Source organism: Henckelia pumila, chromosome 2 (genome assembly GCF_033568475.1).
Source record: "Henckelia pumila isolate YLH828 chromosome 2, ASM3356847v2, whole genome shotgun sequence".
Lineage (NCBI taxonomy): Eukaryota > Viridiplantae > Streptophyta > Magnoliopsida > Lamiales > Gesneriaceae > Henckelia > Henckelia pumila.
The window spans coordinates 34,124,559-34,196,647 of record NC_133121.1 but is presented as its reverse complement, the minus strand read 5'-3'; the positions used below and the strand labels follow the sequence as shown (position 1 = coordinate 34,196,647).

General features: G+C 36.9%; 2 protein-coding genes and 1 pseudogene across 3 annotated transcripts; 2 read left to right on the top strand and 1 right to left on the bottom strand.

Annotated features, from left to right (window-relative positions):
• The first annotated feature begins 30,914 nt into the window (after positions 1 to 30,914).
• LOC140881979 (uncharacterized) lies at positions 30,915 to 32,950 on the top strand. The gene is made up of 5 exons (XM_073287680.1): positions 30,915 to 31,006; positions 31,092 to 31,191; positions 31,556 to 31,642; positions 31,824 to 31,965; positions 32,832 to 32,950. Exons 1-4 carry the CDS (start codon positions 30,926 to 30,928, stop codon positions 31,937 to 31,939), a joined length of 384 nt encoding a protein of 127 aa, XP_073143781.1. The 5' UTR covers positions 30,915 to 30,925; the 3' UTR covers positions 31,940 to 31,965; positions 32,832 to 32,950.
• A 1,085-nt stretch (positions 32,951 to 34,035) lies between these two features.
• LOC140877481 (probable BOI-related E3 ubiquitin-protein ligase 3) lies at positions 34,036 to 36,845 on the bottom strand (annotated as a pseudogene).
• Positions 36,846 to 45,404: 8,559 nt separating this feature from the next.
• LOC140881978 (uncharacterized) lies at positions 45,405 to 48,866 on the top strand. Of its 2 annotated transcripts, none has more exons than XM_073287677.1 (14): positions 45,405 to 45,499; positions 45,663 to 45,814; positions 45,927 to 45,975; positions 46,169 to 46,315; positions 46,528 to 46,628; positions 46,705 to 46,774; positions 46,888 to 46,978; positions 47,108 to 47,177; positions 47,318 to 47,413; positions 47,499 to 47,628; positions 47,697 to 47,783; positions 47,876 to 47,973; positions 48,050 to 48,207; positions 48,362 to 48,866. In XM_073287677.1, the coding sequence occupies exons 1-13, from the start codon at positions 45,418 to 45,420 to the stop codon at positions 48,179 to 48,181; spliced, it is 1,305 nt and encodes a 434-aa protein (XP_073143778.1). In that variant the 5' UTR covers positions 45,405 to 45,417; the 3' UTR covers positions 48,182 to 48,207; positions 48,362 to 48,866. The 2 variants fall into 2 exon arrangements, with proteins under 2 accessions (XP_073143778.1, XP_073143779.1); XM_073287678.1 differs by having other exon boundaries at positions 47,499 to 47,598; positions 48,362 to 48,863.
• Positions 48,867 to 72,089: the final 23,223 nt, after the last annotated feature.

The following is a 72,089-nucleotide window of genomic DNA, read 5'->3' as shown; positions in this document are numbered from 1 at the left end:
ACAGATTAAAACGTGCGGAAACATAATCCATAATTTACATAACAGCTTAGGAAAACATATACATGCTTAAATCTGTAGTGATACAACCATATTGAAAAGCTTAAAATAAACTGTCTAAAACATTTATACAGCTAAACAAATCATGTTGTATAAAATCCCCTGAAAAGCTCCAGCTCCCTAGTCCTGCCTCGAGCTACCGGCTCTGTCCATCCTGCGACCTGCCCCATGGAATGGGTGTCCAAGATAACAACTAGGACGTGAGCGCTAACTCCCAGTACATAGACATGAGTAAACATATGTATATGATGCATGCTACATGATGACTGGTAAAGGGTCATCTGAAAAGTCATGCTCAGTACCGGTGCCACATGAGTGCTGCCACCTCACGGATCAACCTCTGGGTACAACCATACTCGTCTAGTACACCAGAGTAGTCAGACATACATGTCCCCGCCATCGCGGTACTCTAAGTGACAGACTATCGAGTATAGAGCTGAGCGGCTCTATAATCAGGTATAACAAGGTATAGGCTCAACATGTATGTGCACATGATATATGAATATAGAAAGCGGTAAAACATACATCATGCCACATAATAATGCCAAATAAATGCAACATATAAACATGTATACTCGCTGACAATCTCAGTCAATGTGTATGTACCTAACACCGAAGTCTGAACTAATCTAGAAGAAGACAACCCCTAGCTGTCCTAGGTCAAACCCCGACCCGAACTGGTCTCAAGCCCGACCCGACCTGGTCTCTTGGTCCAACCCCGAGCTCCCGAGCTATTCCTTCCCAAACTCCCGAGCTACTCCTTCCTGAGCTCCTGAGCTACTTCTTCCCGAACAGAAATGAGAAGTAAGATGGAAGTGATGTGAAAAATAACTGAATCCCCATCTTTTATTTATAGACGAATATCTGGGGTGTTCGGGATTCTCAAGCTGATGTCGAGACGTCCGAACTCCTGTATGCATGCCACGTATCAAATTCTTGAGCTGAGTCACTACCTTTTTTGACAGCTCATGCTTAGGCGCCAGTTGTTACTCATGCAAGCGTCCACACACCTGCCTGCCTTTCCTTGAGGGTTCAGGCTTATACATGCTCTGATTTTGGTAAGACACATGTTCATTCCCGACCTGAACACAATGTGCTCTTCCCATGATCGAACACTACCTCGGCTTTGCACAATATTTTCTTGAACTCGCAGACCCGATCCGAGCTACACACTCTCTTGGCCGATACCTTAAGTTTAAGTCCTTTACCCTTTTCTTGAGCACCCAAGTCCCGACCCAAGCCATGTTTTTCCTTGACCGAGCCCCTCGTGTCTGAACCCTTCCTTGGTTCACCATGACCGACCTGAGCCCCAAGGAAACATCCGAGCTTAAACCAAGCTCCACGCCCGAGCCCTAGCTCAATGCCCAAGCCCTAGTGCCATGCCCGAGCCCTAGCTAAAGCCATACACGGCCAAGCTCTTGATGCTCAACCATGCCCGACCTGAGCCCATGGTCAAATCCATCAACCCTAGCTCATTCTCATACCATGTGTTCTTGATCTTGACTTGTGCTCTGATTTGTTTAATTAGTAACCCTTAATCATGTTTAACATATTATTATCTTAAAATGGAATCTGGGTTACTACATTCTCCCCACCTTTAGATATTTCGTCCGCGAAATAAAATCTAAAGACAAATTAAGATAACAATATGAAACAGAAAACCATGTTTTATTACAACAAACGGTAATTACATCTTTACATGGTAATTAAAAGTACAAAGCAAACAACTCAGGATATTCTGCTTGCATACGGCTCTCGGTTTCCCAAGTTGCTACTTCAACGCCTCGACGTTGCCACTGTACCTGTAGTGACCTTGCATGGTATCACCTACTAACTGGCAACTAATAGCATGCATTAAACTTAATACAGCAAAATAATTTAACAGAGTAAAACGTGCGAAAACATAACCATAAATTAGATATCATATTAGTATAAAAGTGTCAAGCTTATTCATCAGTAGTGATACAACCATATCGAAATACTTAAAAGTAAACATTATACAGCTATATCGAATCCTGCTGTATAACTAACTCCTCAAGGCCTGCTCCCTAATCCTGCCTTAAACCCCCAGCTCTGTCCATCCTGCGACTTGCCTCATGGAATAGGGTGTCCAAGATAACAACTAGAACGTGAGCGCTAACGCCCAGTACATAAACATGAGTACACGTATAATTATGATGCATGCAACATGATGACTGGTAAAGGGTCATCTGAAAAGTCATGCTCAGTACCGGCGCCACATGAGTGCTGCCACCGCACGGATCAACCTCTGGGTGCAACCACACTCGTCAAGTACACCAGAGTAGACAGACATAAATGCCCCCGCCGTCGCGGTACTCTCAGTGACAGACTATCGAGTATAGAGCTGAGCGGCTCTATAATCAGGTATATCAAGGTATAGGCTCAACGTGTATATACACATGACATATGAATATAGAAAGCGGTAAATCATATATCATGCCATATAATAATGCCAAATAAATGCAACATATAAACATGTATACTCGCTGGCAATCTCAGTCAATGTGTACATACCTCTAGGCTAGTTCAAGTATAGTAGGATCCTAGGTTCCAAGCCTATATTCAAAAGTTCACCGTATCACTACATAAATTCTATAAGCCTTAACTAAGCTAATAAGTACTCCCAAAACTTAAATAGATTCCCGGACCATACCTTCGTCCGTAGATAGCCTTTTGGAGTCGCTAGTCCCGGATGACTATAACCACTCCTTGGTTATTCCAGAACCTCTATTATAACCGATAGGGCCCTCAAGTGTATATCTCACACTATATAACAGAAGAAGAAAACTCGGAATTCGTATTTAGAAATGAATCTAGGAAGCCCTATTTATAGGCAAAATTTTCGGCCAGGATCGGAACCACCGATCTCGGGATCGGAGCTTCCGATCTAGCTCACGCCTTGCATGCATGACACGCCGGGATCGGAACGTCCGATCCGATGATCAGAGCTTCCGATCTCGCCTCCGATCAACACTTGTCAAAACTCGTGGTTGAGTCATCGGGTAAAGCTGGCAGCCGGAGATCGGAACGTCCGTTCCAGGATCGGAGCTTCCGAAGTGACTGGGATCAAAGCTTCCGATCTGGGTTCGGAGCTTCCGATCCGGCCCAAAGTCAAAAGCCCAAATTCTCTTCCGAAGTCCAATAACACTCCGAAATTGATTAATTACCAACCCTTAATCATGTTTAACATATTATTATCTTAAAATGAGTTCTGGGTTACTATATTCTCCCCACCTTTAGATATTTCGTCCGCGAAATAACATCTAAAGACAAATCAAGATAACAATATGAAATATCAAACCACGTTTTATTACAACAACTGTAATTACAACTACATGGTAATCAAAAATACAAAGCAAACAACTCAAGATATTCTGCTTGCATACGACTCTCAGTTTCCCAAGTTGCTTCTTCAACGCCTCGGCGCTGCCATTGTACCATCACAAGTGGTATATTCTTGTTCCAAAGAACTTTCTCCTTTCTGTCTAAGATACGGATTGGTCGTTCAACAAAATACAGATCTGGCTCTAGCTGAATATCAGTAGACTGAATCACATGAGATTCATCAGCTATATACTGTCGAAGTAACGACACATGAAAAACATTATGTATACTGGAAAGATTTGGTGGTAAAGCCAAAAGATATGCAACATCTTCGATCTTCTCCAGTATCTGGAAAGGTCCAATAAAACGAGGAGACAAGTTGCCTTTCACGCCGAATCTCATCACCTTCCTGAAAGGTGATACTCGTATAAACACATATTCACCAGGCTCAAACTGAAGTGGCCTGCGACGAATATTAGCATAACTGGCTTGTCTATCTTGAGCAACTTTGATCCTATGCTTGATCAAATCTACCTTGTCTACAATCTACTGCACCAATTCAGGACCCTCGACTTGTCGTTCCTCGACTTCATCCCAGAATAACGGAGTACGACACCGTCGACCGTACAATGCCTCGAAAGGTGCCATATCAGTATTACGATGATAACTGTTATTGTAAGCAAATTCGATCAAAGGTAACTGATCCTGCCAAGATAAGCCAAAGTCCATGACAGAAGAAAGTTGCATATCCTCCAATGTACGAATCGTCCGCTCTGACTGTCCGTCAGTCTCCGGATGATATGCAGTGCTCAAACTCAGAGTGGTACCCAACGTCTTCTGAAAACTACCCCAAAAACATGAGGTAAATCGCGGGTCTCTATCACTGACTATGCTCACTGGAATCCCATGCAATCGTACTATCTCCTGGATGTATAAACATGTCATGCAATCATAAGAATACTCCCGGTTATAAGGAATAAAGTGTGCTGATTTCGTCAAACGGTCAACAATGATCCAGATAGCATCACACTGACGTGAAGTCATAGCTAAGTGGGTAACAAAATCCATAGTTACGTGCTCCCACTTCCATTCGGGAATCTCAAGATTCTGCAGTAATCCACCTGGTCGTCGATGTTCAGCCTTGACCTGTTGACAAACCAAACATCTCGAAACAAATTGATACACACTCCTCTTCATCCCTTTCCACCAAAATCTAGTTCGCAAGTCCTTATACATTTTCATGCTTCCAGGATGAACTGATAATCGACTCCTGTGAGCTTGAGATAGAATATCGTTCCTGAGCTCCGCAACATTAGGTACAACCACTCGATTAGATAAGCACAATAAACCATCTGCCTGAAAATAAAATCCAGATGTATTAACTCCATTGGCTAAACGTGCCAAACTCTGAGTCTTAACATCAGATATTTGAGCATCTCTGATCTGAGAATACAATGCTGGCTCAGACAAAATAGTATACAACCGAATCCCATTTCTCCATTTCTTGTGCTTGAGCGTAAAACTCAATGAACAGCACTCTTGAATCATATGAGATACTTCACTAGTCTGAAGAGCAGAAAGTCTCACCTGCCGACTCAAGGCATCAGCAGTAAGATTAACAGAACCTGGATGATATTTGATTTCACAATCATAATCCTTCAGAAGATCCATCCAGCGTCTCTGTCGCATATTCAACTCCGCCTGAGTGAATAAATACTTTAAACTCTTGTGATCCGTGAATATATCAAATTTCTCGCCATAAAGATAATGCCTCCAGATCTTGAGTGCAAATACAATGGCGGCTAACTCGAGATCATGTACTGGATAATTACTCTCATGCGTCTTCAACTGTCGAGAAGCATAGGCAATAACATGTCCATGCTGTGTCAGAACACATCCTAACCCTTGACCAGAGGCATCCGTATAGACAACAAAACCTCCTGATCCAGAAGGTAGAGCTAGCATAGGTGCAGTAGTAAGACGTCCACGCAGCTCGTGAAATGACTCCTCACAATCTGAGGACCATATGAAGGCAACATCTCCGTGTAAGCTGTGTCAAAGGTCTGGCCAACTGTGCAAAATTCTCGATGAACCGACGGTAATAACTAGCTAGACCCAAGAAACTTCGAATCTCAGCAACCGTCGTCGGACGAGACCAGTTCAGCACTGCCTCTATCTTACTAGGATCAATAGATAGACCCTTCATTAGAAATCACATGACCGAGAAACAGTACCCGATCAAGCCAGAATTCACACTTGCTCAATTTTGCATACAGCTGCTTATCTTGTAACGTCTTGAAAACAATTATCAAATGCTGTGCATGCTCATCCTTGTCATGAGAATAGACAAGAATATCATCAATGAAGACGATGACAAATCTATCCAGATATTCTCAAAATACCTGATTCATCAGATTCATAAAGACTGCTGGTGCATTCGTCAAACCGAATGGCATCACCAGAAATTCATAATGCCCGTATTTGGTCCAAAAAGCAGTCGTAAAAATATCTGAGTCTCGTACCCGCATCTGGTGGTATCCAGATCTCAGATCTATCTTGGAGTAAATAGAAGTACCCTGTAGTTGATCGAACAGATCATCAATCCATGGCAAAGGATACTTATTCTTGATGGTGACATGATTCAACTGCCTGTAATCAATACACAATCGCATCGATCCATCTTTCTTCTTGACGAACAAAACAGGTGCTCCCCACGGAGAAACACTCGGACGAATATATCCATTATCAAGCAGATCCTGTAACTGCTGTTTCAATTCCCTCATCTCTGATGGTGCTAGACGATAAGGCGCTCGGGATATAGGCATAGTTCCTGGTACTAAATCAATACCAAATTCAACCTCTTGCACCGGAGGAAAACCAGGAATCTCATCAGGGAATACATCAGAAAACTCACTGAATACCGGTAACTGATCAATACCCGTACTACTCATGGACATATCAACTGCATAGATAAGGTAGCCCTCCCAACCTGACTCCAAGACATGACATGCCTTCAGAGCCGAAACAAGTGGCATCGGAGGTCGCGCACCCTCACCATAAAAATACCAGCTATCACCCTCAGCAGGATGAAACTGTACCAGACGCTGATAACAATCCACAGTAGCATGATACAAAGTCAGCATATCTATTCCCAAAATACAGTCAAAATCTGACATCGCTAATATCATCAAATTAGCCAATAACGTATTACCCTCAAACTCTAGAAGGCAACCCATCACTAGACGTTTAGTTACTATCTCCTGCTCCAGCGGAGTAGATACAACTAAATCCATATCTAATGATACATAAGGTAATCTATGTCTCTTAACAAAGCGACTAGAAATAAAGGAATGCGATGCTCCAGTATCAATTAAAACAAGTGCAGGAATAACAAATAACAAAAAGGTACCTGCCAACATGCGATCACTTCCCTCAGTAGCCTGTTCTTGAGATAGAGAAAATACATGCCCTTGAGACTGGGGATGGTAACCATAAGAACTTTGTGGTGCTGGCTGCTGTCGTGTAAAAGTAGAAAACTAAGATCCAACCTGTGATCCCAATCCACTAGCAGAACCCATGCGCTGAGGACAATCTCTCCACAGATGTCTCTGCTGACCGCAAATATAACAAGCACCAGTAGCTCTCCGACATGAAGCTGTAGGATGCTTCCCTCCACAGTGACTACAAAACTCCTCCTTCTTCTTCTTCTTCCCAAAACGGAACATACCTCGTGAACCACGAGATCCAGATAAAGTAGTAGGAGTAGAAGAAGACTTAGGTCCAGATTGCACAATAGATTGAGCTCTAGGCTCAAATGATCCACTAAGCTGAGCTGGCATCAACAATTGTGCACGCCTGTTGCTGGTCTCCACAAGACGGAAACGGTTCACCAAAGTCTTATAAGATACTGGGTCATCACAGACAACAACCTGTGAGTAGATATCTTGGTTCAGACCTTGTAGAAAGAGATCATACTTCGATGCATCACTCTCATTAATATGAGGACTGAAAGGTAGCAGATCAAGAAATCGTTGCTGATATTGATCAATATTCATTGATCCTTGCCTCAGAGTAAGCAACTCCATCGATCGTGCTTGGCGAACAGCTGGAGGAAAATACAGTTTCTGGAACTGCTGACAGAAATCTCCCCAAGTCCTGTCCTCTCTCAGTACGTGCCTGAGCAGCTTTGGCATCCCACCAAAAACGTGCTCGATCCTCTAGAACAAATTCTAGAACTTCCAATTTCTGATCCTCAGTACAATCGAAAGCACGAAAAGTACTCTCGAGTTTAGACATCCAACTTCTTGCTTGTTCAGGATTCTCGCCTCCCACCAAAGGTTTGGGTCCTACTTGCATGAATTTATTGATAGAGTAGCGACGTCTACCCTCATGATGACGATGTTGATCATCATGATGGCGGTGATGACGATGATGATGACCACCTCCCTGGCCAACACTACCGTGACTCTCGTCAGCCATATCCTGAAAAGAATTGCACATTAAAATCTCAAATGCGCAAGATTTACTCAAAACTAATTCTAAATCCCAAGTACTAATCCCAAAATCTAAGCATGCTCTTATACCAAAAATGTAGTGACCCTGCATGGTATCACCTACTAACTGGCAACTAATAGCATGCATTAAATTTAATACAGCAAAATAACTTAACAGAGTAAAACGTGCGGAAACATAACCATAAATTACATATCAGCTTAGTATAAAAGTGTAAAGCTTATTCATCACTAGTGATACAACCATATCAAAATACTTAAAAGTAAACATTATACAGCTATATCGAATCCTGCTATATAACTAACTCCTCAAGGCCTGCTCCCTAATCCTGCCTTGAACCCCCAGCTCCGTCCATCCTGCGACCTGCCCCATGGAATAGGATGTACAAGATAATAACTAGGACGTGAGCGCTAACGCCCAGTACATAAACATGAGTACACGTATAAATATGATGCATGCAACATGATGACTGGTAAAGGGTCATCTGAAAAGTCATGCTCAGTACCGGCGCCACATGAGTGCTGCCACCGCACGGATCAACCTCTGGGTGCAACCACACTCGTCAAGTACACCAGAGTAGACAGACATAAATGCCCCGTCGCGGTACTCTCAGTGACAGACTATCGAGTATAGAGCTGAGCGGCTCTATAATCAGGTATATCAAGGTATAGGCTCAATGTGTATATGCACATGACATATGAATATAGAAAGCGGTAAATCATATATCATGCCATATAATAATGCCAAATAAATGCAACATATAAACATGTATACTCGCTGACAATCTCAGTCAATTGTACGTACCTCTAGGCTAGTTCAAGTATAGTAGGATCCTAGGTTCCAAGCCTATATTCAAAAGTTCACCGTATCACTACATAAATTCTATAAGCCTTAACTAAGCTAATAAGTACTCCCAAAACTTAAATAGATTCCCGGACCATACCTTTGTCCGTAGATAGCCCTTTGGAGTCGCTAGTCCCGGATGACTATAACCACTCCTTGGTTATTCCAGAACCTCTATTATAACCGATAGGGCCCTCAAGTGTATATCTCATACTATATAACTGAAGAAGGAAACTCGGAATTAGTATTTAGAAATGAATCTAGGAAGCCCTATTTATAGGCAAAATTTCCGGCCAGGATCGAAACCACCGATCTCGGGATCGGAGCTTCTGATCCAGCTCACGCCTTGCATGCATGACACGCCGGGATCGGAACGTCCGATCCAACGATCGGAGCTTCCGATCTCGCCTCTGATCAACACTTGTCAAAACTCGTGGCTGATTCATCGGGTAAAGCTGGCAGCCGGAGATCGGAACGTCCGTTCCAGGATCGGAGCTTCCGAAGTGACTGGGATCGGAGCTTCCGATCTGGGTTCGGAGCTTCCGATCCGGCCCAAAGTCAAAAGCCCAAATTCTCTTCCGAAGTTCAATAACACTCCGAAATTGAATTACCAACCCTTAATCATGTTTAACATATTATTATCTTAAAATGAGTTCTGGGTTACTACACTACCATCACAAGTGGTATAGTCTTGTTAGGAAGCACTTTCTCCTTCCTGTCTAGGATACGGAGTGGTCGTTCAACATAAGACAGATTTGGCTCTAGCTGAATATCAAAAGACTGAATCACGTGTGATTCATCAGCTATGTATTGTCGAAGTAACGACACATGAAAAACATTATGTATACTGGAAAGAGATGGCGGCAACGCAAAATGATAAGCAACATCTCTGATCTTCTCCAGTATCTGGAAAGGCCCAATGAAACGAGGTGATAACTTGTCTTTCACACCGAATCTCATCACCTTCCTGAAAGGTGACACTCGTAAGAATACATATTCACTAGGCTCAAACTGCAATGGCCTGCGGTGAATATTAGCGTAACTGGCTTGTCTATCTTGAGCTGCTTTGATACTCCGCTTGATCAAATCTACCTTGTCTACAATCTGCTGCACCAACTCAGGACCCTCAACTTGTCATTCTCCAACTTCATCCCAGAATAACGGAGTACGACACCGTCGACCATACAATGCCTCGAAAGGTTCCATATCAATACTACGATGATAACTGTTATTGTAAGAAAATTCGATCAAAGGTAACTGATCCTGCCAAGATAAGCCAAAGTCTATGACAGAAGAACGTAGCATATCCTCCAACGTACGAATAGTCCGCTTTGATTGCCCGTCAGTCTCCGGATGATATGCAGTGCTCAAACTTAGAGTGGTACCCAATGCCTGCTGAAAACTACCCCAGAAACGTGAGGTAAATCACGGGTCTCTATCACTGACTATGCTCACTAGAATTCCATGCAATCTCACTATCTCATGGATATATAAGCGTGCCATGCGATCATAAGAATATTCCCGGTTGTAAGGAATGAAATGTGTTGATTTTGTCAGACGGTCAACAACGACCCAGATAGCATCACACTGACGTGACGTCATAGGCAAGTGGGTAACAAAATCCATAGTCACGTGCTCCTACTTCCATTCGGGAATCTCAAGATTCTGCAGTAATCCACTTGGTCGTCGGTGTTCAGCCTTGACCTGTTGACAAACCAAACATCTTGAAACAAATTGATATACACTGCGCTTCATCCATTTCCACCAGAATCTAGTTCGCAAGTCCTTATACATTTTCATGCTTCCACGATGAACTGATAATCGACTCCTGTGAGCTTGAGACAGAATATCTTTCCTGAGCTCCGCAACATCAGGCACAACCACTCGATTTGATAAGCATAATAAACCATCTGTCTGATAATGGAATCCAGATGTATTAACTCCATTGGCTAATCGTGCCAAACGTTGAGTCTTAACATCAGATATCTGAGCATCTCTAATCCGAGAATACAAAGTCGGCTCAGATAATATAGTATACAAACGAATCCCATTTCTTCCTTTCTTGTGCTTGAGTGTAAAACTCAGTGAAAAACACTCCTGAATCATATGAGATAATTCACTAGTCTGAAGTGCAGAAAGTCTCACTTGCCGACTCAAGGCATCAGCAGTAAGATTAGCAGAACCTGGATGATATTTGATTTCACAATCATAATCCTTCAGGAGATCCATCCAGCGTCTCTGTCGCATATTCAACTCCGCCTGAGTGAATAAATATTTCAGACTCTTGTGATCCGTGAATATCTCAAATTTCTCGCCATAAAGATAATGCCTCCAGATCTTCAGTGCAAATACAATGTCGGCTAACTCGAGATCATGCACTGGATAATTATTCTCATGCGTCTTCAACTGTCGAGAAGCATAGGCAATAACATGTCCATGCTGTGTAAGAACACATCCTAACACCTGACCAGAGGCATCAGTATAGACAACATAACCTCCCAATCCAGAAGGTAGAGCTAACACAGGTGCAGTAGTAAGACGTCTACGCATCTCGTGAAATGACTCCTCACAATCCGAGGACCATATGAAGGCAACATCTTTCCGAGTAAGCTGAGTCAAAGGCCTGACCAACTGTGAAAAATTCTCGATGAACCGACGGTAATAACTAGCTAGACCCAAGAAACTGCGAATCTCAGCAACCGTCGTCGGAAGAGACCAGTTCAGCACTGCCTCTATCTTACTTGGATCAACAGATATTCCTTCACTAGAAATCACATGACCGAGAAACACTACCCGATCAAGCCAGAATTCACACTTGCTCAATTTCGCATACAACTGCTTATCTCGTAATGTCTGTAAAACAATCCTCAAATGTTGTGCATGATCATTCTTGTCATGGGAATAAACAAGAATATCATCAATGAAGACGATGAAAAATCTATCCAGATATTCTCTAAATACCTGATTCATCAGATTCATAAAAACTGTCGGTGCATTCATCAAACCGAATGCAATCACCAGAAATTCATAATGCCTGTATCTGGTCCAAAAAGCAGTCGTAGAAATATCTGAGTCTCGTACCCGCATCTGGTGGTATCCCGATCTCAGATCTATCTTAGAGTAAACAGAAGTACCCTGTAATTGATCAAACAGATCATCAATTTGTGGCAAAGGATACTTATTCTTGATGGTGACACGATTCAGCTGCCTGTAATCAATACACAATCGCATCGATCCATCCTTCTTTTTGACGAAAAAAATAGGTGCTCCCCACGGAGAAACACTCGGACGAATATATCCCTTATCAAGCATATCCTGCAACTGCTGTTTCAATTCCCCCATCTCTGACGGTGCCAGAAAATAAGGTGCTCGGGATATAGGCGTAGTTCCTGGTACTAGATCAATACCAAATTCAACCTCTCGAACCGGAGGAAAACCAGGAATCTCATCAGGGAATACATCAGAAAAATCGCTGACAACCGGTAACTGATCGATTCCCGGACTACTTGTGGACATATCAACTACATAGATGAGGTAGCCCTCCCCACCTGACTCTAAGACATGACATGCCTTCAGAGCCAATACAAGTGGCATCGGAGGTCGTGCACCCTCACCATAAAAGTACCAACTATCACCCTCATTCGGATGAAACTGTACCAGACGCTGATAACAATCTACAGTAGCGTGATGCAAAGTCAGCATATCTATTTCCAAAATACAATCAAAATCTGTCATCGCTAGAATCATCAGATTAGCAGACAACACGTGACCCTAATACTCTAGAAGGCAACTTATCACTAGACGCTTAGTTACTACCTCCTGCTCCAGCGGAGTAGATACAATTAAATCCATATCTAATGATACATAAGGTAATCTATGTCTCTTAACAAAACGGCTAGAAATTAAGGAATGTGATGCCCCAGTATCAATTAAAACAAGTGCAGGAATACCACATAACAAAAAGGTACCTGCCAACATGCGATCGCTTCCCTCAGTAGCCTGATCCTGAGATAGAGCAAACACCTGCCCTTGAGTCTGTGTACGGTAACCAAAAGAACTCTGTGGTGCTGGCTGCTGACGTGGAAAAGTACAAGCCTGAGATCCAACCTGTGATCCCGATCCACTAGCAGAACTCATACACTGAGGACAATCTCTCCGCGGATGTCCCTGCTCACCACAAATATAACAAGCACCAGTAGCCTTCCGACATGAAGCTGCAGGATGCTTCCCACCACAGTGACTACAAAACTCCTCCTTCTTCTTCTTCTTCCCGAAACGGAATGTACCTCGTGAACCATGAGAACCAGACGAAGTAGTAGGAGTAGAAGAAGACATAGGTCTAGATTGCACATCAGATTGAGCCCTAGGCCCAAGAGATTCACTAGGCTGTCCTGGCATCATCAATTATGCCCGCCTGTTTTTGTTCTCCACTTGACGGCAACGGTTCACCAAAGTCTCATAAGATGTCAGATTATCACAGACGACAACTTGTGAGTAGATATCTTGATTCAAGCCTTGTTGAAAGATATCATACTTGGACGCATCACTGTCACTGATATGAGGACTGAAAGGTAGCAGATCAAGAAATCGTTGCTGATATTGATCAATAGTCATTGATCATTGCCTCAGAGTCAGCAACTCCATCGATCGTGTCTGTCAAACAGCTGGAGGAAAATATAGTTTCTGAAACTGCTGACAGAAATCCCCTCAAGTCACATGTCCTCTCTCAGTACGTGCCTGAGTAGCTTTGGCATCCCACCATAAGCGTGCTCGATCCTCTAGAACAAATTCTAGAACTTCCAGTTTCTGCTTTTTAGTACACTCAAAAGCTCGAAAAAGCACTCTCGAGTTTAGACATCCAACCTCTTGCCTGTTCAGGATTATCGCCTCCCACCAAGGGTTTCGGTCCTACTTGCATGAACTTATTGATAGTGTAGCGACGTATACCCTCATGAGTACGATGTCGATCATCATGATGGCGATGATGATGATGATGATGACCACCTCCCTGGCCAAAACTACCGTGACTCTCGTCAGCCATATCTTGTAAAGAATTGCACATTAAAATCCCAAATGCACAATAATTACTTAAGACTAGACTAAATCCCAAGTACTAATCCCAAAATCTATGCATGCTCTGATACCAAAAATGTAGTGACCCTGCATTGAATCACTTACTAATTGGCAACTAATAGCATGCATTAAACTTAATAAAGCAAGAATGCTTAACAGAGTAAAACGTGCGGAAACATAATCCATATTTACATAACAGCTTAGGAAAATATATTCAGGCTTAAATCTGTAGTGATACAACCATATTGAAAAGCTTAAAATAAACTGTCTAAAACATTTATACAGCAAAACAAATCATGCTGTATAAAATCCCCTGAAAAGCTCTAGCTCCCTAGTCCTGCCTCGAGCTACCGGCTCCGTCCATCCTGCAACCTGCACCGTGGAATGGGTGTCCAAGATAACAACTAGGACGTGAGCGCTAACGCCCAGTACATAGACATGAGTAAACATATGTATATGATGCATGCTACATGATGACTGGTCAAGGTTCATCTAAAAAGTCATGCTCAGTACCGGCGCCACATGAGTACTTCCACCTCACGGATCAACCTCTGGGTGCAACCACACTCATCTAGTATACTAGAGTATTTAGACATACATGTCCCCGCCGTCGAGGTACTCTCAGTGACAGACTATCGAGTATAAAGCTGAGCGGCTCTATAAATAGGTATAAAAAGGTATAAGCTCAACATGTATGTGCACATGATATATGAATATAGAAAGCGGTAAAACATACATCATGCCACATAATAATGCCAAATAAATGCAACATATAAACATGTATACTCGCTGGCAATCTCAGTCAATGTGTATGTACCTAACACCAAAGTCTGAACTAAGCTATAAGAAGACAACCCCTAGCTGTCCTAGGTCAAACCCCGACCCGAACTGGTCTCAAGCCCGACCCGACCTGGTCTCTTGGTCCGACCCCAAGCTCCCGAGCTATTCCTTCCCGAACTCCCGAGCTACTCCTTCCTGAGCTCCCGAGCTACTTCTTCCCGAACAGAAATGAGAAGTAAGATGGAAGTGATGTGAAAAATAACTGAATCCCCAGCTCATATTTATAGACGAATATCTGGGGTGTTTGGGATTCTCAAGCTGATGTCGAGACGTCCGAACTCCTGTATGCACGCCACGTATCAAATGCTTGAGCTGAGTCACTACCTTTTTTGACAGCTCATGCTTAGACGCCAGCTGTTACTCATGCAAGCGTCCACACACCTGCCTGCCTGTCCTTGAGGGTTCAAGCTTATACATGCTCTGATTTTGTTAAGACACATGTTCATTCCCGACCTGAACACAATGTGCTCTTCCCATGATCGAACACTAGCTTAGCTTTGCACAACATTTTCTTGAACTCTCAGACCCGATCCGAGCTACACACTCTCTTGGCCGAGACCTTAAGTTTAAGTCCTTTACCCTTTTCTTGAGCACCCAAGTCCCGACCCAAGCCATGCTTTTCCTTGACCGAGCCCCTCGTGTCCAAACCCTTCCTTGGTTCACCATGACCGACCTGAGCCCCAAGGAAGCATCCGAGCTCTAACCAAGCTCCATGCCCGAGCCCTAGCTCAATGCCCGAGCCCTAGTGCCATGCCCGAGCTAGCTAAAGCCACACACGGCCAAGCTCTTGATGCTCAACCATGTCCAACCCGAGCCACTCATGACCGACCCGAGCCCATGGTAAAATCCATCAACCCTAGCTCATTCTCATACCATGTGTTCTTGATCTTGACTTGTGCTCTGATTTGTTTAATTAGTAACCCTTAATCATGTTTAACATATTATTATCTTAAAATGGAATCTTGGTTACTACAAAGAACCTAGTTAAGTTGGTCAGGGCAATGTTTGTCTCCATGTATTCTATTTGTTTTCAGAATATTTTGTTTTCAAACTTTTACTATTCCAAAATTCTAATTATAGTTATGTGAATGAATTAAAGTGAAATTAACCTATTTGATAAAATTTGTTAAAGAAATCAACTGTTTATTATTAGTGGAAAGCTAAAAATCGTGGTTTCATTTAATGTTATCTTCTTCTTGGTAATTTAAAATTTTTATGTTCTCAAGTTTCTTTTTGAATTAGTGAGAATTATTATTTTTTTTAAACACCAAACAACATTTCATTAACTAATCAATGCATATTTGGACAATAGAAATTACTTTTTATGTATCTTTTCTCTTGCAATTTTAATATTGGTGCATTATTATATTAATATTTTTATATATTATTTTACTATAAATTATAATATCATAACATTGAATTTTATGCAACAATGACGATTTTTCTCCTACAAGTACTATAGGTCCAAACAACAGAAATCCATGTGGTCAAGAAATTATTTTATGCTCAAAGATTAAAATTCAGGAATATCCTTGAATTTTAACTTAAGAAATGAATTATTTTGTAGAATATGTATATACTGGGATTGCACTTTCAACTTCATTTCGTTGTATGCCTTTCTAAAAGGTACATGCATGGTGTGTACATATATATTTTTAACTATTTATTATTTTATTTTACTGAATTAAATTTATTTTTTTTACACACGCAACGCATGTGCCACGTTTGCTAGTATCATTAATAACTACAAGAAAAAAAAAGTGAAAGACAACGCTTTTTTTGCGTTGTCAATGTCAACAAAAAACCATTGTCAAAGCCACTGTTGTATAAGATCACGCTCATAGACAACACATAAAAAGCGTTGTCGTTTCTGAAAAAGACATCGCATAAAAAGCGTTGTCGTTTCTGGTAAAGACAACGCATAAAAAGCGTTGTATTTGTTCAAATAAAAAACCAAAAAAAGAAATTTAATTCACAAATTTTCAATATTATAAATCACTCAAAATTCAAAAATTTGTAAAATAAAATTTAATATACAGTCTTCCAATATTATAAATCGTTCAAATATAAAAAATAATCTAATTCTAAATTAATGAACACTAGGAAAAAACTATGCATTAATCTCGAAAAATTTTGATTCCTTCCTTCAGCACATATTAGCGTCCCAAGATTTCATAAAAGCCGCAACAATATCTTTTTTTTTAATTTGTATCTTCATACTGTAAATTATTAAAAATAAAAACAAACAAACATAAAACAAATATGAATAGATTAAAATATAAAGTAAAATTAAACACATATTTAGCATTAAAGAACATGAACTACAGATTGCGAAATTATCACTAATCGATTGGAATTGTCAAGTTTTGATCCATTTAAACACGTATTTAGCGGAAAAAACATAACTATGAATTACGAAATAATCATCACCCAAATGCTCAATCATGAGAAGTAAAACAATTGATTAGAGAAACACATACATATCAGGGATAACCTCGGACAAAGAAACCTTGAATTAATCCAGAGAAATCGACTTTCTTGTCGGTAGCCTCTCTTTCTTTGCAAGCTTTATATATGTAGTTTTTTTAGTGTTACAGAACAAACGTCTTTTTGTTTCTCTTAATGTTAGCAAAATAGGCTGCAAAAGACGTCAAAAACTCAAAAACTAATCAATTTTCCATTTCCTGACTTGGCAGAAATTCTAGTATCAGATTAAGTTCAGACACTTGAATTGCAAAAACAAAGAAAGTGCGTCATACCCTTCACAAAGAGCATTAACTAGAACCCTCCACCATATTCTCTAGGTGAATACAAAAAGAAAGCAAACGAGAAACAACAAGAAAAATTCCATACCTAGCTTTAACTTCATATGTCTCTCTAGGTTGTTCCCAACCTTTTCCTTCCTTTGTTACCTATTGAAAGAAATGAAATAAATCACTTTTGTGTTAATATTAATATCCTGAACAACAGTTCAAGCTACATATTATCACATTATTTAGAATCAACATGACTAAGAAATGCGACAAAAGAGTGTTACACTTATCTGTATAGAAATACCTCTGGTTAATCAATCGTCTCAACCTCGACTTGATATATTGAGGAAACTTTGTTTTCCCTTGGAGGAGAGGATTTGTGTCGAGAACACCCCAAAGTTCATTTACAATACGTTTTTTGGCAGATTCAGTATCTCCATTGTTGTGAATGAATGGTGTTCCTTGGTAATTCTGTCATAAGCAACTGCTATGTATTTTTCATTGTACCTCAAATCATCTAATGTCAGGAGTTGAGCCATTTCTCTATACAATTCTTTATTTGGTTGATCAAAAACTTTCAGCTCCTTTTGTAGGACATCTAAAGCTACCTTGCGATCATGCCTATCACAAAAAAACAACATATTTACGGTTTAAAGGAGTCTAATAAAATCGATTAAAAAAACGCGACTATCTAGCTTACTTGAGGTTGAGGCTCCTTCACAGATCAACAAATACAAGCTACCAGCCTGATCTCTAAGGGTCCTCCAACAGGCCTTCGAGCCCAAACATGCAAGCAAGCTCACTCCGCAGTTAGTGGTAGCTGCTAAATTTGGAGATGTCTAATGACCGTCCAAAGGACCCTGACTTGTGAACCTGAAACCAGGAATTTCTCTCAATCCTGATTGTAATTTCTCTCTTTTCAATGGATCTAGACGCAATTTCACAAAACCAGGAATTTCCCTAATCGGGCCTGTCCCAATTTCATTATTTCAACATTTAATTCCGTAGAAAACGGGGATTAAAGTATGAAAGCAGATGTCTGAAGTACCCTAACAGTATGGGAGTGCAAATAGCTAGGTAAAAGACAAATCAAAAATCGAAGTAAGAACAGTGAATTCACCTCGGGAAAACAATTGATGAGGATGATGCTGCTTACATTACACAATAAACTTTAGAATAAATTAAATATGGACAGTGTTAGAGCAAAGAATTACTTGAAGATTAAATAAAATATGAAATTGAGAAACATGTTGCAATTGGTATACTCCCAGCATATTAAGTCCTAGAATCACCCATCTTATATAACAAGAATTTATATTCAAAAAGAAACATAAATAGACAGAAAAATAAGGGTGAGTAACGATTAAAAAAAATCATAAAGTGGTAGTAAGAAACTATAATCAGAGCAAAAAAACACAAGGAGAAGAAACCAAAAACAAGAAGCGCGAGCTAGCTAGGGCTACCATAAACCAAAAAATCCAGAAAATGCTAAAAATATTACAAGTTCCAAAAAAACTGTGAGACCCCTATCTCACATGGGAAAATTGAAAGGTTTAGCATGAGTTTAAAATGGGCTACAATGGACTTCTATAGAAACTTGTGTTAATCATTTTCGTAAAACGAGAACGAATACGAAGTAGTTTTTATAGGGGCCCATTGTGCAGTCGCGCTTGCGCGGGCCTGGGCCCGGGGCATGACAGAATTGTATCAGAGATGGTCACCGGTCGGATGACCCCGAGAAATAAGTGCTATGCGGGGCAAATTCCTACGTGCGTGGGTGCCACCTCTTGAACCTGCGGGGAAAAGTGCTACATGACGGGAGCCACCTCTTGAACCCCTAGGAGCCACCTCTAGATTCTCGGTGCTGGTAGATCGAGAGGTCAGGCTGCGACGAGGACGTTGCGTTCTGAAGGAGGGGTGATTGTGAAACCCCTGTCCCACATGAAAAAATTGAAAGGTTTAAAATGGGCTACAATGGACTTCTATAGCAACTTGGGTTAATCATTTTCGTAAAGCGAGGACCAATACGAAGTAGTTGCTATAGGGGCCCATTGTGCAGTCGCGCTTGCGCAAGCCTGGGCCCGGGGCATGACAAAAACAAATCCAATCGAAAACCTCAATCATCCATAAAAGGCTAAAAAAATATTACAAGTTTCCAAAAAAACAAAACTCCAATCGAAAACCTCTATCACACATAAAAGATTACAATGATGGCAGCCTACACTATTGCTCACGAAGGCAGGAATCAAACTTGTAATATCCAAGACACGAAGCAAAATTTTAGCAAAGCAAGATTCTAGCAATAATCGTACAGAAAATCAAGGAATAAAACAACGGAAAATAGCGAACTAGGGCTACCAATACCATAAATAGGGGTGCAAACGAACCGAGCCAGTTCGTGAGCTTTACGAGCCCGCTTGATAAATATTTGATTCGTATTCGAGCTTATCGAACTAGAGCCGATTTCGAACATATTCGAACTTTTTTTCGAGCCGAGCTCGAGCCAAAATTACTTTGTTCGATAGTTCGCGAGTCTTAATATTTAATTAATATAATATACATATTTAATAAATATATATACATTTTGAACCTTTTCGAATATTTCGAGCTTTTCTAACCATAATAACCGAGAAATAGTTCACGAACAGGTTCGAATGTTTTGAGCCGAACTCAAACTCGAACTTCATTTTGAGCCGAGCTCGGGCCAAAATATTTGAAATTCTGCATTTCATCAATTCAAAGCTAACAAAACACATCCAACTCATCATAAGTAAAATCTAAAGTAAAACAACAATTCCACATGCTGAAATTACATACAAACTCCACATATTTTCATACATACTCGATTCGACAACATACATAAATAGTTCAAGGTCTAACATGCTTCAAATACAAGTTATAAAAACATAAATTAAGACGAGTTCGACAAGCTAATCGACTCTAGATGCCTCACGTCTATCATTCATTCCTGGTTAAACACGGACGCCTCTGACTCGATCCTGCCCCACCTGTTGTTATGCACACATACAAAGATAAGACAACAGCCGGATAAAACCGGTGAGAATACAATTCCCAATAAAAGAGACAAAACAGACAATATCAATTAATATATCAAACATGATATATCAACAACCAGACATGTAATCTCACGAAGTATATCAACAACATGAAGAACAATAACTCGATTCGAAATGCAATAAAATACAATGCATGTCTTTAAAACAAGATTATCAACTCGGATAATCAAGAATCTGTTTTCTTCTTTTGGGATCCCGAGGTCAAGATATCACAACAATCGCACCGACTCTCCCCTCGAGGTGGATGATGTATATTTCAATCCTCTAGACTCCGGAGCAACTATAGAGAGTTGATCGGCCATTGTAGTAATTCGCCTACCAATGCCACTCGACTATAATCCCCAGAACTTCTAATTCAAAATGAAAATGAATCAATTGGCTCAAAATGAATGCATGTAAATCATAAAACATTCAATCATATATTTCAAGAAATTCACTTAAACATTCAAGTATGTGATTCTTTGGGACACTCGAATCAAGTCGGATTCGAGTAATTCGTACCATCCAAGTCAAAGTCGTCTTATACCTCTTCTGTGATTCGACATAGCTTCCAATCTCGATCAAACTACAACAATAAGAATTTCCAATCAAAATTCTATTCCAATCGAAATCCGGCGATGAAGGTAACTCAATATCAAACCTCGATCAACTCTTCGACGATTCGAATTATAAGAACTCTGAACTCCACAATCTTCAGCCAAATCTGTACGGAGATACAAAATCATTCAATATCAATCAATCCGATTCAAGTAGATCCAAAGACTTAATTCAAACTCCTAAAATCCCAAAAATCTCAAACCGGCGGCATAACGGCTATATATTCAACTATCCAAAATCACAAACAGCAATAAATCAATCTAAACAACTCAAATCAACAATAATTCATCCAATTCCATCAAATCCCAAAAACACCATTTTTGAATTATACCTATAAAATCATAACAAATCCAAACTACGTTCTTTTTCCTATCCGACGTCAAATAAAAGATCTATGCTAGCTCAAGAACGACATATCCAAAAATCATTGAATTCTAACGGCATCCAAAAATTGGAGTAAAGTTGATCGAAGAAAAACTTACGGTACAACGGAGCTCTCTAAGCCATGACTGCAAATATGCATTTGGATTAAAATTTTATCGGACGGATCAAGCAGAAACCGAAATCACAAAGCTTGGAGATGGGCGGCTATGGTGGACGACGTGAAGGAGGAAGGGAAGGAGAAGATGAGGTGAGTCGCACCTCTATTCACCTATTTATATTAAGTCAAAATGTCAATTTGCATTTTGGTCCCTGAATATTCTCAAATTTTCAATTCAGTCCATTAACGAATGTCAATTAAATCTTCGATTAATAATCTTAATCTTCTAAAATCTCAATTAGGCTAATTTTGGGGCATTACAGTTCTCTCCCTCTAAGAACTGATTTAGTCCTCGAAATCGAATACGGTTCAATCTCAAAAGATAAGAGATAATATCATAATTGTAATAAACATTCTCATCACGAAAATAACTCTGGAAAAATTTCTGCTCCAAATCGACTTCTGTCTCTCAACCGCTTCTTCAAATCCGTAACGGCTCAAGTGCACTGTTACAACTGAATCAATTGGTTTCGGAGCTGCTTTTAATTCCGATTGGAACTATAAATCGGTTGAAGCAACTCGACGACTCACTACAATCAGTTTCGTCGGTCGAAGAACATAAGAAGAATCTAGTGATATTCCGCAACAACAGACGGAAATACCTCGTGAATACCAGAAAGAGACGGAACAAATGTACGACTGAAGGCAATATTGTCTATCCTCTTCAAAATCTCCTAAGAATCGGTCAAACTCGGAGACGATCTCTCTCTTATCGAATCAGACAAAACCTCTAAAAGAAGAATTCTTCAGAATTACTCTGTAACGCCCCAAAATTAGCCTATTTGAGATTATAGAAGATTAATATTAATAATTGGAGATTAGGGAATTTGAGGATTTAATTAATATTTGAGCAGGGACCGATTTGGAATTTTTGAAGAATTCAGGGACCAAAGTGCAAAATTGGGATTTAATATATATTCTTGGCCCTTAAAAATAGTTTTACTATTCTCATTTCTTCTCCCTCCTTCTTATCCATGCCTTCAAGCCGATTCCACCATTAAATCTTCCTTCAAGCTTTTAGATTTCAATTCTTGCTCGATCCGTCCGATATAAATTCAATCTGAAGGCATATTTGCGATCACAGCTGCAAGAGCTCCATTGTACCGTAATTTTTTCTTCGATCAACCTTAATTTTTTTTTTGGATGCATGTAGTATGTTAGCACGGAAATGCAACAAGCAGAATGGGAGCTTGCAGTCCGGGTCGGGTGAGTTCTCAGGATTTTGGCAGCACAACAGTACACGAGTAAAAGGAAAAATGAAAATTTTTACTGCCTATATATAGAGAGGGTGAATCAATCCAGGCCGTTGATCAATGATTTAATCGATGGCTCGGGACGGGACAAGTCACGGCAATCCAGCCTTGGGAAGTGAATCGTCAGGTGGCATCTTGGCCGTTCGTTGAAAAAACATCACGCAGATTCAAATTTGGGTCGTCCAAAAGAAGCACATGGAGTTTGGGGTCAGGTCTGTACTCATGCTTTAAATTCATTCTTTTTTTAGACCAGTCGGGGAGGTACTATTATTACCCCAAGAAATTATTCTAACCCGAACCCGTTCATTATGGGTTTATAAGGGTTGGCCCAATTGTGGGATTATTATGTAAAGGTAAGGTCCAGCCCAGTTTTTTACATGTTAGGTCTTGCCATGGCCTGGGCTGCCTTTAATAGGCTTACCTGAGCTGGGCCTAATGGGCCGAGCATACCTTTTCTAGTTCAAGTAGGACTCAGATGCATACAAGATAAGCTTGACCATTTTACAGATATTCATGAGATATGGATAAGCTTAAGGATGGTCCACTGAATGAAGATTCCTAATCCAAAACATGTTATAATTCGACTAGGTAATTTAATCTATTTACCCCTATAAATACAGGTACTGTTATGGTTGTGTTCATTCATCAATTACACTCACTCTCAATTCACATTCACGCACTCATATTCTTCTATTTTTGCATTCATCATACTCTCTGCCTTCAAGACACTGACTTAGGCATCGGAGGGATCACGCTAAAAACACCTTCGACGCCCTCCTGACCTAGCTGTTGCTTGTGCAAAATTCATTGGTACCCGACCAGACCTGCTTAATAAAGAAGTTGGAGGATCCATTATACCAAACCGAACCCGAGGGAAATTTTCGACATCATCATAGTTGTTGCTTTATATTGAGTTGATCATGTTTAATCCCTAAAAATTTTTGATTTTCAAGGTGAATACATGGAAATATTGATGGCCTAAGAGATGTGGTGCGGCAGCAGAAGATAGATATACACCACGATAATTGATCAGGGGAGTTTTCCGTTTTCAATGTTTTCAATGTTTTATGTTTGCATTTTGTTTTTGTTATGCATGCATGTTTTTCTCTCTCATTCAGGATTTAGTCATTTTCTGTTTAGCATTAGGGACACTGCTAAATTTTAGTTTGTGGAGGTTGTCTTTTATGTTTGTTCATGCATAATGTTATGTGTTGCATATCGTTTTTCGTTTCATGCATGTTGTTTATGGATGAAACCATAAAAGCCAATGATGATTAGGGAGAAAGTTTTTGAAATAATAGCCTTTGAAAGAATGGAAACCTTTAGATTGAATGTGAATATTCCATTGCACCATGTCTTAACCGGTGAAGTGTACTGAGAGACAACGTTTCAGTGGCTAGATCATTTCACGGCACTAGGGGTTTAGCGAAATCAGAATGTGACATTATAATTTCATTTGTCTCATTCTACTGATACACTTATGATCTTGGATGAAAAATTTTTATTTTTGAGTGATCCATAGTGCACCGTTGAAAAAAAAAGAAAATAAAAATGCTTCATCCGGGCTATGGACGAGGGGATTGAAATTTGAATCCTATCAAAGTTATAGCTAAGTTTGCGATTTAAATGGGGTTGAATGAACCAGGTGTAAAATCCAGTGTTGCATTATTTCTATCTATGGATCATTTATATTTGTCGTTCTTAAAAAAAAACTTCAAGGGAGGTGTAAAGGTAGACTTGACTGGAAGAAGGGGTACATGAGAGGGATATTTACCCCGATGTGTCAATTAGATCTTTTAGCTCAAGTACACGGAGTATTTTTCGATGTGCATGACATTGGAGCCCCTACGCACACACTCACGTTCACATGAAATATGAAAGGCACATCATGATTTAACTCAAAGATAGTGAACTTATCGGAGGCTTGAAGTGTATGGGATCATCCATATTTTAGTGTGTTGCATTAGATTGAAAAGTTGTGTCTTCATGTTAGTTTATCACCTATTTGTCTCGAGGACGAGCAAAAAGTTAGTTTGGGGAGGTTGACATGAGTCATTTTTACGTGTTTTATTGCATCATTTTGCATTTGTTTTGCATGATTTCATGTTGTTAAGCTCATTCATGTTTAGTTATTTCATATTTGTTTCATTCGGATGACTCCTCATGATCTTTGGTTGGTTGTAGGCAAAAAATGGAGAAAAGGAAGAGTTTGAGCATGGAGAAGTGGAAAAAGCAGGAATCACAAATAATTAATGGTCTAAAATTTATTTTTGACTCTATACTGGTTCAAATCCAATCTCCACCGTTCAAATTGTCTTTGAGATGTTTTAAAGCTGCTGTCAAAATTTCAGATCGATCCGACAGTTAGAACTCAAGTTATTAATTTTTCAAAAATATTGCGCGTTAGGACAGCACAGGGCCGCGCCCGGGCCGTCATTTTTTACTGCCCAGGCGCGCCTGTGGAAGATTTGAAACTCGAGGCAGTGCACTCTAGCGCTCGAGCCGTCATTTTTTATCGCCCAGGCACTCCCACGATTATGAGAACTTTATTTTTTGGGTGTTTATATGGAAAGGAGTCTTGGGCATTATATAACGATAAAGTCTGAAGTTTTGGAGGAGGAACATCATCAGAAACACGACAAAGGATGCGGCCATCCAAGGAGAAGAACAAAAAGAGGGAGAAAATTTGAAGAACTCAAGAACCGCACAAATTAGTTTTTTCTTTTCCTTTTATTTTATTTGTTGGGATTTAGGGGATCCTACCTCCAAAACTATGTTTGATTTCTTCTTGGAGATTGAATTTGGTTTTTAAGCATTCTTGATTATATTATTGTGTTTATTGCAATTTTAGAGTTTGATCAACTTCTTATTGATTTTATGTGTTATAATTGATACCGAGAAGATATTTTATGACATGATAGGGTAATATAATCCATGGATCTACAACTTGCATAGAGATATGAGGTTGGATACATGTTGATAGTCATAGACCACCAGGTTGAAAGCTAGAGGATTCCACAAATCGTTAATGCAATTGAAATTGTTAAATAACACAAGGAGACTTGGTTATTACAATTTGTTAATTAGATTAATATAGCTCGAGAGAGTATATTGATAGATTAGGGAATTTCGTCAAAAGCATGACTTGAGAATTAAAATCAAATTATTAGAGAAGAAAAGGGGTAGGTGAACTGAGATCCTAACAATCGTTTATTTATTTTCTGAACTTAATTTATTTGTTTTGCTTTTATTCCATATTTTTATTTTAGTTTATTAATTTATTCTCTTTATCATTTTAATTAACTAAAGAATTATACTTGAGGTGAATTTGTCAAACATCAATCTCTGTGGGACGATACTCGTACTCATGTACACTATATTATTACTTTACTCGTGCACTTGTGTTTTATTCGAGCTTAATTGATAGACATATTTGAGTTGATTTTCTGTGGTAGTATTTGCTCGATCAAGTTTTTGGCGCCATTGCCGGGGATTGAATAGACAATTTTTACTTCTCGTTATCTTTAGTTAATTTTATTTTTATTGTATTTCTTTATTCTATTTTATTCCTGCGTGATCTACCGTTTTCTATTTTATTTTTACAGGAATTTATCTAGTGTAATACTTTGAGATGTTTCATCGACAAGTATTCACGAGTTTTGCCCAGCAACATAAAGAGCTATTCTACGCAGCATGATAGAAATTCAATAAATTAGCAAACACCTTCCGGTATCATGATTTTTCTAATTATTCTTCTTAAATTTTTCCTTAATGTTTTGGTTGCAGTGACAAGGATATGGGTAATTAATGGAGCTTTGCAAACTGGTTGTCCACTATTTTGCCGAGATGATTATAGTGTGATATACATATTCGAGGATATGGTAGAATTTGACTACCACCGGTATTGGGATCTTACACCACAGATTTGGAGCCACCAATACCCACAATATACTCATTACCCAGATTTTTCAGACCAACCATTCGAGCTTCAAGAAGAGGAGGTAAGTTCTTCCCAATTGATGTTACATTCACTATAGGATATGGTGAGCAAGTACATGGCATTGACCGAGCGAGCTATTTAAAATCTAATCAATTCTAGATGCCACCTTCAGGAGCAGATAGAGAATCTCAAAATATCAGTTCTCCATGAACACTGAGAACATGAAGTGAAGAAAGACACTCAAATAGTGATCCCCCAAATTTGGTTCGATGATGACTAAGAGAACCATGATTTGGAGTGCGACTCAATTCATGCTGAAGATATTGAGGTGTTTGAGTCTTCTCTTACCATTGAACCTCAACCGAAAGGAGTTCCGAAGGAGAAAATATATGCTGATACACCGCCAACACCAATTTCACAAGAATTTGTTCTCCAAGAACCTACAGAGATGTTCTCTTCCCATGTTTATTAGCTGCTATGGAGTGTTGTTGAGGTGACGAGCTTAAAATGCATACATCTGGCCAAGCTTGAGGGCACATGGAACAAAGAATCATTGGTGGTGTCATATGACACTTACTTTGGGCGTCAACCGCTCTTTGATAAGTTCTTCTGAGGGTCGAACCCAAAGACTGAAAATCAGGCGCTACTTGGAAGGCAACCTAAGATTTTTACTTCATTTTATTTTGCTTATTTAGTTTTAGTTTTTATCTAGTTGTTGCTTTATATTGAGTTGATCATGTTTAATCCCTAAAAAAATTTTATTTTCAAGGTGAATACATGGGAATATTGATGTCCTAAGAGATGTGGTGCAGCAACAGAAGATGGATATACACCACGATAATTGATCAGGGGAGTTTTCCGTTTCAATGTTTTCAATGTTTTATGTTTGCATTTTGTTTTCGTTATGCATGCATGTTTTTCTCTCTCATTTAGGAGTTAGTCGTTTTCTGTTTAGCATTGGGGACACTACTAGATTTTAGTTTGGAAAGGTTGTCTTTTATGTTTGTTCATGCATAATGTTATGTGTTGCATATCGTTTTTCGTCTCATGCATGTTGTTTATGGATGAAACAATAAAATTCAATGATGATTAGGGATAAATTTTTGAAATAATAGCCTTTGAAAAAATGAAAACCTTTAGATTGAATGTGAATATTCCATTGCAACATGGCTTAACCGGTGAAGTGTACTGAGAGACAACGTTTCAGTGTCTAGATCATTTCACGACACTAGGGGTTTAGCGAACTCAGAATGTGACTTTGTAATTTCATTTGTCTCATTCTACTAATACACTTATGATCTTGGATGAAATTTTTTTCTTTTTGAGTGATCCATAGTGCACCATTGAAAAAAAAAAAAATGCTCCATCTGGGCTATGGAGTCATTTTTACGTGTTTTATTGCATCATTTTGCATTTGTTTTGCATTTGTTTTGCATGATTTCATGTTGTTAAGGTCATTCATTTTTAGTTATTCAAATATTTGTTTCATTCGGATGACTCCTCATGATCTTTGTGTGGTTGTAGGCAAAAGATGGAGAAAAGGAAGAGTTTGAGCGCGGAGAAGTGGCAAAAACAGGAATCACAAAGCATTAATGGTCTAAAATTTATTTTTGACTCTAGATAGAACCAAATCCAATCTCAACCGTTCAGATTGTTGTTTGAGAAGTTTTAAAGCTACTGTCAAACTTTCAGCTCGATCTGACGGTTAAAACTCAAGTTATGAATTTTCAAAAATGTTGCGCGTTGGGACAACAAAGGGCCGCGCCCGGGCCGTCATTTTTTACTGCCTGGGCGCCTGTCGAAGATTTGAAACTCAAGGCAGTGCACTCTAGTGCTCGGGCCGTCATTTTTTACCGCCCGGGCGCTCCTGCGATTATGAAAACTTTATTTTTTTGGGTGTTTTATATGGAAAGGAGTCTTGGGCATTATATATAGATAAAGTTTGACGTTTTGGAGGAGGAACATCATCAGAAACACAACAAAGGAGACGGCCATCCAAGGAGAAGAACAAAAAGAGGGAGAAAATTTGAAGAACTCAAGAACCGCACAAACTAGTTTTCTCTTTTCCTTTTCTTTTATTTGTTGGGATTTAGGGGATCCTACCCCCAAAACTATGTTTTTATTTCTTCTTGGAGATTTAATTTGGTTTTTAAGCATTCTTGATTATATTATTGTGTTTATTGCAATTTTGGAGTTTGATCAACTTCTTATTGATTTTATGTGTTATAATTTATACCGATATGAGATTTTATGACATGATAGGGTAATATAATCCATGGATCTACAACTTGCATAGAGATATGAGGTTGGGTACATGTTGATAGTCATAGACCACCAGGTTGAAAGCTAGAGGATTCCACAAATAGTTAATGCAATTGAAATTGTTAAATAACACAAGGAGACTTGGTTATTACAATTTGTTAATTAGATTAATATAGCTCGAGAGAGTATATTGATAGATTAGGGAATTCCGTCAAAAGCATGACTCGAGAATTAAAATCAAAATTATTAGAGAAGAAAAGGGGTAGGTGAACCGAGATTCTAACATTCGTTTATTTATTTTCTGAACTTAATTTATTTGTTTTGCTTTTATTCCATATTTTTATTTTAGTTTATTAATTTATCTCTTTATCATTTTAATTAACTAAGAAATTATACTTGAGGTGAATTTGTCAAACATACGATACTCGTACTCATGTATACTATATTATTACTTGACTCGTGCACTTGCGATTTATTCGAGCTTAATTGATAGACATATTTGAGTTGATTTTCTGTGGTAGTATTTTTTCGATAAAGGGACGACGGTTTGTTGGATTCACAAAGGCAGAACATAATTTTTTTAAAAATATGTGTAAAAATTCAAAAACTTTTTAACGGAGGGGGTCGTCTACCCTCTCCACCCCTTGAATACTTGTTCGAGGGGTGTGTTTAACCCCCTGGTTACATATTCGTTATATACTTTTTTTGGCCACATAAACTTTGTATTTTTCACCGCAAAAGTATCATTTTTCCTTTGAATCCATAACGATCTCAAAAGATAATGCCAAAGTGAGTCCAGTGGCAAGACATGTTTTTATAATTTTTTAGTAAAGACGTTGTTTTATTTTGTTAATGTGGTTAGAGTTTGATATTTGTGCTGGGATTTGAGTATTTATGTTCATATGTTGTGTGAAGCACAGTTGATTGCATTGACTGTGCTGCCGAGGCTTCGGTTGTCAATGTTGTAAATGATGGAATTGAAGCAGCCAAGGCTATTATTTGCAGTCTAATTTTAAGGATTATTCCTTAAACATTTTTGTACTTGCAGTGCGAAACTGTGAAATCAATCTGTGGACTGAAATATTGGATTGGACTTTGGTTATTGGCATAATTTATTTCTATGTTGTTGGAGTTCAATTCTGATAATGAATTACCATGTTTCTATAATTTGACACTTATCATTGTCCAGTGGATTGCTCGAGGCCATGTGAGAATATTTGTCCTGCTAATACAATTTCATATTTTGGAAAAGCTTGTTTACCAATTTGATCTTATGATAAAATAAGTCAGTTCCTATATTTTTTTGTTCTCTCTTTCGCATCCGAGATATTTCTTCCTCTTGAGACATTAATTAGTTCTTGCTCTTTATTCAGTCAATCTAGTTGAATTTCTTTGCAGAAACATTTACATATATAAGGGATGATACTACTACAGCTGAACTACTTAAACTGGATGGGGTTGATGCCATAGAAGTTCACAAAAGCGGAAGGTAGCCTTCAGTAGCATATTCGTGCATGTGAACTTGTTGTATTTGAAGCTTTGTTGAACCTTATTTTTGAATTTCATACCGATTTTAAATTACGCTGCGCATGTATTGGTCAATCATAGGCAGACAGAGTCATTCCAAGAACTTTGGAATAGTTTGGGAGATTCGATTGATAAGCTGAGGCTTGTTGTTGCAAGTATACCATATATGCAAATTAGTTTATGACTGAATTTATCAGTGGTGGTCGTGAAAATCATAAAAAAAATAACAAGTCAAAATGGTGTATTTAGTTTTTTGGATTGGAATATTAAAACTCTTGTGATAATTGCAGGTTAGCTTACCTGATATGAATGAGTTAACTATACCTGCGATGCATTCTATATATGCAACAATAAAAGTAAACCTACATTGCCACAATTTATGGCAGGTAAAGTGGTGTAAATTTCTTGCGTGAAACTGACAATGTATTGAGCAAAAAAAGGTTCAACCGTATCAATTTATTCTAATTACAGCTGGATGGTCGCCCCATGAGTGGGGATATTGGACGAGGAGCAACAAGGAAGGCAATCACATTTGCTATTCATATTTCTGCAGCAAGAGATAGGCCTAAAGGTTACCACCAATCTTTTAGGCTCCGCTTGGATTGAAGTATTTCAAATCCATGGATTTCAAATGCATTTTGTTGTTTAGAGAAATAGCACCACAAACATCAAATCCACTTCTTTTATGTTTATATGGTAATTAATGATAGTTATGATGGATTTTAAGTTCATCCAATAAAGTGATGATTTAGAATCCTTTTTAATTCATCTTAGTAATGTGTAAATAATTAAGTTATGAATTTGAGATTTCTCTTTGTTTCATTGTTAACAATAAAATTATAATTGAAATCCATGGATTTGAAATACTTTAATCCAAGCGCAACCTTAGTTTTCATGAAAGAGTAAATTATCGTGTAGTTCTTCTTACTTAACAGGTTTTCTTCAATTAGCCGGTGGTACCAATGCCCACACAGTATATGGGCTAAAAAAGGAGGGATTATTTGAAACAACCAGCCTACCAGGTACTTAATCTTTCCTTTAGATATGATCATGGCCATGAGAAAACACATTAGGAGACTCAACAGTATTACATATAATATTCCAACTAATTAATTTCAGTGTTGTAGCTTTTGGTGGCAAGTACTTTGTTTTTCGATGGTACCTTTTATTTTACTTTAAGGTGCTAAAAATAACATACCTCAGATAGTTGGCAAGGTTCTGAGTTCTCTGCAAGCGGAACACGGTTACACCCGGATTATCTTCTCGAGGCACTCACTGAATCTATAGCTTTAGTTGGGACTGTCAAATGCCTTACATGACATCAGTTAGTTAAGATAATGTGGAGGTAAAATAGTTACCGCGGTAATTGATTGCTTACTTTTTAGATTTCTTCATTGCCTGAAATCGTAGATAACATTGGATCCCTGGATTTTCCATATCCTTTTTAAGGGTTCATGGGGATTTTACTGATAACCAGCATGATATGGTTTATGTTGCAGAGTGCAGACGTGTCCTATATTATCAGTTCAATTCCAACAGTTAGCTATATATTGAATTCAGAAGACGAGCCGCACTGATGGCATTATTAAACTCTTGTTTCCATATTGAGTAGAAATCTAATTAAGGGAACTTCCCTAGGGTTTCAAGACACTATATATATATATAAAGGGAAAACGACTATGCAGAAAATCGAGAGCTTGAAGATTAAAGACCGAAGATTTTTTGAAGTAATTTTTTGGTCGATGGTTGCCGTGTTTCTGTGTTGTCGTGGCGTGTTGAGAACATTAAAGACAACTAAATTGGCTGAGTGTCGAAATCTGATAGACAAGGGAAAATCTTCAATCAACACCCTATTGGTTCTAATGTTTTATTGTTCTTTGTTTTTAGAGTGTTATTTATTTTCTCACTTTGTTGAGAAAAATAGTTTTTTATAGACAAATAACTAGTATTGCTTTCTGTAAATTGAATATTTTTCTAGTAATTATTTTGCCCTGAGCCACCTCACAAATAATAGTATTATTTGTGCATGATTTTCTCCGAGTATTTGTCTATTTTATGTTTTATTCATGTTTTATAATTTTGCTGCACGTTGACAACACCTACATAAAATTACACAATTTTTTATTCTTGTCACGACGATAAATCCTTTAAAGTGGCATTAGAGCAAACACTTGATGCTACTAAGTGAGTTTTTTGTTATTGTTTTGACAGAAATCTATCATTGATACCGTATCAATGCACCGTACACCGACCACCAATCTTGGATGGATCCAACTTTGCAATCTGAAAAGTAAAAATGAGGTTTTTCATCAACTCTGCAGATGAATATGGCAACGTGTTCTAAATAGTTGGACTCCACCAAAGAAGACTGATGAAGATGACGAGATGAACATGTAGAAAAAGGACAAACGTAAGACTATCGCCTTCAACTTTCAAATGACTCATACAAATATTTTGTTGAATTGTCGCAGTATGTCAATGAATCTAATTTGGGTGATGAATCAATTGCCTTGATTACCAAGAAGTTTGAAGACTACTTGAAAATGATGAGGGACACGAAGAAAACCAGACATATACACTACAAGAAAAAAGCCTAACAACAACGATTTTTTCCCGTTGTCGTAGCCTCTTTCGAACTGTTGTTAAAGGTCATGTTGTTAAAAGGGATGTTCAAAGACTACGATTAAAAATTGTTATCTTTGAAGGCAAAGACAACAGTTTTACAACGGTGAAAAACCATTGTCTTTGCCTTCAAAGACAACGGTTTTAAACTGTTGTCTTTAGCGTTGTAAATGACGGGAGGCGATGGCGGGGAGTTTGAATTTTTTTAAAGCAGTTTTTAACAAAAAATAGTCATAATTTTTTATGTAATATGTGTAATTAGTTGAGGTGTGTGGGCCTAGTGGTGTGGAGGGTGGGGAGACTTGAGCAAAAATGAAAAACTAAAAGAAAGTGGCTAGTGTTTATTAAATAAGTCAATAACAAGGATTTTAAAATGGTATACTTTGAATAGGTTTTTAAAATTTATTGACTTTTGACTAGAATTTAAAATTTTGTTAACTCTAGACCTTTAACTGAATTTAAAAAATTTGTTGACCGCCTTGGCCGCCTCATCCGCCCGAGCGCCCGCCACCGCCGTCTCGCCCGCCGAACAGCTTGGGCCGCTTGAAAAGGCCGCCTCATGCCAAGGCGTGGCGGTCAAGGGTCGCCTACCGCCTCAGCAGCCTGGACCGCCATTTAGAACACTGCTTGTCTTTCAACGTGTTTTTTCAACAACATTAGTGTTAACAACAGTTTTAATTCAGCAAAGACAACGGGAAAAACTGTTGTTTTTTTTTCAAATAAAAAACAAAAAAAAATTAAAATTTAATACAAAGTTTTCTAATATTATAAATAATTCTAAATATAAATTCAAAAATAAAATTTAATATACAATTTTTCAACGCAGAAAATAATATTTACAGACATTCAAAATACAAAAATAAATTTTAACATACAATTCGGGAAAACACTACATATTATCTTTTTCACTGGATAATTTCAACCTACCTTCAGCGGCACTACCCCAATGATGTATTCAAGGGTTGAGATTTAGCATATTTGTGGGGTCCACTGAAAAATAGTAGGGACCCACAAATATTGATAGATCTCAACCCTTGAATCTGCATTGAGGTAATGCTTGTACAGGTAGGATCTCACTTACCCTTTTCACCATGTATGCACGAACACCTGCAGTTTTCATCACCTGGCAAACTGGGCAAATATCAGAAAGTACTTCACAATCTGTACAGAGGCACAAATGTCTGCAAGGCAGTAACAAGATCGAAACTTCTTTGCTTTTGCATGATCTGCATTTTAGCTGACCTGTTTGACAATCTCGATTTTCCACTGATTATTTGTCGATGATTTGTGCCTGAAATTGTGTCGTCTACTTCACTGTTACCAGAGCCTTCAGGAGCTCGAGATGCGCCTTGTGCCATGAGTGGCTCAAGATTGTTCTTCAGAATGTTGATCACTGATTCCTTATACTTTGCTCGATAATGCCACGACTGAGCTTCAGTAGAAACTTGCTTTATTTTGTCCGCCAATTCTTTGATCTTACGATTTACGTTCTCTACTTCAAGCGCCTTCTCATGTAGTTTTTTGTTGACTCCTTCTTCTAGTGTGTTCAACAAAGAAACCGTGTGCCTATGATTCAACTCTCTTACGCCCTTAATATTCTCTTCCTATACATAGAGACACTGTTAGAGGTTGGGAACATAAAAGTGTTGGTGTACAGCAGCAGAGGCATAGGATTACCGTTGGTGCAAAACTAAAATGAAAGTTGCAAAAAGTTGAAGTAGAATATAATCTTATCTGCACTAAAATATAACAATTGTTCTTAAATTACCATACCTCTGTCACATGATCAAGTGTCTAGTGTTCCTCGAGTTGGAAATTTTGGACACATTCCAGCTGAAATTTTGGACACACGAAATTTTGGTCAATACACAACTATATAAAAATATCAAGTATTTACATATCTCTGAAATTTTGGATAACAATATAAATTTTGTTTTTGGTCAATTCTACATGCATCATATGTAAATAAAGTTTAGCAAGAGATCACGATCACCAATATGCATATATTATAGTACACTTGGGATACGAATCGACAGATATAAAACCAATAATCTTATTATGGTGCTGGACCATAAAAGAAAAGGAGCAAATAGACCCCACACTATGCTAGCGATAGAACTCAACTAAGGAAAGTTTCTTCAGGATTTAATAATACAAAAATAACCAGAAAGTATTTTTTTTTTTTCAAGACATACATATTTGAAAACAGCAACTAGCAATGATCCCATTTCGATGCATTGATATAATACATGTCAAATTCCAATTTTACAGTGTTTAAATCTAAATACTATTTCAAATTGAAACAGATTAGTACAGTGTGTGGTCCAAAAAAACATTTATAAAATTCCTTAGTTATCAACAGTTAACCAATAAGTTTATCAATCTTTTGACGCAAATTCTGAATTCTTCGACATTGTTGAAAAATTTATTAAATTTTACACAAGACTGACTTGGAAAACATAGATCATGTGGATATGGAAAAAAGAAGATCCTTCCTGATTCATGAAACTTAAATTCTTGAAAGCTGGAAGGCTGGAATTAACAAGACATATCAAGTGCTTATTCAATCAAGAATCTGAGATATTTGCAACAAATAGTCCTGATTTTTATTGGAAAAATGTTAATGAACGCATGCAAGATTCACAGAATAATATCAGCTCATTTTCGAACGAGAATGAATCAACAGCCGCAAAAAGGGCATGCAAAATTAAGGAAAAATAGATATTTAACAGCTAATTCTCGGAGGAAGTAGAATGGATCAAGGGAAGAGAAGGAGCGGAATACCTGTTTAATGGCTCCAAAATCTCTGAATTTTCTTCGGAAAAGAATGCTTCAAGTTTTATGATCAAGAAAGAACTTCTATTTGTTTAATACACCTAGACGGACAGATTTATTTGGTGAGTTGGGAAGGCTTTGAAATAGCAAAGGATTTTCTCATTCATCATTTGCTAATTACCATTCTAGAGTTTAAGCATCCATATACCTTTTACGCAAATGTATATCCATTTGTGAACCTTCGGTGGCTGCCTTCCCCAGAAAATCTAGTCCATTAGGTGGATAATTAGCAACAGCCCTGGTCTTTAAATTGTTGTTATCACCACCATCAACAATTGAATCTCCAAATATAAATAGGGCCGGCGCCAAGGGCTTTTGAGCTGCTCTAGAGGAACAAACAGACACGGCAATGTACAGAGAACAATTAACTGTACAAGTGTCGTATCATCTGTCTAGAAGACAGGCAAAAAAGGAAAGAGAATCAGTTATTGTACTGATATTGGAAACTAAAAGAAAAGAAGATACGACCGAAATATTTTTACTACCCACACAATTAAGAGTAAATTCAAGCTTTCAATTTCAAGTCACATTAATGATAGCATTAAGTTACATTAATTGATCAGCGTATTGCGAACACTCCATTTGCACCCCAAGACTTTGGTGTGCTGAATCAATTAAATTCTGAAGGCACAGAAAGTCATTAACTTCAAGATTTAATAGAAAAAGAAATAGCAGCTCAAAATAAAAGAAGAATATTTATGAAAATAATTGTTTAACTAAAAACCTTGACGCATCTTCCACCTTCCCTTGCCTGCACAGTCCTTTCATGACCACAGAGTAAGTTACTTGATTAAGCTTCTTTGGAACAAATATAATGAGATACACTTAGATAAGCATTTCCAACAACCAAATGCGTCAATTTTTCACTGAAGTACATGTAACGAGAACCACCACCTCGGCGAACCATGTCTACCAGCTTCCGCATTTCAGATGACTCAAAGCCTACAAGTAGAATTCTGCACTCAGACAAGTATAAATCGTCATCCTCACTTTGAGAGTCATCAGCAACACAATGATCAAATACGGAATCAATTTTTTCCTCATGAGAAGGTGAATCATTCTCCTCTTTGGAAAATGGAAAAGCTTCGCAAAATGTAGAACGCATGGCCAGTTGAGTCTCGAGATCAGGTTCTATCCTGAGCAGACAAAATCTTCGACAGAAATGTCGGGCCTATCTGATACAATTGAAGACAGAAGACCTATGGGAGAGGAATTTGCTGATTAATGATTAATTGGAGAGAATGCAGCTGACAGGGAATAAGAGGAGATCATGGTGATGCTGAAGACACGCTTGACTGATTGCTTGATTATGCTCGAACATGATTATGACTAAAAGTCAGATAGAATTCTACACTAATTAGATTATTAAAGAAGGAACATAAGAATAAATAGAGGGGTTGTTCTAGGATAAAACCGTATCAAACTGAATGTCTCTCCAAAATCATTTTCCTTAATGTAGAATAATCAGAGAGATGGAGAGATCAAATAACGCAGCTCAATCATATTCCAACAAATACACGAATCTTGACAAGACACAATTTTTATGAGCTGAAGAATTAAAGAGATGACCTTCTCATTTACATTTTACTGCCACGGCATAGAAAGGTTGTAGAGAATATCTGGGTGTCAATTTCATATTTGAAGCATGAGATGGTCATTATATCCTGTACCTTAAAAATCAAATCCACAACCTCAAAGTAAAGACCGTTTTTTGCCTGCCCTCCTGTAAGAAGCACTCCATTAATCAAATTGAGTTTCTGCAATTTAAATTACACAATTAAAAGCACATCAAGTCGTGGAGCATGATAATATAAGTACTATGTGAATGCATAACAAAAGTGAAACTAAGAGGTAACCAACAAATTAATTGCTACCATATATAGTCCAGATGATTAAGACGGATAATAAAATAACAACTATCGAGCAATGAAAGAAACAATAATAACCAACAATCATAATTCAGAAATTAAAGACAGTGAGAGAGAAGTTAAATTGAGAACGTCCAATAAATCAAAATATATCATCAGCTCTCCAGCCCATATTCTGGATTCTTCTAGCAACAGCGCTGTTGTGCGGTTGCCAGTACGCCTATGATCATGCACTGACCTTAAGATTTTTCAAATCTTCTCAAGTATATTTCACATTGAAACTTAATAGAAAATTGGTTTCCTAAATTTACTTAACTCACCAAGAAAATAGAAATCGAATGTTTAATCAAAACAGATTCTACAAATCGCAGAGCAATCAAATCATGTATCACAAGGAAAACCATGGCCATATAGTAAAGCTCGAAATAAGGCTGGAGTGAGCAGATAAAAATTCTACCTGGAGTGGTTCGTGCGGTAAGAAGCTCTGAGAGTTCGAATCGCGACTGGTTTCGCACGAAAATTGGTGGAGTTGGTTCGAATTGGTCCTAGGGTCGCTTACAACCTCCCATCGGCCAACAAACCACCGAGAGATCGGCCGGAGCAAAAATGACTCTCTCACAAATTTCTTTTCAGTCTAAGGGTCCGTTAGACTTTTCTTATATTTATAATATAAACGTTATTCTTAATGACAATAATGCCATTTTGATTAAGGTGAAGTAATGTCATCAAACGTTGAATCTGGTTCAAACTTGATTTTGTGACATAATAAATATTTTCATCCTCGAATAAATATTCAATTGTTTCAACTGGATAAAATCTAATAGTGTGTAATTCTTCTAAAATATTAACTTTGTTTTTCTTTTCGTTACGCTTTGCACATTCATTTGCATAATGTCCTTCTTCATTGCACAACCAATATGTGCAATTCTTTCTTTTACCCTTAGGGCAAGGTGGTTTTTTGTTATCAAAATTTTTATAAAATTTTCTTCTATAAGCTTTTCTGAAGAAATTCTTTTTAAATTTCTTTTTCTTATAAGGAATAAATTTTCTATTAAATGATTTATAAGGTTTATTAGTTTTATTATATTTCTGCCGTTTTAGATGTTTGTGTAGCATGTTTGTTCTACAGCCATATTCTTTTACTGTGAATTCTCTTTTATCACAACAAAGTTTATTGTTTTGTTTATAAGATTTAGATATTCTTTTATTTAATGTTACCTCATGACATTTTTTTGTTGTTATATCCTTGATAAATTTAATAGCTCCTCCCAAAGTTTTAGCATAAGAGCTAGTTAAAAATTCATCTTTACTATTTATTGGAATTTTTGGTATTTTATTAAAAATACTTAATTTATAATGTTTCTTTTTATCAGCGTCTATTAATTGATAATAGTTTGTTTCATAATCACAAATAAATTCTTCTAAATAACATAAATTGCATAATTTAATATTATTCAAAATAAAAATTATTCTATTTTGTTCTATATTTTTTGTTACTAAATTAGCGTCATTATTAGAAATTTCTAAAAATTCTTGATAGAAGGCATCGACAAATAATTCGAAATATCGATGTCCTGTCATTCATTGTGGTAGATTAGTTATTACTAAGTTTTCGGCCCAAGTTCGCACTGCTCCTACTAAAGTCATTTTTATCATTCCATGAGTTAGAACTTGTACATTCTCATTTTTGTCTAATAATGGTGTTAATTGAATTTGTATTGATAGCTCATTTGCCCAATGGTCTATCCTTGATTTTCTTTCTTTTGCTGTTGAACATCCTAAATCTAAAATATTTTGTTTTACAAACCCTGATGTTTTTTATTCTCTAAGAATATCTCTAATATCCTTATAGGTTTCTGAGTAATTATAAGGCCCAGAAATATTAAATTATTAATTATGGAATTTGAGAATTAAATTTCATATTATGGGCTAATATTGATTTGAGAAGTTATGGGAATTATAGATTTAATTTCTGAGCCGAAAATATTCAATTTGAGAATTGACGGATTTTGAGAATTAAATTCCGAGAATTCTTAAATTAAAAGAATAAATATTCAAATTGAATATTTATGGAATTTGAGATTAAATTCCATGTTTCGGGAAGTAAAGAAGATTAATTTTGAGGATTCAACCCGATCAGGGACTGATTTGCAAATATCAAAGTTTCGAGGACTAAAGTGCAAAAGGTCGTGATTATGTAATTTAATCCAAACTTATTTAATTCTAATCCAAGTATATTTAATTTGGAAATATTTAGAGTTTCGATTTAAATTCTAATATTCTTAAATTAATTAGGATTGAAATTGAATTAAAACGAAGGCCGAGGACTGAATTGCAATTAATGAAGACTTGAGGGGTTAAATTACAAATATGCAATACATATCCGATTTTTAATCAGATTTATCAGCATGATACGTGTATTACAAATGTGGAATTCGGAATTCTGAACAGAGCAATTCGAAGCCTTCTCTTTTCTTTGAATTTTCGATTTTCAAACCCCGTAACTTTTGATCTGATCGTCCGATTTCAATTCTGAAAAGTGTTCTGGAATCCTTGCGACGAGTACTTCGACTTGATTTTCAGACTAGTTTTGAAGGCTAACGAATCAAGACGCCGAATTCGAACCGAATAAGATGAAGTGAGATTTGAAGCGTTCAAAACAGAAGAAATACGAAGGTATAAGACGACATCGCGAGTCAGGGAGTTTGAAACTCAAGATCGATTATTCTTGAGTTGTCCCGCCAAAACCACATACGTATTTATTTTTTTGATTTGATTTTGATGTTGTCGATCCATCCCAGGTAGTGGATCTTTGATTTGAGTCGATACGATTATGATACGAGGCTATATTGAATTGATTCTATGTCAAGGTTGCGGTTAACCTTATTTTCTAGCCCAGAATGGCTACGATAGATGGATATCCATGTCAAGATCGTTTACGAATCTTGATGGCAAACGACGTTATATGAATCAATTCTTAATCGAGATATGCGTTATGTACTCTATTGTTGAGTCGTTTATAAATAGAGTTGATATGATTTCTTTAACGTTTTATATATGTCGATTATACTGGGAATATTTTTTCACCGGAGTTTATCCGGCTGTTGCTTTATTTTGTATGTGTGCATTGCAACAGATGGGGCAGAAGCTAGTCTGAGATGACGTTGATAGCTCGGGAGAGAGACTTAGCAAGTGTGGACTCGGGTTTTAAGCTGAAAAATGGTAGTTTGATAGCATTGAATTTGACATGAACTTGTGATTTAGAAGCTCACTTTTGAGACTTAGTGTAGCTTATCGTTTCATGTTTTTATGCTATTCGTTTGATGTAATAATTGCATGGATTGATGCTTGAGACTTCATATATGTATGTATGCATATTTTCAGATTTTATAGCATGTGTAGAATCCATGTTTGATGAGGAATTATGCTTTGATCCAAGTTTTGACAGCACAAAATATTTCTGCAGATTTTCTGTGCAGAGTGGCAGCTCGATCGGTAAGATTTGATCGATCGAGCGAGGCCTGTTATTGCTGAGCAGAAACTTGAATTTTCTTGCTCGCTCGATCGGTAAGATTTGACCGATCGAGCGAGGCCAAAATATGTGCAGTCCCGAGAGATGGATTTTATAGCTCGCTCGATCGGGTGAATGTTACCGATCGAGCGAGGCTCTGGAAATTTGAATAAAAAAAAATTTTAGCTCTTGGTTTTATTATTCCTAATTGTTTGATTAATTGTTTTATTAATCATTAATTGTCTTAAGATGAGATTAGCAACCAGAGGTCCTCACAACAGTAATGGTCTCTATTATATTCAAATTCTTCGGTTTTAATTCCACTGCCTTCATATGTTCGTAGTGTTACTTGTAGTCTAGAATCATCTTCAGATTCAGACTCTGAAATATCCATATCTCTATATTGTTCTGATTCTTGATGTGAATGATACAGTTCTTCTGTATTTATTCCTATTTGCTCAGAATCAGATTGATCTGTTTCACTAAACATCTCCATACTTGGTTTTTCCATAAATGAGGGGATTTCTATACCATGATTCAATTTTGAATGGTGATTCTTCTTCCATTTTTCCTTTTTCTTTATCCTTTGGAAGAACTTCTTTAAGATAGCTTAGTATTTCTTTACTATGTCTTTCTTGTTCAATTATTAATCTAGTCGTAGCTAAGTCAATGTATTCTTTAAGATTTTTCTCTAATTCTTGTATTATTAGATTAATCTTATTAATCTTATTCTCTAAATCTCCTAGATCTTTTTCTAATTTTGTTAAGGACGTCATTACGATGAAGTTGATTCATTAACAATAGCTTGTTTAATTTTAAGAATATTTTGATTCATTGTTCCAATTTTTTCTAGTATATCTTCATCATTTCTAGCAAATAATAATGATCTTCTTAGTACAAAATGTTTTGTGATTTGAAGGTCATTTGAACTCCATTTTTTATAGGGATTTATTTCTTCAATAAATGTCTTTCGAGGGTGTTCAATCCTTGTAATATTTTCAAACATTCTTTCAACAAAAATAGTTGGTTTTGTTGAAATTATTCCTGTTTGAGAATTATTACTCATTGCTAAACCGACAACATACTTTATATTGATTGGATGGTTTTCTATTAACATAAGATTATTTCTATAAAAGTAATAATCTAATGTTAAAACATCATTTATGTTTTTATCAAAAAGAGATATATTGTACTGTGGATAAATACAAAATTTAATCTTTTTGTAACATAAATTTTCTTCAATTTTTTCAAGAATAGAATCTTTAAAATTTCGTATCCTTTTATCACGAACTGTGATTTCAATTGGAGTATCTATTCCTTCTCGATAATGAGCTGATATTATTATTTCAATTCTTCCGATATGAACATATTTCAGTTCAGATCGTTCTTTTTCACTGGCTTTTACCATGATGGTATCAATATCTTGAGTTGTTAATAATTTCAGAGTATTAGATCTTAATTCGTTGAAAAACGCGTGAAAAGATAAGATGCGTAAAGAGATAAGATTCTATTTACTCTTATAATAAAAGTGATGAGGGACCACTCATTGACAATACATAATGAAAACAGTTCATTTTTCATCTGAATGGACGCCTTTACATGTGGTGTGGTCCACGATTATAATTTTATTACATTGATAATTCGCTGTCTGTATCACTAGTGGCTTCAGACCATTTTTTTTATTGTTTTCTCTTCTTTGACAGCTGTTTCCTTTGTCTCTTCTTCAGTCTTTTGACAATGTCCACATTTGTGAGTAGAAATTATTGTACCTAGTTTCTTGCATATCATCTGTTGTGTTTCTCTGGTCATGTCAACTCTTGCTTCATAAATCGGAGCTTCGAATTGAGCTAACATGGCTTGTTCTTTCTTTTGGATTTTCTCCTTGTGTCCAATGGTTAATAAAATTTTACTGGTTGCAAAATTTATTTTAACTTTTGAGTTTCCATCAATCTTTCCTGTCTTTGGAATACACGTATCATGCTGATAAATCTGATTAAAAATCGGATATGTATTGCATATTTGCAATTTAACCCCTCAAGTCTTCATTAATTGCAATTCAGTCATCGGCCTTCGTTTTAATTCAATTTCAATCCTAAATAATTTAAGAATATTAGAATTTAAATCAAAACTCTAAATATTCCCAAATTAAATATACTTGGATTAGAATTAAATAAGTTCGGATTAAATTACATAATCACGGCCTTTTGCACTTTAGTTCTCGAAACTTTGATATTTGCAAATCAGTCCCTGATCGGGTTGAATCCTCAAAATTAATCTTCTTTACTTCCCGAAACATGGAATTTAATCTCAAATTCCATAAATATTCAATTTGAATATTTATTCTTTTAATTTAAGAATTCTCGGAATTTAATTCTCAAAATCCGTCAATTCTCAAATTGAATATTTTCGGCTCTAAAATTAAATCTATAATTCCCATAACTTCTCAAATCAATATTAGCCCATAATATGGAATTTAATTCTCAAATCCCATAATTAATAATTTAATATTTATGGGCCTTACAATTACTCAGGAACCTATAAGGATATTAGAGATATTCTTAGAGAATCAAAAACATCAGGGTTTGTAAAACAAAATATTTTAGATTAGGATGTTCAACAGCAAAATAAAAAAAATCAAGGATAGACCATTGGGCAAATGAGCTATCAGTACAAATTCAATTAACACCATTATTAGACAAAAGTGAGAATGTACAAGTTCTAACTCATGGAATGATAAAAATGACTTTAGTAGGAGCAGTGAGAACTTGGACCGAAAACTTAGTAATAACTAATCTACCACAATGAATGACAGGACATCGATATTTCGAATTATTTGTCGATGCCTTGTATCAAGAATTTTTAGAAATTTCTAATAATGACGCTAATTTAGTAGCAAAAAATATAGAACAAAATAGAGCAATTTTTATTTTGGATAATATTAAATTATGCAATTTATGTTATTTAGAAGAATTTATTTGTGATTATGAAACAAACTATTATCAATTAATAGACGCTGATAAAAAGGAACATTATAAATTAAGTATTTTTAATAAAATACCGAATATTCCAATAAATAGTAAAGATGAATTTTTAAATAGCTCTTATGATAAAACTTTGGGAGGAGCTATTAAATTTATCAAGGATATAACAACAAAGAAATGTCATGAGGTACCATTAAATAAAAGAATATCTAAATCTTATAAACAAAACAATAAACTTTGTTGTGATAAAATGGAATTCAAAGTAAAAGAATATGGCTGTAGAACAAACATGCCACACAAACATCTAAAACAACATAAATATAATAAAACTAATAAACCTTATAAATAATTTAATAGGAAATTTATTCCTTATAAGAAAAAGAAATTTAAAAAAAATTTCTTCAGAAAACCTTATAGAAGAAAATTTTATAAAAAGTTTGATAACAAAAAACCACCTTGCCCTAAGGGTAAAAGAAAGAATTGCACATGTTGGTTGTGCAATGAAGAAGGACATTATGTAAATGAATGTCCAAAGCGTAACAAAAAGAAAAACAAAGTTAAACTTTTAAAAGAATTACACACTATTGGATTTTATCCGGTTGAAACAATTGAATATTCATCCGAGGATGAAAATATTTATTATCTCACATAATCAAGTGAATCTACTTTTGAATCAGATTCAACATTTGATGACATTACTTCACCTTAATCAAAAGGGCATTGTTGTCATTAAGAATAACATTTATATTATAAATATAAGAAAAATCAACATACCCTTAAACTTAAAAGAAATTTGTGAGAGAGTCATTTTTGCAAATGACCCCAAATGAAAATCCCATTTGTCTGATTAGATCCGAATTCGAATGTATCGGGTAATTTGATAGTGATTTTCCGAATTCGAAATGGCAGATGTATTTTTCTTTTGCCGTTAAATTAAATGAAAAATATTTAAAAGATAAGAGTCAGACCACACACACAGCATGTCCATCCTGTCGTCTCCTCATTCCTCCATGATCTCTCTCGGCTTCTCTTGCTCTGCTTCTCTTCCCCCACAGTTTCCCAGTCTCTCTCTCTCTCTCTCACACACACACACACTTGTCTGTATTTGGAATTTCGGTTCATTATCTTTTTTTTTTTTAATGTCATTTCGGTTCATTATCTATATATATATCTATGTGAGAAGATTTGTAGCTGAATTTTACTCATTGTTTGTTTATATCCATAGGTCTGTTGCACGAACGAAGCAGCAGCAATGCAAGCCTTGAAAAGGTTGATAATCTCTTAAAAAAAAATGGGATTCTTTCAATCGTAAGCTCCCCGTTGGAATCTCTCCGAAAGGGTAACTGGGTTAAACTCATTTGTGGTGCTAGCTTTGAGGCAAGCACTTCTTCTAAACTTAATCATTTTTTTATTATTACCAGATAGATTCTATCGAGATGTTCTGCGAGTTTTTTTTTTAAATAAGTCTGTTGTCTGCCTTATCATATAGGATGTGGTTGACATCAGAAACCTTTCTCTGGTTTACACTCTTTCTGGAGGTAAAACACTATAAATTATAATCATATTTTTTTAATTTTAGAATAGTGGTTAGTGAGTTGGTCTAAAATAGTGGCAAGACGTGTTTTTATAATTTTTTTAGTGAAGACGTTGTTTTGTTTTGTTAATGTGGTTATAGTTTGATATTTGTGCTGGGATTTGAGTACTTATGTTCATATGATGCTTGAAGCGCAGTTGATTGCATTGACTGTGCTGCCGAGGCTTCGGTTGTCAATGCTGTAAACGATGGAATTGAAGCAGCCAGGGCTATTATTCCCATTCGCAGGCCTTGGGTGATGGTCAGCGTCAACGATGAAGAAGACTTGCATTTTCGTAAGGCAGGTAATATTTGCACTCTAATTTAAGGATTCCTCCTTAAACATTTTTGTACTTGGTGCAAAAGTGTGAAATCAATTTGTGGACTGAAATATTGGATTGCATCAAAGAACACTAACTTGAACACTTTTTCAGAATTTTCAGGACTTTGGTTATTGGCATAATTTATTTATATGTTGTTGGAGTTCGATTCTGATAATGAATTACTATGTTTCTAGAATTTGACACCGATCATTGTCCAATGGATTGCTCGAGGCCATGTGAGAATATTTGTCCTGCTAATGCAATTTCATATTTTGGAAAAGCTGGTTTACCCAAGGTTCATTTCCATTTCCTTAATTTTGCTTCTAACATTTTTAATTTCTATTAGCTATATACATTACATCAATAAGCAGGGTGGTGTCTTGACTGAGCGATGTTATGGCTGTGGTCGCTGCTTACCAATTTGTCCTTATGATAAAATAAGTCAGTTCCATATTTTTTGTGTTCTCTCTTTCGCATCCGAGATATTTCTTCCTCTTGAGACATTAATTAGTTCTTGCTCTTTATTCGGCCAATCAAGTTGAATTTCATTGCAGAAGCATTTACATATATAAGGGATGCTGCTACAACAGCTGAACTACTTAAACTGGATGGTGTTGATGCCATAGAAGTTCACACAAGCGGAAGGTAGCCTTAGCTTCCGTAGCATATTCGTGCATGTGAACTTGTTGTATTTGAATCTTTGTTGAACCTTATTGTCGAATTTCATACCGATTTCAAATTATGCTACTCACATAATGTATTGGTCAACCATAGGCAGGCAGGGTCATTCCAAAAACTTTGGAATAGTTTGGGAGATTCGATTGATAAGCTGAGGCTTGTTGCTGTAAGTATACCATATATGCAAGTTAGTTTATGACTGAATTTATCAGTGGTGGTCGTGAAAATCATAAAAAAAAATAACAAGTCAAAATGGTGTATTTAGTTTTTTGGATTGGAATATTAAAACTCTTGTGATAATTGCAGGTTAGCTTACCTGATATGAATGAGTTAACTATACATGCGATGCATTCTATATATGCAACAATGAAAGTAAACCTACATTGCCACAATTTATGGCAGGTAAAGTGGTGTAAATTTCTTGCGTGAAACTGACAATGTATTGAGCAAAAAAACGTTCAACCGTATCATTTTATTCTAATTACAGCTGGATGGTCGCCCCATGAGTGGGGATATTGGACGAGGAGCAACAAGGAAGGCAATTACATTTGCTATTCATATTTCTGCAGCAAGAGATAGGCCTAACGGTTACCACCAATCTTTTAGTTTCCACGAAAGTACGTTTGACATTTCTTTTTTGTGAAGTTAAAGAGTAAATTATCGTGTAGTTCTTCTTACTTAACAGGTTTCCTTCAATTAGCCGGTGGTACCAACGCTCACACAGTATATGGGCTTAAAAAGGAGGGATTATTTGAAACAACCAGCTTACCAGGTACTTAATCTTTCCATTAGATATGATCATGGAGAAAACACATTAGGAGACTCAACAATATTACATATAATATTCCAACTAATTAATTTCAGGGGCAGAGAAATTAAATGATGAGGTCGTAGCATTAAATTCATCTCATTCGCCGGATGCTTTGATCAGTGGTGTAGCTTTTGGTGGCTATGCTCGAAAGGTAAACGGGGCAAGTACTTTGTTTTTTGATGATACTTTTTATTTTACTTTAAGGTGCTAAAAATAACATACCTCAGATAGTTGGCAAAGTTCTGAGTTCTCTGCAAGCGGAACACGGTTACGCTAACATTGAAGCTTACCCAGATTATCTTCTCGAGGCACTCACAGAATCTCTAGCTTTAGTTGGGACTGTCAAATGCCTTACATGACATCAGTTAGTTAAGAGAATGTGGAGGTAAAATAGTTACCGCGGGAATTGATTGCTCACTTTTTAGATTTCTTCATTGCCTGAAATCGTAGATAACATTGGATCCCTGGATTTTCCTTATCCTTTTTAAGGGTTCATGGGGAGTTTACTGATAACTAGCATGATATGATTTATGTTGCAGAGTGCAGACGTGTCCTATATTATCAGTTCAATTCCAACAGTTAGCTATATATTGAATTCAGAAGACGAGCTGGACTGATGGCACTATTAAACTCTTGTTTCCATATTGAGTAGAAATCTAATTAAGGGAACTTCCCTAGGATTTCAAAAAACTATATACATATAGAGGGAAGACGGCTACTGCAGAAAATCGAGAGCTTGAAGATTAAAGACCGAAGATTTTCTGAAGTAATTTTTTGGTCGATAGTTGTCGTGTTTCTGTGTTGCCGTGGCGTGTTGAGATCATTAAAGACAACTAGATTGGCTGAGTGTCGAAATCTGACAGACAAGAAAAAATCTTCGATCAACAGCCTATTGGTTCTAATGTTTTATTGTTCTTTGTTTTTAAGGTGTTATTTATTTTCTCACTTTGTTGAGAAAAATAGTTTTTCATAGCAAATCACTAGTATTGCTTTCTGTAAATTGAATATTTTTCTAGTAATTATTTTTTTCTGAGGCACCGCACAAATTATAGCAAAGGATTTTCTTATTCATCATTTGCTAATTACCATTCTAGAGTTAAAGCATCCATATACCTTTTACGCAAATGTATATCCATTTGTGAACCTTCGGTGGCTGCCTTTCCCAGAAAATCTATTCCATTAGGTGGATAATTAGCAACAGCCCTGGTCTTTAAATTGTTTTTATTACCACCATCAACAATTGAATCTCCAAATATAAATAGGTCCGGCGCCAAGGGTTTTTGAGCTGCTCTAGAGGAACAAACAGACACGGAAATGTACAGAGAGCAATTAACTGTACAAGTGTCGTATTCATCTGTCTAGAAGACAGGCAAAAAAGGAAAGAGAATCAGTTATTGTACTGATATTGGAAACTAAAAGAAAAGAAGATACGACCGAAATATTTTTACTACCCACACAATTAAGAGTAAATTCAAGCTTTCAAGTCACATTAATGATAGCATTAAGTTACATTAATTGATTAGCGTATTGCGAACGCTCCATATGCACCCCAAGACTTTGGTGTGCTGAATCAATTAAATTCTGAAGGCACGGAAAGTCATTAACTTCAAGATTTAATAGAAAAAGAAATAGCAGCTCAAAATAAAAGAAGAATATTTAAGAAAATAATTGTTTAACTCAAAACCTTGACGCATCTTCCACCTTCCCTTGCCTGCACAGTCCTTTCATGACCACAGTGTAAGTTACTTGATTAGGCTCCACGGCATTTGTGGCCACTGATTATATGTACCCGAGAGATTCAATGCTAAGAAAAAAGTGTAAGGATAGAAAAAATGAACAGAAGTTCTTCAGTCAACTCACTTGTAACAGCATTCACGTCATATTCTGCAAAACCATGTGAAAGTTCAAAACATAATACGACTTTAACATACGTACTGAGTCCTTGAGGAACCTTAAAAATAGTGAAACCAAGATTTAGAACAGTGGAACATACTTCTTCTCTTGCACAAAAGATATTAAAAACCCGAAATTAAAAACCTGGAAAAGCCTCGCATCAGCTCCAGAAAACAGATCAAATCATAAGCTCAACTAAATTCACAACATATTATTTACTAGATTAACCCTTTTCTAATTCGTTTCAAGAATTCACAAAAAGATGTAATCGATAGGCTTAATGCTAATGTGGAGCCTGGGAAGTGATTTCAAAGCTATACAAATCCTGAGTCAGTGCCGATACTCCAACAGTGGATATTCTCGTAGTTGTGGGAGGCAATCCGAACATTGACTGCAATCATTAAATTCTTTGCACCAGAATGTTCATCGATTATTCAAATTAAAATCTTCAGAAAGATAATGGTATACTTGGGATTCAACATAATACAGACAAGCTAACAGAGCGTCTTGCTAAATTTGCTTGCTAACTGGAGATGAATTCAAATATAAAATTCAGATGTTCAATTGATCAAATGCTAAACGCATACATTTGCTGTATGTCAACAACATGCAATAATATGATTAAATACATCAATTATTTCTTTAAAAAGAAACCCCCAAAATCAAACACACCGTTCTTCTTCTCCCGCGGGACGGCGACTGGGGTGCTCCGGTTGGTGGTGCCGCCAAGATTCTTCTTTTCCACCTTCTTCAAGATGGGATCAGTCTCATAGATCTTCTTTTCCTTTGCCAGCACCCCAAGCACGAAATCGAAGAACCCCTTCTCTTCGCTACTGCTAGCGCCCGAAGCTTTCGAAGCTGTGGCGCCAGTTCTCACATTTCTTCTACCGGTGGTGAAAACTGGAGCCAGGAACAAGTTTCTTCTTCTACGGCAGTGGCGAGGAAATATCGAGGGAAGAAGAGAGGGAATCGGCACACAACTGTTGGGTTTTTTATAAAATTAATTTAAAAATTAAATTAAATTAAATTTAAAAAATAAGGTAAGCCGTAGATTTTTACAATAATACTGTAAAAAGCTATTGCTATGGCATCTTCAACCATCTTCCATTTTGCTATGGTGATCCTCCAAAATACAGAGTATGGATTTTGGAGATGACATATTTACGAAATGACATCTTCCAAAATTATTATTTAGACCTTTTATATTACAAAAATATTTTTTGTCCTTGTTTCAAATTATTTTTAGTTTTATATTAAATATTAGTGGGTTAATTGGTCTAATTTTTATTAATTTGAGTATTCTTCCATTTTTAATTTGATCCATTTTATTTTTTAAATTAATTTCAGTATTTCACTTTTTTAGTTTATTTAAAATTTATTTTTTTATTTTTTAATAAATTAATAGAAATTTTATTAATTTTAAATAACATTAAATGGAAATAATGAACAAGGTTATTAGAAAAACACAAAACAATTTAGCACAAACATTTTATTCAAAAAACACGATTTACTACAAACATTTTGTCGACTTAATATAACTTGAAAAACATGCGATTTTTTTGAGACGATAAAACAAGTAATACTAAAGAACAGATCACCAACAAATAAAAAAATACAAATAAAAATAAAAATAAACACACTCATTTCAATCAGGAAAATAAACTAGTAGTCCGAAAGGTCGGGTCCGGTGGTGAAGCTCCTCCAAAAAATTGTTCGAAAGGTGCAGAATTCCCAGCGGAACCATCCCCCTTCGCTAATCTTTTATTGTAAATGTTTTGTTGTTGTTTGACCAAATATGGACACACTGATGGATCAACAGACATGAGGTTCAACAATAGTATTTTATTATCTTCCTTCTCGGCCATTATATCATTCTTTTGTCTCTCAATATCAATAAGCTCTTTTCGATGGATCTCAGCATTCTCCATCACAGCCACAATTTTTTTACTACATTTGGCCATTATAGAAAGGTCCTTCAAGTGTTCTTCATTAGCTTTTCTTATTTCCTTTGGCTTTTTTATGCCAATTGGACGCTTAGAACCCCCTGATGGGCTATCTTCATCCAGGTTTATAGCAAATCCGGATAGAACTAGAGAATCGGGTGCTGGTGATTCTGTGTTGGGAGAATAGTCTGATTGGGATGAATCGTTGTTCCCATGGTTTGGTACAAAATTAGGTAAAACATCATTGGATGGTCTAAACTTTTCCTGATCCTTAAGTAACTGCCAAACATGATCCAACCTCCAAGTCAACCCAGATGATTGCTTAAATAATTCTTTTGCTCGATCCAACTACAACCACATATAATTTGTATCTTAGTTGCATACTGTAAAAATAAAATTCATTTGAAATATATATGTTAACAAAATTAACTACTCACAATGTCTTTCTCAGAAGCACCACTTGGACGACTAAGTTCCACCTGGCTAACACATGAACTAAAGTTTAGAACAATCTTGTTTATGTTGAACCAGCGGCATTGAAGGGCTTTAATAGTACGAGGCTCTGCTGAGTTACCAGTGACTTGTTCGTTGTAGGTTGCTGCAACTCGCGATCACAACTTATCGCGTGATTGGTTTATACCAATTATTGGATTTTGGGAGACGTCAAGATACGCCGTGACTAGGAGTTTGTCCTCCTCGATTGAGAAAGCAACACCACGTTTAGATGAAGTCATTTGATCGTAAATAATTAGTTTATATACCTGATATATGCCAATGCGAAGAATGTCACTTCTATTTATAGCCCAATAATTTTGGATAACAAATCTGGTTCAACGGTCAAGATTAAAGGATATATGATCCGACACTTCTAAATCAACTTACTTGGATGTATGTTTATTGAGATACGCAAATTCAATCTAAAAGTGTATATTTAGAGAACTAAGTATTAAAAAAATATGCAAAGATGAGTAGTCACATCAGTAATCAAGACCCGTGAGTAGTGGCCAACTAGACATCCCATTTTTTGTGTCTTTTAAAGCACGATTGTAGAAAACACGTGATAGATAAAGCTGTGCAATAGTTGACAGTTGAGTTGTCTTTGATCGCGACTAGACAACCTGTGCCAGCTGCTATTAGAAAACATGACTACTTGAAAGCAGACAAACCATGAAAAATACTGGAGTATTTTATTGTAAATAAATGACACAAGTGGAAAACCCATATTTTGGATTCTATTCCAATGACACAACCCGGGAATTTATGGAGAATCAAGTATTCAAATATGTAGATATATATATATATATATATATTTGGATGTAAATGACCAGTCACATCATTTGTCACTACTCGTGAGTAGTGGCCAACTAGACATCCCATCTTTTATGTCTTTTAAAGCACGATTGTAGACAACACGTGATAGATAAAGTTGTGCAATAGTTGACAGTTGAGTTGTCTCTTATCGCGACTAGGCAACCCCTGCCAGCTGTTACTAGAAAACATGACTACTTGAAAATAGACAAATCTTGACAAATACTGGAGTATTTTATTGTAAATAAATGACACAAGTAGACAACCCATATTTTGGGTTCTATTCCAATGACACAACCCGTGAAATTTATGGAGAATCAAGTATTCAGATATGTAAATATATGTTATATATATAAATTACTAGTCACATCACTTGCCACTACCCGTGAGTAGTGGCCAACTAGACACATCATGTTTTGTGTCTTTTATTGCAAACATACAATTTAAGACAACCCGTGACATTTATTCATCCTACTGAATATGAGTATTTAAGACCCAGGACTTGGTCTTCATTTACCCATCCTACTAAAAATGAATTTTCATGAGGGAGGTGTTGGAGAACGCGGCGATCAGATCAATCAGAATTGATACCCGGTGCAGCGGAAGTTTAAAATTTTATATGGAACGATTCCATAATGGGTATCAAAACCTTACGATTAAATTGTGTGTGTAAAAATTAAATAACAATTATAAATTTTTACCTTCAATCTCGAATCGAGATTTTGGACACCAACAGATTGCTCTACTCTTGTTGTATATCCCTGGAACTGATGGACGAACTGTTCTTCAATCAGGTCCACGAACGGATATTTAATCCCTCTGATAGATTGCACTAGAAAATCTATCAGAAGTTTCTACGAAGAGATTAACGAATTTGATCCGTTAAACCAGACTGTAATTCAAAATTCACAGACTGGATTTTACCGAGCAGAGGGGAAAAGGGGGCGGCCACTTCAGAGGAAAAATACTAGGGTTTTTCGAAAATTTTGTGACCTGTTGTCTCTAATTTCTGTACTGCAATAACTTATTTATAATGTAGGCCGCTAACAGCTTAGGGCCCATTAGTCATAAGTTCAAGCCCGACAAGCAAAGCCCGCATGTTCAGAAATTAATATAAAATTCATCATGACTCCGATTGATAAACCAATTTCACCAATGTGCACAGAAACCATTTCTGCACCTTTTAAAGTCAAGATAAATTTTTTTGAATCCGAATTCAGTGGTTTCCAAAAATGCTCATCCCTATGTCATTTTAGGAAATCTTACTCCTCTACTCTTAATTAAGAAGTCCAACTTCTTTGTTCATTAAATTTAACTCTTTAAATTTAACTATCTCAACGGGGATTAAAAACCCATTACTCTGTGTGACCCTCAATGGTTCAGGGATACAGCTAGCCGTGGGCTCACAACTCCTTGTGACTCGGAACAACAATTTCCGACTTGCCCATCGAATCATGGTAAGAGCGTCTAGCAACATCGCCCCATGATTCCCTAGGTATCACTGATAGTGCCTGCAAGAACCAATAGATTTTGGTTAGCGTACAGTACGGTCCCTTCATCCATATATCCCGATCGAATCAACAACCATTGGTATATCGAGAGTCGTTCGAGATTCGATAACTATGCAATACATCTTGAAGGTCAAATAGTGACATCGCATGTGTAACTAAGAAACCATTTCTTAAAACACATCATGTACTCTGGCCAGAGATTCGTCACACTAATATCTCCTCAGATCGCATAGGATATCCATACTCGCAAGTATGTGGTGAATCCTTGACAACAAAGCATCGACTCCTATATGTGTTGTAACTGTACCCAATCCCGACACCTGATGACCCCAATAGAGTCGGTAAACGAGTCAAAGCACAGTACTAGCATATAGAGTCTCAATGATGTTTCAAGTAGTAAGGACTAATGGTGTACAACCAAAACCGCGGACTTTATCCACTTGATAAGTGATAACCACTTGGAAATTCCGGATAGGGTAGTTCGATCATTCATCGTATGAATATCCATTTGCATGCTTCGAACATCTCTATGTTCCTTACCAATGAAACGTGGTACTCTGCATCGCAAATGCTAATCTCAAACTCGAGCGATCCTTATCCTTATTATCGGACGGCTCAATCGACTAGGAACAGTTTAGAATATACAGTGACTATAAAATGTGTTTCATGATAGACATCCCCATGTTCTACCACATCTTACATACACTATAGTATATTCAAGGTCTTTATCAAAACAACAATAGTATATCACAATATAACAATATTAAGAGAGATAAAGTCATTTCCATTAATAAAAGTGTAAATTATATTAAACAAAAGATTGTTTATACAAAGATTCATCAAAGCCCTTAGCCACAAGTTGGCTCACCGGGCACCCACTCTTTCAATCTCCCACTTGCCCTATAGCCAACTAGTCATACTAAGTAGACCCATTGCTTCGCGATGTTTGTCAAATAATGGTCCTGGCAAGGGCTTAGTAAGTGGATCAGCGATATTGTCTGCAGAGGCCACTCTTTCGACAGTGATGTCTCCTCTTTCCACAATCTCCCGGATGATGTGGTATTTCCTCAGTACGTGTTTGGATCTTTGATGAGACCTTGGTTCCTTTGCCTGAGCAACGGCACCCGTGTTGTCACAGTACACCGGGACTGGACCAACAACTTCAGGAATAACGCCCAACTCTTGGACGAAATTCCTCATCCAAACAGCCTCTTTAGCAGCAGCTGATGCTGCAATGTATTCTGCCTCAGTCGTGGAATCCGCTGTGGTGTCCTGCTTGGAACTCTTCCAAGAGACAGCACCGCCATTGAGCATGAACACAAATCCAGAGGTTGACTTCGAGTCATCCACGTCACTTTGGAAGCTAGAGTCGGTATAGCCTTCCAATTTTAGTTCTCTTCCTCCATATACCATGAACATATTCTTAGTCCTTCGTAAGTACTTAAGAATGTCCACGGCTTTCCAATGCATTTGACCGGGATTAGCTTGATATCTGCTCGTGACACTCAGAGCAAATTCTACATCCGGTATGGTAGATATCATCCCATACATGATACTACCTATGGCTGACGCATATGGTACATGTGTCATTTTCTCTATCTCTTCATCCGTCTTGGGACACATAGACTTGGATAAAGAAACTCGATGACACATGGGTAGATGTCCTCTCTTGGACCCATCCATTGAAAACCGTTTCAATATGGTGTCGATGTAGGTTGATTGAGTGAGTCCTATCATTCTCTTAGATCTATCTCTATAGATCTGTATCCCTAGAATATAGGATGCCTCACCCAAATCCTTCATCGAGAATCTACCTGATAACCATATCTTTGTTGACTGCAACATCCCTACGTCATTCCCAATGAGTAGGATGTCATCAACATAAAGTACTAAGAATGTCACAGCATCCTTAACTACTTTCTTGTACACGCATGGTTCCTCCGGGTTTTTGATGAAACCAAAATCCTTTATTGTTTCATCAAATTTCTGGTTCCAACTTCTTGATGCTTGTTTTAGACCATAAATTGATCTCTGAAGCTTGCATACCTTATGCTCGCTTCCCATGGATGTGTACCCCTCAGGCTGCTTCATATAGATTTCTTCCTTAATGTCTCCATTAAGAAAAGCAGTCTTCACATCCATTTTCCATATCTCATAGTTATACCAAGCAGCTATGGCAATAAGGATTCTTATGGACTTGAACATTGCAACTGGTGAAAAGGTTTCATCATAGTCAACTCCTTGTCTTTGAGTATAACCTTTCGCCACCAATCACGCCTTGTAGGTCAATACCTTACCATCAGGCCCAAGCTTTCTCTTGTAGATCCATTTACACCCTATTGGAACAATTCCATCGGGAGGATCTACTAAAGACCAAACTTGGTTTGTATGCATCGAATCTATTTCCGACTGCATAGCTTCAAGCCATAAATTTGAATCCGCATCAGAAATTGCTTCCTTGAAGTTTCTTGGATCACATCCAACATCGGGTTCATCTTGATCCCCTTCAAGAAGAAGACCATATCGAATAGGAGGTCTAGAAGTCCTCTCGGATCTTCTAGGTATAGGCGTGTCTATCAATGGTTCCTGAGGTGTAGGATCGTTATTTTGTATTTCGGGTTCTTCTCGAATTTCTTCGAGTTCCATCATCTCGCCTTTCTTATCCAATAAGAACTCCTTCTCCAAGAAGGTGGCATTCCTGGAAACAAACACCTTTGTTTCAGCAGGATGATAGAAATAATATCCGATTGAATTCTTCGGATACCCTACAAAATAACATAAGGTGGATCGACTATCCAACTTATCTCCCACTGTCTGCTTCACGTAAGCAGGACATCCCCAAATCCTCAAGTACGAATACTTAGGAGCTTTGCCATTCCATAACTCGTATGGTGTTTTATCCACTGCTTTAGTGTGGACGTTGTTCAACAACAATACCGCCGTTTCAAGCGCATAGCCCCAAAACGAAGGTGGAAGCTCAGTGAAGCTCATCATGGATCGAACCATGTCCAACAAAATTCGATTACGACGCTCCGATACACCATTCAGCTGTGGTGTCATAGGAGGAGTCCACTGAGAGAGAATCCCATTCTCTTTTAGATAGTCCAAAAACTCGGTACTCAAGTATTCTCCACCTCGATCCGATCGAAGTGCTTTAATACTTTTACCTAGCTTGTTTTCTACTTCAGCCTTGAATTCTTTGAACTTTTCAAATGCTTCAGACTTATATTTCATTAAATATAAATACCCATACCTCGAATAATCATCAGTAAAGGTAATGAAGTAGGTGTGGCCATATTGAGTACCAACTCTAAATGGACCACAAACATCTGTATGGATCAAATCCAACAGATTTTGACTACGCTCAGGTTTCCCCTTAAAAGGAGATTTAGTCATTTTTCCTTTCAGGCAGGATTCACAAGTAGGTAGAGAGTTAATATCAGACATATCAAACATGCCCTCTCCCACTAGCTTGTTCATCCTCCTTGAGGAAATATGACCTAGCCTAGCATGCCAAAGGTTTGCCGGGTTTTGGCTATCGATTTTCCTTTTGTTTGTTGTTGCCGGTTTATCAACATAATTTATTGGAACGTCTTTTAGTTTTAAGTTATATAGATCATTTTCAAGTTGTCCATTTCCAATCAAACATTCATTCTTGTAAATATTGCAAATCTCATTCACAAAATTGCAAGAATAACCATCTCTATCAAGCATAGAAACAGAAATAATGTTTTTAATCAAATCCGGAACAAATAAAACATCTCTCAAAAGTAACTTAAAACCGTTCTGCAAAATTAAATAAATATCTCCCACAGCTTTAGCTTCAACTCTGGAACCATTTCCGAGCCTCAGCTGGGTCTCACCCATTCTAAGCCTGTGACTTCTTGTCATCACCTGCAAATCATTGCAAATGTGAGATCCACATCCGGTATCCAATACCCAAGAAGTAGTATTAAGTGAAACATTTATTTCAATATAGAACATACCCTTCGCAGTTCGCAACTGCTCTAGATATTCCTTGCAGTTACGCTTCCAATGACCGGGCTTCTTGCAGTAATGGCAAACATCCTTGGATTTTTCCATGTTTGAAGCCTTTGTCTTGTACTTCTTCTCGGGTTCGATTTTCTTGGGTGGGGCAGAACGTTTCTTACCCTTTGTACTTGGCCCCTTATTAGCAGAAGAAGAGGAGCCCACCAAGAAAGTCGGTTTATCCTTCTTTAAAGTGGATTCATATGTCACAAGCATATTGACCATCTCTTCAAGGGAGGCCTCTATCTTGTTCATATTAAAATTCACCACAAATCCGTCAACGAAGAAGGAAGAGACAAAAGTAGTAAGTCCACATTGAGTTCATGCTCCAACACCAAATCAAGGGTTACCAACTTCTGTATGAGCCAAATCACTCGTACCCCATGATCACGGACCGAAGTCCCTTCACGGATGCGACACTTCATTAGCTCCTTTACAGTAGCGAACCTTTCAGCCCTCGATTGAGCCCCAAAAAGTTCCTTGAGTTGTACGTGAATGTCAGCAGCATTCACGGTGTCCTCAAATCGCCTCTGGAGTTCATCAGACATCGAGGCTTGCATATAGCATTTGGCCTTGATATCATGGTCCCACCATGTATCAAGTTTGGCTAACTCTTCCGGACTTATGTCAGCTGGTGCTTCCTTCGGAGGAGATTTTTCTAACACGTAGAGCATCTTCTCCGAAGTCAAGACAATCTTCAACTTACGGAACCATTCCGTATAGTTTGCGCCAGTCAATTTATTTTGTTCGAGGATCGAGAAAAGTGGATTGCGCGAATTCATCTTTATGAAATACTGAAAAGAAACAGACAAATATCAGTGATTGTTTAAGTAATTTACTAAGACATAAAATAGGCGAAATTTATTTTATGAATCTCACTCCCACTATTTTAACGATTTCACTACTCTCTAGTGAAAACGGGAAACTGTTTTCCTTAGTGAGAACATGGAGTCCAATTGACAAACTATGGTCCCGAATAATATCAGCCAACCACAATTTTCAAAAGGTAGAGCCCAATTGCTTCCAAAGCAACCTCCACGTTTTTACCTCATGTCCAATAAGGGCCCAATAATATGACGCCGTTTATTGTGACATGTCAAGATGACCCATCAATATTAAGTTGTGATGGACGGTCGCCATGTGGATCCCCCAATAATATGAGCCGATCCCATGGGAGTTCCACCCAACTTACAACATGTGTCGATCCAATGTACAGCTTTCCGACGAACAGGCCCCCCCCCCCCCCCCCCCCCCCCGGACCGTATCCGCGGGTAGCATCTCATACATTGATCGTTGATGGAAGGTAGGAACATTTAAACAAATTTAAATTTCCTTTATTTATCTTGATATCAATTTTAAATCATATTTAAAATGAGGGATTTTAATTTTGAAAATTTGTCTCATCATTTTTAAAATTTTGTATGCTTGCCGGATTCACACAATTTTGTCTAAAACATGCATACAACAATAATATCACATATTATATAGGATGATCGATTCCATTTCTAATCGACCCGTGGTTGCCAATCACAAGTCTTAGTCCAATCCTAGGTAATATGCAGTATGCAATGCAATCCTATTACATTGAGCTTCCAATTTACATTTCTTCTGTCTTTATTGTCTGCTGGGCCCACCTCCATCTTCAAATCTTCATCTCCCACTAAATCTAATGTATTTACAATAAATAACAATGACAAGTAGGGGATACATTTTTAAGGGGTGGGAACGGGCCATAAACCAAGCCCACTTTTATTACATATGACAATTCATATTGGGCCATAAACCAGGCCCATTAATAAATCCAACAACAATAAAAACAAATGTAAATTCCTAACATACAACTACAAAATTGGTCATGACAATCGATCATCCTTATCCAATAACATTTAATTCAAAATTAATTTATTGGATAACATGCAATGGCAATTTAAATTTAAAAGGATAAAATCATATTTCATATATAAAATCTTATTTTACATACAAAATCACATTTTATCTTTTTATCAAATAAAATCATATTTTATCTATAAAATCCAATTTTATACATAAAATCATATTTTACTCAATATATCCATAAAATCATATCTTATCATCAATTGTACCAAAAATAATTAATTTCAAAATTCAATTTAACGGATAAAATATTTAAATTTTCCAAAAATTCAAATTTATCCAAAAATCAATTTTAAAATTTTAGGACTCGAACAATTCGATCCGACGCCTCGTGGACCAATCAAAAACAATTTTCGATCGGACCAAAAATAGAATTTTAACATATTAAAATTTAATTTAAAAATTAAAAAATTAATTTTTCCGCGGGCCGCCCGGGACATTCCCGGGCTGCCCGCGCCCCAAAAGGGCTCGGGCCGGGCAGCGACGATCGCTGCCCTGCGCAGCGCCCAGCGCCTAGCGCTGCGCTGGGCAGCGACCATCGCTGCCCCCCCGGGCAGCGATCCAATCGCTGCCCGGGTTTTGCCCGAATTTTTTTTTTTTAAAATATTTATTTTGTTTCAAAAACCGAGGCTTAAAATTTTTTTGTACAATCGATTAATTTAATCGCTTGATCTGAGCAACCTGGCTCTGATACTACTGTTGGAGAACGCGGCGATCAGATCAATCAGAATTGATACCCGGTGCAGCGGAAGTTTAAAATTTTATATGGAACGATTCCATAATGGGTATCAAAACCTTACGATTAAATTGTGTGTGTAAAAATTAAATAACAATTATAAATTTTTACCTTCAATCTCGAATCGAGATTTTGGACACCAACAGATTGCTCTACTCTTGTTGTATATCCCTGGAACTGATGGACGAACTGTTCTTCAATCAGGTCCACGAACGGATATTTAATCCCTCTGATAGATTGCACTAGAAAATCTATCAGAAGTTTCTACGAAGAGATTAACGAATTTGATCCGTTAAACCAGACTGTAATTCAAAATTCACAGACTGGATTTTACCGAGCAGAGGGGAAAAGGGGGCGGCCACTTCAGAGGAAAAATACTAGGGTTTTTCGAAAATTTTGTGACCTGTTGTCTCTAATTTCTGTACTGCAATAACTTATTTATAATGTAGGCCGCTAATAGCTTAGGGCCCATTAGTCATAAGTTCAAGCCCGACAAGCAAAGCCCGCATGTTCAGAAATTAATATAAAATTTATCATGACTCCGATTGATAAACCAATTTCACCAATGTGCACAGAAACCATTTCTGCACCTTTTAAAGTCAAGATAAATTTTTCTGAATCCGAATTCAGTGGTTTCCAAAAATGCCCATCCCTATGTCATTTTAGGAAATCTTACTCCTCTACTCTTAATTAAGAAGTCCAACTTCTTTGTTCATTAAATTTAACTCTTTAAATTTAACTATCTCAACGGGGATTAAAAATCCATTACTCTGTGTGACCCTCAATGGTTCAGGGATACAGCTAGCCGTGGGCTCACAACTCCTTGTGACTCAGAACAACAATTTCCGACTTGCCCATCGAATCATGGTAAGAGCGTCTAGCAACATCGCCCCATGATTCCCTAGGTATCACTGATAGTGCCTGGAAGAACCAATAGATTTTGGTTAGCGTACAGTACGGTCCCTTCATCCATATATCCCGATCGAATCAACAACCATTGGTATATCGAGAGTCGTTCGAGATTCGATAACTATGCAATACATCTTGAAGATCAAATAGTGACATCGCATGTGTTACTAAGAAACCATTTCTTAAAACACATCATGTACTCTGGCCAGATATTCGTCACACTAATATCTCCTCAGATCGCATAGGATATCCACACTCGCAAGTATGTGGTGAATCCTTGACAACAAAGCATCGACTCCTATATGTGTTGTAACTGTACCCAATCCCGACATCTGATGACCCCAATAGAGTCGGTAAACGAGTCAAAGCACAGTACTAGCATATAGAGTCTCAATGATGTTTCAAGTAGTAAGGACTAATGGTGTACAACCAAAACCGCGGACTTTATCCACTCGATAAGTGATAACCACTTGGAAAGTCCGGATAGGGTAGTTCGATCATTCATCGTATGAATATCCATTTGCATGCTTCGAACATCTCTATGTTCCTTACCAATGAAACGTGGTACTCTGCATCGCAAATTCTAGTCTCAAACTCGAGCGATCCTTATCCTTATTATCGGACGGCTCAATCGACTAGGAACAGTTTAGAATATACAGTGACTATAAAATGTGTTTCATGATAGACATCCCCATGTTCTACCACATCTTACATACACTATAGTATATTCAAGGTCTTTATCAAAACAACAATAGTATATCACAATATAACAATATGAAGAGAGATAAAGTCATTGCCATTAATAAAAGTGTAAATTATATTAAACAAAAGATTGTTTATACAAAGAGTCATCAAAGCCCTTAGCCACAAGTTAGCTCACCGGGCACCCACTCTTTCAGGAGGTCCTTCAAATTTTTCTTTCAATGCACCCTCGCCACCATCTGATGGTGAAAAGAAACCTAGTGCCATGATAATGAATGAGTTTCATCTCATTGACCAACAAAAAATGGTTTTAAGCCAACTAATTAGTGCTACCGACAAGCTGATTACTTTCAAGAAAGTGATAATTTGCAACATGGAGGATCGATTCCTGGCCATATTGTGATTAATCGAGCTAGATTGGCCGCTGATCAACGCTTATTCACTGACTATTTTTCAGAGTCTCCTTACTTCGTTCAGAAAGTAGATGGATTAGGGAGACCCGGGTTGTCAACACACTAGAAGATAACTGCTGCATTCCGAATCTTAGCTTATGGTGCAGCGACAGATTCAACAGATGAGTATATTAAAATCGGTGAGTCTATTGCAATTGAAAGTTTGAAAAGATTTTGTCGGGCTATGGTGGAGGTGTTTGGTGACTGGTATCTTCGGTCTCCCAATACCGAGGACATTGAAAGGATTCTCCATATTGAAAAACAACGTGGATTTCCGGGGATGCTGGGAAGCCTCGATTTTATGCATTGGAAACTGAAAAATTGTCCTACCGGTTGGGCTGGACAATATGCTGGTCGTAGCGGAAAACCAACAATCATTTTGGAGGCCGTAGCAGATTACGAGTTGTGGATAGGACATGCATATTTTGGTTTGCCAGGTTCAAACAACGATATTAATGTGTTGTCAAAATCTCATTTATTTGCTAATTTGTCCAACGGGGTTGCTCCTCCTGCTAACTATGTTATACAAGGAAAAGAATACACCACGGGATATTATCTAGCCGACGGTATATATCCAAAGTGGGCTACTCTAGTGCAAACAATACACAATCCACAAGGTCCGAAGAGACAATATTTTGCAGCACGACATGAAAGTTGTCGAAAAGATTTTGAACACGCATTTGGTGTACTTCAATCAAAGTGGGCAATAACTACTGGACCAGCCCGATTCCGGACGCTGCCAGCAATTTGTAAATTTTGGGGACCGTGCCATCATGATCCTTTTTTTTTCTTTTTTTTGTTTTTCTTTTATTTATTTATTTTTTGGGTTATTTTTTCATACAATTTGTAAATAATGATTTATATTTATTATTTTCGTTAATTTTTTTCTCAAAAAAATCTAATTTGTTATTTAATTTATGAATTGATCATCAACTAAATTTTTTTTATTTTATTAAGAAGACAAAAATCTAATATAATTTTTTTAAAAATGTTATAATTACAATTTATACCAAAAAGTAAAAATAATTATTATATCTTGAATATATTTTAAATCAAATGCATGCATTGTCAATTATAGTTCAACAAATATATTTTGTTGATCAACTTTTATTGTGACACTCTAACGATGATAACTTATATAATGATGGAACTAAAATTATTAAAATATCTGATAATTAAATACGTTGATTTTTTTTATCAAATTCATTTTTAATATCTTTACAAAAAATTGGTTAAATTAATTTTTTAAAAAGAATCAGTTAAAATGATTAAATAATAAAAAATATTTTGTTTGGTTTAATTTATATTTACAAAAAAATTTGTAAACTAATTTAACAAGTTATTCATTCAGTTATAATTATATAAAAAAAATTGGTTAAACTAAACAAATATTTTCTATATAAAATTTAAATTTAAATTCATATTATATTTTTTAAATATAAATTCAATTTTTAATTAAAAATTGGTTAATGCCGCTACCAGATTATTTTAATTCGTTTGTGTATATGGAGTCAATAAAGGTCCTTCAGTTCTATGGACAATAATTGGTTAAAAAATATATATGGAAATATAACTAAAACCATACAAATTGTTTTTTCATTATTTAATCATTTTAACTGATTTTTTAAAAAATAATTAGTTTGACCAATTTTTTTGTAAACATATTAAAATGAATTTGATTAAAAAATAAAATTATTAAATTAATCTTAGATATTTTAATAATTATCGTTCCATCATTATATAAGTTATCATCGTTTGAGTGTCACAATAAAAGCTGATCAACAAAATATATTTGTTTAACTATAATTGACAATGCATGCATTTGATTTAAAATATATTCAAGATATAATAAATATTTTTAATTTTTGGTATAAATTGTAATTATAACATTTTAAAAAAAATTATATTAGATTTTTGTCCTCTTAATAAAATAAAAAATTTAGTTGATGATCAATTCATAAAATAAATAACAAATTAGATTTTTTTGAGAAAAAATAACGAAAATAATAAATATAAATCATTATTTTCAAATTGTATGAAAAAAAAGAATCCAATAAATAAATAAATAAAATAACAAAAAAAAAGCATCATGGGAGCGTGCCATACATACATGGCACGGTCCCCAAAATTTACAAATTGTACAGTATTATTGTAAAATTCCACAGCTTACCTTATTTTTGAAATTTAATTTAATTTTTAAATTAATTTTATAAAACCCCCACAACTGTTTAAAATGCGTAAATTACAATAAATGATGAAAAATGTGAGTGAAAAAAAGTTAAATGAACATATATATCTTATGTTTTTGTATCACATAAATAAAGTATTTTTAGGTGAGTACACAATCAAATATCCCCAAATTAAAGTCCAAATATTACAGTAGTGGAGATAAATTTGAGAGAGATGTTGAGAAATTAGTGGGATAGTGGGAATATAATATTACTTTCTTATCCTTCTAGTATTGGTTTTTTTAAAATTTCAATTAATAAAATTAGGGGTATTTTACAATGTTCACTTAAAATAACAAAAATAATTTTTATGAGACTCTCTTCTATTATAATATAGTAAAGATTTATAATTATAATTTATAATAATAATAAGGGGTGAGTGTATATTGTATAAGAGTTATTAACAAAGTAATTTAAAAGAATATGGATAGAAAATTATTTTTAAAAATTTAAAAAATAAAAAATAAAATCAAATACAATTGTTTTTGTAAAACTGTTGTATTTTACCCTTAAAAAGCTAGCTAATAGACAACGGTTAATTAGAACCATTGTCTTTTACCCTAAAAAAATGCACACAGATAGTAGCCTCTAAAAAACCGCTCATAGACAACGGTTTTTTTAAAACCGTTGTCTTTTACACCTCAAAGACAACGGTTTTTTATTTTAAAAAAACACTAAAATAAACCGTTGTTAAAAGGTAAAAGACAACAGTTGTATGAAACCGTTGTCTTTTGAGTGTTGTTGAATCAAGATTTAGTGATTGTAGGGACCCAACCATGATCACCTACTTATTCACTTATTAAGCATGCAATTAAAGATAATCATAAAACAATAATCAAAAAACGAAAATAAAACGAGTTAATAAACTCAAACCGACAGTATACAACCGGTAACAAAACCCAAAATAACAATATTGTTATACAACAAAATCAAAATCAGTATCAAAACCTACGGAAACAACCCTGAAAAAGAAGCACAACGTAGCGTCCACTGGTCCACTCTCAACCCTGCCTCGAACCACTAGCCTCGCCCAATCTGAGCCCTGTCACATCGAATGGGATGTCAAAAAAAACACAACACAAGGAAATGAGCGAACTACTCTCAGAACGTAAGCACGAGTATGATGCATGCAAATGACATGGTCATGATCATGTAGTAATTTAGTCTTATTTTACAAGATTAAATGGTTAAACCTCATTAAGGATTTTGACACGTAACTCGCATGCATGAGATCGGAGCGTTCGACCGATCTCTATATATAAATAGGGGTCCGAAATTCAAAATCTTGCACCAAAATCACATCTTCCCTCTCGTTTCTTGAGTAGTTTTAAGGGTTTTCCAGCCTTCTTTGGCAAGGGGTGGGCCTTGGCAAGGCGTTTCTGGAGTCGTAGCGAAGTTGTGCCCAAAAAACTTGGGCTATCGACATCAAAGGGCTAACGAAAGACGGAGGTATACTCAAGTTCCTATAAATAGTTTGAGAGTATCTATTAGTTTAGTTAAGGATTTTAGATATTTTTTAGTGATGTATAATTATTTTGGATTGTATAGATGGGCTGTAGATGCTTGTACATCTAGAATAATTATTGAGGTACTAAAGTACTGTTAGAGATATCCAGACTGAATATGCATGTACTATGTTTGCATGTTTTATATGGCATGCTTTTATCTGCATATTATGTCACGTTATTATGTTTAATGCATTAGCATATTGAGCTTCTATCCTTGAGATAGCCTGTAGTAGGGTGCTCACCCTATGTGTTAGTGGATGATTGGACACGCGGACTCGTGATCAGGTCACCTATATCCACTGTTGGTTATATGAGCCACCTCCTGGTGCGACAGCGCAGAGTGCTACATAACCTTGCGCTAGTTCTGTTTGAGCAGTATTCTTGACCTTGAGTCCTGGTAACCCAGTACACTTGCATTCATACTCATATAGTATATGTATACTCATACTCTCGTGCTGAGTGTAGTTCGATCACGTCCATATTTCTGTGTATATTGGACATCACATTCGACGGGGCAGGTTTGCAGGTGTACCAAGAGCGAGATTAGTGGTTGATCAGGTGACCAGGGCTTGGTAGCAGGGGTTGCCGGTGATTTCTAGATTAAGTTTTTATTCAGTATTTATTGTCATTTGATTAGGTTGTTAGATTAATTAAATTCCGTAGTTAGCTCTGATTATGTTTACTATTAAAGTTTAATTGCATGCTTAAGTTTCTGATTAGTAGGTGATCATGGAGCGGGTCTTTATATTTTATGATATCAGAGCATGCAATATGATTCTTTGGGACATAGTACTGGTATATTTGGTTTAACTTGGGATATTCTTGTAGATTACTGAATGGATTCAGTGACGATAGCAATGATAGGAGTTGGGATAGCAAAGCATCTAGGCATCCCCAAGATCGCTGTCTTCAGGACAATCGTCGCTGGTTTGATTTGCATAGGTTTATTAGGATTGGACCAAAATTCAGATTTGGGTATGAGACTCCAGGTAAAGCAGAGGATTGGTTGGAGCACATGAGATGCAATTGTCCATCCGGCTTTGACCGGGGAAGGCACCTATGAAGATTCTCTACAAGCAGTTAGATAGATTGTCATGAAGATCTTGCCTCATCTACCAGATAATGGACCTAACAATATTGGAAGGATCCGGTAGATTAGTAAGGTCTTTTAGATCTTGTGAGGAAGAGGGTTCGACAGCAAACTACGTAGAATTTTGATTGAAGACGGACGAAAACCCGACGTTCAAAATTAGTAGACAAAATGCAAGATTTCCGCATATTATAAATATTGTATTAAGATTTGTTGTAAACAGTATTTCTGTTGTAAATATTTGAATCATTTGTATTAATGATTCAGAAATTTGATGTACTAGTTATCGTTATCATTGCATATTTTTGGGTGTGAATTGATTTGGTTTAGTTGTTTATTTCTTGGCATCGTAATATGAATTGAACTGAACCTCGATTAGTGGTTAAGTATTGTGATCTTTGGAGATTTTCTTGATTTGATTTCAGTATTTAGTTGATCAGGTATTCAACTACAGTGACTTGGAACATATTTGTATAATAGATTTTGAGTTATACATACTTCCAAATGCTTAGTTCTAAGTGTTTTTCCTAGAATGTTCTAGTAAGTAATTGACTTTGAGATTTGTGTCAGGGATGATGTGTTTTCATCAGGGGCATGATTCACAATAGTTGTGGGGACCTCGGGTGCTAATCTTATTTTAAGCGGCAATTAATGAATAAGAATCATTAATGAGACAATAATAATTCAATCTGAATAAAATTAACCAGAACATTTGGCGACGCAAAATCACGTCGCAAAAAGAACCAAATTTTTTTTCCGAGGGGGTTGCGCTCGATCTGCCATTTATGGCCGCTCGGGCGCTCCCTCTGAACCAACCTACGGGTTGGGCAACATGGGGCTGCGCTCGGGCTGCCATTTTCTGTAGCTCGGGCGCTGCCATATGCAGAAATCTGCTCTGTATTCTGCAGCTAAACTTTGATCTGTTTAATCTCTTCCAAATCTTGCTCTTTTCAATCTAAAACATGCATATTCATTACCAACAAGTTGTAAACATATTCATAAGTTAATATCGAATCCATCTAGTGATCCGAATACAATAAAAGCTAGATTAGAAACAAATATACAACAAGTAGAACATATATACAAAATTCTTGTTTCTTTTCTAATATGTTTAACAACTTAAAAGGTACATCATCTGCTAAAACCCGAGTCACCACATGCTAAAACTGTTGGAGAACGTGGCTATCAGATCAATCAGGATTGATACCCGGTGCAGCGGAAGTTTAAAAATTTTATATGGAACGATTCCATAATGGGTATCAAAACCTTACGATTAAATTATGTGTGTAAAAATTAAATAACAATTATAAATTTTTACCTCCAATCTCGAAGCGAGATTATGGACACCAACAGATTGCTCTGCTCTTGTTGTATATCCCTGGAACTGATGGACGAACTGTTCTTCAATCAGGTCCACGAACGGATATTTAATCCCTCTGATAGATTGCACTAGAAAATCTATCAGAATTTTCTACGAAGAGAATTAACGAATTTGATCCGTTAAACCAGACTGTAATTCAAAATTCACAGGCTGGATTTTCCTGAGCAGAGGGGAGGGGGGCGGCCACTGTTAGAGAAAATACTTAGGGTTTTCGAAAATTTGTGACCTGTTGTGTATTATTTCTGTACTGCAATAACTTATTTATAATGTAGGCCGCTAACAGCTTAGGGCCCATTAGTCATAAGTTCAAGCCCGACAAGCAAAGCCCGCATGTTCAGAAATTAATATAAAATTCATCATGACTCCGATTGATAAACCGATTTCACCAATGTGCACAGAAACCATTTCTGCACCTTTTAAAGTCAAGATAAATTTTTCTGAATCCGAATTCAGTGATTTCCAAAAATGCCCATCCCTATGTCATTTTAGGAAATCTTACTCCTCTACTCATAATTAAGAAGTCCAACTTCTTTGTTCATTAAATTTAACTTTTAAATTTAACTATCTCAACGGGGATTAAAAAACCATTACTCTGTGTGACCCTCAATGGTTCAGGGATACAGCTAGCCGTGGGCTCACAACTCCTTGTGACTCGGAACAACAATTTCCGACTTGCCCATCGAATCATGGTAAGAGCGCCTAGCAACATCGCCCCATGATTCCCTAGGTATCACTGATAGTGCCTGCAAGAACCAATAGATTTTGGTTAGCGTACAGTACGGTCCCTTCATCCATATATCCCGATCGAATCAACAACCATTGGTAAATCGAGAGTCGTTCGAGATTCGATAACTATGCAATACATCTTGAAGATCAAATAGTGACATCGCATGTGCTACTAAGAAACCATTTCTTAAACCACATCATGTACTCTGGCCAGAGATTCGTCACACTAATATCTCCTCAGATCGCATAGGATATCCACACTCGCAAGTATGTGGTGAATCCTTGACAACAAAGCATCGACTCCTATATGTGTTGTAACTGTACCCAATCCCGACACCTGATGACCCCAATAGAGTCGGTAAACGATTCAAAGCACAATACTAGCATATAGAGTCTCAATGATGTTTCAAGTAGTAAGGACTAATGGTGTACAACCAAAACCGCGGACTTTATCCACTCGATAAGTGATAACCACTTGGAAAGTCCGGATAGGGTAGTTCGATCATTCATCATATGAATATCCATTTGCATGCTTCGAACATCTCTATGTTCCTTACCAATGAAACGTGGTACTCTGCATTGCAAATGCTAGTCTCAAACTCGAGCGATCCTTATCCTTATTGTCGGACGGCTCAATCGACTAGGAATAGTTTAGAATATACAGTGACTATAAGATGTGTTTCATGATAGCCATCCCCATGTGCTACCACATCTTACATACACTATAGTATATTCAAGGTCTTTATCAAAACAACAATAGTATATCACAATATAACAATATGAAGAAAGATAAAGTCATTGCCAATAATAAAAGTGTAAATTATATTAAACAAAAGATTGTTTATACAAAGAGTCATCAAAGCCCTTAGCCACAAGTTGGCTCACCGGGCACCCACTCTTTCAATCTCCCACTTGCCCTAAAGCCAACTAGTCATACTACGTAGACCCATTGCTTCGCGATGTTTGTCAAATAATGGTCCTGGCAAGGGCTTAGTAAGTGGATCAGCGATATTGTTTGCAGAGGCCACTCTTTCGACAGTGATGTCTCCTCTTTCCACAATCTTCCGGATGATGTGGTATTTCCTCAGTACGTGTTTGGATCTTTGATGAGACCTTGGTTCCTTTGCCTGAGCAACGGCAACCGTGTTGTCACAGTACACCGGGACTGGACCAACAACTTCAGGAATGGCGCCCAACTCTTGGACGAAATTCCTCATCCAAACGGCCTCTTTAACAGCAGCTGATGCTGCAATGTATTCTGCCTCAGTGGTGGAATCCGCTGTGGTGTCCTGCTTGGAACTCTTCCAAGAGACAGCACCGCCATTGAGCATGAACACAAATCCAGAGGTTGACTTCGAGTCATCCACATCACTTTGGAAGCTAGATTCGGTATAGCCTTCCAATTTTAGTTCTCTTCCTCCATATACCATGAACATATTCTTAGTCCTTTGTAAGTACTTAAGAATGTCCTTCACGGCTTTCCAATGCATTTGACCGGGATTAGCTTGATATCTGCTCGTGACACTCAGAGCAAATGCTACATCCGGTCTGGTAGATATCATCCCATACATGATACTACCTATGGCTGACGCATATGGTACATGTGTCATTTTCTCTATCTCTTCATCCGTCTTGGGACACATAGACTTGGATAGAGAAACTCCATGACACATGGGTAGATGTCCTCTCTTGGACCCATCCATTGAAAACCGTTTCAATATGGTGTCGATGTAGGTTGATTGAGTGAGTCCTATCATTCTCTTTGATCTATCTCTATAGATCTGTATCCCTAGAATATAGGATGCCTCACCCAAATCATTCATCGAGAATCTACCTGATAACCATATCTTTGTTGACTGCAACATCCCTACGTCATTCCCAATGAGTAGGATGTCATCAACATAAAGTACTAAGAATGTCACAGCATCCTTAACTACTTTCTTGTACACGCATGGTTC

Bases quoted from the DNA above. Each gene is read 5' to 3' on its own strand.
- LOC140881979 (XM_073287680.1), top strand. From the start codon at position 30,926: ATGAATGAGTTAACTATACCTGCGATGCATTCTATATATGCAACAATA. The intron at 31,007-31,091 runs GTAAAGTGGTGT...TTCTAATTACAG, and splicing joins ATTGCCACAATTTATGGCAG to CTGGATGGTCGCCCCATGAG. The intron at 31,643-31,823 runs GTACTTAATCTT...AACATACCTCAG, and splicing joins TGAAACAACCAGCCTACCAG to ATAGTTGGCAAGGTTCTGAG.
- LOC140881978 (XM_073287677.1), top strand. From the start codon at position 45,418: ATGTCCATCCTGTCGTCTCCTCATTCCTCCATGATCTCTCTCGGCTTC. The intron at 46,316-46,527 runs GTAATATTTGCA...CTATGTTTCTAG, and splicing joins CTTGCATTTTCGTAAGGCAG to AATTTGACACCGATCATTGT. The intron at 46,629-46,704 runs GTTCATTTCCAT...ATCAATAAGCAG, and splicing joins GAAAAGCTGGTTTACCCAAG to GGTGGTGTCTTGACTGAGCG.